This window comes from Felis catus, chromosome C1 (assembly GCF_018350175.1).
Source record: "Felis catus isolate Fca126 chromosome C1, F.catus_Fca126_mat1.0, whole genome shotgun sequence".
Taxonomy (NCBI): Eukaryota; Metazoa; Chordata; class Mammalia; order Carnivora; family Felidae; genus Felis; species Felis catus.
In genome coordinates, this window is record NC_058375.1 from 61,232,891 (window position 1) to 61,304,979 (window position 72,089).

Genomic DNA, 72,089 nt, shown 5'->3' on the forward strand with positions numbered 1-72,089 from the left:
GCCACTTGCTGAACTGCCCTTGACAAATTTTTCCCAGTGAACATCCTTTGGGCCATTTGATAAGTTTCATCCCTCCTTAAATGAAAGGCCTGATGCAGTGCTTTAATGATATTTTAGCTCTGTGAGCTAGGTGATAGTAATTGCCCCTGCCCTGTTTGTAACCACCCCAGGGCTGGAGACAGTGTCCATGAGTCAGACCCTATTTTATTTCCTTTGGAGAGTAGGTGGAATTGAGTCTCCTTTAATAATTGATACAGTGTGCAAGCTATTTTCCTGAACCCTGGTATCTATAGCCTACAATATCCAGTAATTCCCCACAACTCACATAATTGCTTGTCTGTCCTGGAGTTAGTAGCACCATAGTCTCTAATTCAATTAGAATGTCTTTTCCTAGCAAGGGAGTAAGGCTCTCTGGTATTATCAAGAAAGAATGAGAAAAAATGAGTTTTCCTCATATGCACCCCAGACGCTGAGAAAAAAATTTAGTTACAAGTTTTCTGGAGACACCTTTAATCATTATGCTGCATTTGGATGGTTGGCCTGGAGTGAAAAGGAGGACAGAAAAGGTGGCTCCAATATCAAGAAGGAAATGAACTGGCTTTTTAGTTACCTGAGTTTTCCAAAGTTTCCCGAGGCTCCAGGGTTCCAATAGACAGTTGGTTCCAGGGAGCCACCCTGAAGAGCCCCAAGGCCCATCAGTTCCTTTCAAGGACACTGGTTATCTGAGGCCTTGCAGATAGAGGTCCCCAAGTACATTCAGACTTCAGGTGATTGTCTTCACACAAGGGGCATGGCTTACAGGGCTTTGATTTCTGTTGTCCATTCTGAGGGCAGTCTCATTTCCAGTGCCCTGACTGGCCACATAAGTGGCATTTGTTGCCAGGACCTGGGGAAGTCTGGTCTGATGTAGTGTGTAAGGCCACAGGTAAGGCCTCAGATTTTTCCTAAGCCTCATTTCCTGTTTTGTTTGTTTGTTTTTATCTTGGTTGTAATATACCGGATTGACAGCTCATAAGAGCTCCTCCAAGGTCTCTTCCAGGCCGACAGCCAATTTTTGCCTTTCCTCTGAATACCTAGGGCTGATTGAGTGACACATTTGTCCTTTAAAATTATCTTGGCCTTAAGGGTGTCAGGGGAGATAGCCATGTATGTAATGAGAGACTCCCTCAACCTCTCCAGGAAGGCCATTGGGCTCTCATTCTGTTTGTAAAATAGTGGTTAATTTAGCATAATTTAAGGGCTTCACCTTAGACCTTAATTTCCCTAAAGCACAAGCTTGGAAGTGGTGGCAATACCATTTTTAATGTGATGTTCATAGTCCCAGTTAGGATCTTGGGATGGAATTACCTGGCTCCCAGTAGGAAATGGGAAGTTCCCTATAGGACCTCCAGCCCCATGATAATTAACGAGTTGTGTTTTTTTCCAGTGTTTATGGATCAAAATCAACCCAGTTTTTCAGAATTCATCCCAAAGGAGTACTAGCCTTGGTTGGGGGATTGTCCATGTATAGGAGAAAGGAGGAAGAGCATCCCTTATCTTAATTTTCCATAGTTGGCCAAGACAAGCCTCATATCCTGGCCCTGCATTTTGGCTGGCTATTTGGACGGGCAGCCAAAAGCTATGTCAATCTTGCTAGGTGCTGGGAGCAGTCACTGTTATCCAGGCTTGACCCTACTTCCAAGAGCTGACCTTGTCTTCCCTGATTTCTCTTATCCCTCCATTTTCCACCTGCAGGACTTTGGAGGTATCAACTGTGACCAAGCAAGACTTCCCTGGTTGTAGAAGGATGCACCTACTTTATTTTGGCCCAACAGTAATCCTCTTTACAAATATATCTTAAAAGTCTGGTTAAAACCATGTTTTGTAAGGATAAAATTGGCCCTCAAGGGTGCTTAAAGGGCCAATGCTGAGATCTATTCACTTGCCTTTTTCAGCAGTGCCCACATAAATATGTTCTAGTCATGTTGATATCCATTTCAGAGTATCTAGGTTGTTACAAATTGGCATACACTGGGCTAAATGTAACAAAATGGCTCCTTTGTATTCCAGTAAAAACCCTTTACATATTATAGTCACCTATCCCTTATATGGCACAGGCATCCATTCCTTTACTAAACAGAAACAACATAAATATGGAGCATTTGGAGGCTGGCAGGAAGGACATCATCATCACTGTCTCCCCAGCCTTTGGATCAAAGGAGGGGCAATTTCAACAAAGGCTCAAGTAAAACAACTCAAAAGGGCATGCTGTCCTCCACTCCTGCCCTTTTGGTTAAAATCATACTTTTTTTTTCATTTTTTTGGGCAGACAAAGGGGGAAAAAAACCTTTGTTTACCTCTTTTGTTTTATCAAAAACAGACCAACAATTCAAGAAAACTCTGCCATTCTAACATAGAATAAAGCAGAATTTTAATCTTATACCAGTGTATTTCTAAAATCCATTTATTTTAACCATAGTCCATCTTGACCACATATAAAATTATTTTCTAAGATTTCCCTTCTCAAACCTTCTACAACTTTCCTTTGCTTTTAGATTTTGACCTAAGCCTTTTTTATCCAAAGAAACAGTCTCATTTAGGACAAAATTACTTTCTTTTACCTTCAACAAAAATGTATTCCCATTCCTTATAACTTTCTTACATCTCCTACTTTTCTACATACAGAGTTACTTTCCTTATTTTTATTAGTCTTAATTACATTTAGCAGAATTTTAACTCTTACAAATTTTAGTCTCCAGTGAAAACTATTTGGTAACCAAGTTTGAACTGTTACATCAGAGTTTTTTTTTTTAGATGGCAAACTTATGAATTAATTAAGTATAAAGCATGCTTTTTTAACAGATCTAAATATCCTTAGGTTTGACTTATTTATTTATTTATTTAAGCCACCTGGGTTAGGTTTTGAAACATTTCTTTTTTTTTTAATTTTTTTTAATGATTATTTATTTTTGAGAAAGACAGAGAGAGAGGGAGAGGGAGAGAGAGACAGAGTTCAAGAGGGGAAGGGCCAGAGAGAGAGGGAGAAACAGAATCCAAAGCAGGATCCAGGGTCCGAGATGTCAGCATAGAGCCCGATACAGGGCTCGAACTCATAAACCACGAGATCATGACCTGAGCTGATGTCGGCCGCCCAACCGACTGAGCCACCCAGGTGCCCCTGGAACATTTCTATATATTAATCAGGGTTTTCTGAAAATTTGCCCAGGTCCTTTTTATTTGCTTAGAATCTTGCTAGGAAAATGGAACCTTTATGGGGCCAAATCCACCATGAGGCATTTCAGTCAATAGATACATTGAACATGCCTTGATTTTAGGGAGAGAATGTTTTACCCTGGCAATCTTGGATAAGGAGAGCATGAGGGTCTAACAGGTGGCTTTTCCCGAGGAGAGGCCTCAGGAAGTGAGTTTGCAAGTACTTGCCTTTCTTGGCTCCTTTAAGGAAAGTGAAAGAGCGGGCCTATGCCCGCCGACTCCATCTTGTTCTGTGTCCTTCACCTAGACCACGCCTCCTCCCCTTGAGTAACCTCCCGCTCACCGGTTCAAACTTCCTGATCAAAACACGCCCAGCGTAACAGGACTCCGACCCTTCCCCAGCGAATCGACTGAGGCCACAGCCATTACCTCACCAACTGCCCCTAGGCCCCAATAAAACCTTTGTGCTTTTGAAACTCACTCTCTCTCCCTGGTATCTCACCGCTGCCTCGGGCGCAGGTAGGGGATTGAGCTCGAGCTAGCTGGAATAAAGGCTCTTTTGCTTTTGCATCGGACTTGGCTCCCTAGTGGTCTTTGGGGATCACGAATTCTGGGCATAACAAAAGAAGACCTGCACATAAGGAACTTCTGACCATTTACTCTCTCTTCTACAATATAGATCTAGTGTTAAGATAGTACTGTACTGAATACTTCCCTCAGGAGGCCAGGACCCCCCATTCTTCAGGAGATATTTCAGGTGCCTCTTAGCACTGGCAGGTTCAGTATTAAGCTCTCATCCAGATCAGACTCCCAAGGAAGTCTGATGCCACCTTAAGCCATATGAGGTCACCACGGAACCATGGATAGGACTTAACACTCACTTCGGCCTATTGGTCAGGTTGGAACCTTTCCACTGTTCATCTCATTACACATAGTTACACACCGACTCCAACCCACCGCCCGGCACCCAGTGACTTAGAGTTGTGGTTTCATTCCTTATTCCTTATGGAACTACTCGGGCAACTCTGGGAGGTGATCAGGCTCCCCATCTGCCTCTTAGGGGAAGGTCTACCAAAACAAAATCGGGTTCTTACCAGTCTGATGGGCAGCATTCCCTTAGCTGGTTCCTGGGTCTCACCAGGTTCCATTCTACATCTGGGGTCCTTGCCCCAGAGGGGCTATTCTCCTGTAGATTGAGTGGTCTGCTCGCACCAGGCTAGGTCACTTCTCCCGGTGCTCTGAGTTTCACACCACGGCAACAAAGGAGGTGGAAATGCACCATCTCCAAATCCCAGATGAGCCCCCAAGAAATCTAGCAGGATTCTCTCACATAGAGACGGGACACTGAGGCTCTTCTTTCCAGGAAGCAACTTTATTCGTGCTATCCTGGGCTCAGAGAACTAAGACTCCAAAAAGGCTGAGCCCCGAGCTCAATGAGGTGTAGCTTTTTATGCAATTTCTATTTCTTGTCTCCAATATATGGTGACACATGTAGTCTGTATTGGACACAATCCAAGTTACAGAGTCATGTCAGAGTTAGGCATACATGTATAGGAGTTGATTGGGCCACATTGTATACATTGCATACTTTGTGCACCTACCAAAGTCATAGAGATTGAAGCCAAATAAGCTTGATTTCAAATCCAGGCTATGCCATGAATTAGTTCTGATATCTTTTTCTAAAGTTTTTTAAAGTTTATTTCTTTACTTGAGAAAGAGAGAAAGAGCCCAGGGAGGCACAGAGAGATAGGGAAAGAGAGGGAGAATACCAAGCAGGCTCTAGGCCGTCAGCGCAGAGCCTGATGACATGGGCTTCAATCTCACAGACCCTGAGTTCATGACCTGAGCCAAAATCAAGCGTCAGACATTTAACGAATGGAGCCACCCAACTGTCTCAGTTCTGATACCTTTATCAATTTACCCTGTTTTAGCTTCATTTTCTTCATCTACAAATTGAGACAATATCCACTTTCAGATATACTAAATGGATTGAATTAAACAATACTGAAATTGTTAACATAGTGCCAATACATAGTAAATATTCACTAAAGGTAGATATTAGTATTAAAACTATGTTTGTTTCATAATGAAAATCACAAATTAAATTACAATTTTTGCTGAAATCACAATTATCTCAAATCAGTTTCATTGTCTCAGTTCTTTTAAAAATAAACAAAAACAACATAAAGGGTTTTGTTGTTTGTTTGTTCGTTTGTTTGTTTTGTAATCAGAAATCTAATACCATCCATCAAATATTTTGTGGTCATTTAGTACAAACAAGAACTGTGGAAGGCACAAGAAAATTTAAAATAAGCCAGAGATAGTCCCTGATTTCAGAGATCTCAAAGGCTCGCAGATGAAAAATGCAGTAAAAATTACTATAACATGAGTTAAATACAGCAGTGTAGTTATATGCACTCTATTGTGGCAGCATATGTATGGGTAGGAGAGCACGTATTTCTGTGTAAATTGAGCAATGTTAGAGAAAGCAATAGGGAATGGTTTTCTGGGTCATCCTGTAGAAAAGGGAGTAAAAGGGGGAAGAGGGACATTTTAGGTTGAGGAAACATCATCAGTGAAGAGAATATGGAGGAAAAACACTTGGGTGTGTTTCCTGGGCAGGGAGCAGTCCACTGCACCATTGCAGAAGGTAGAACAGAGAGAGCAGAGGGGTGAGAGATGGGACACTCACCCAGAGGGGTGACAGACGGGTGAGAGGGACACTGCTCTGTCCATGTCTAAGAAAGGTTGAGGCAAGATTTATGTAGGGTTGTGAAGGTGATGCTGAGGAATTAGGAGTTGTTCTCACTGGCAGTGCACTGCCAGAATTACCAGAGAGTTTTAAGCATGATCAAATTTATGTTTTAAAAATATTACCCTTTTGGCTTTTGAAGTATAAATCAGAATTAAGAGCTGTTAGATAAGTAAAATTAATTCAGAGACCGTAGGGGTCCCCCTCCCCACTCTTTTTTCTGATGGAAGTGAAATGGTACACACTTGGTAATTATTAAGCATATAGAGTTTTTGTTATGCATTTCTCCCCTCCTAGCCAGGCACGGGGTAAGTCAAGGTCAAAAAGCAAGTTAAAGACATAAACGAACACACACAGTTCCTGATTCTCAGTACTTTATGCGGCTAAATAATGTGAAAGTGTGCCTGGATGCTGCCTGATAGTGGGAAGGTTCCACTTATATATGTAAAAACTACCTTTATATGCACAAAATAAATTGTAAGAGCTGTGCCACTTAATCAATCTGTATTGCTAGAACTAGGCTCTATAGCTATTAAAAGACTTCTACTTCCTGAGACTTCCTCATGCCATGCAGCTTAGTCATGCCTCCTTGAGCACATGGAGGCATGAATAAACTTTAAAAGAGAAAGAGGAATATGCCTTCACTGCTTTTGTAAACACAGCAGCTGATGTGTTTGCCCTGAAGGGAGAAATCTGCCACTTTGTAAGTTAAGCCTGAGTGAATTGCAGGGCTTCTAGACAGATACTCAGGAAATAGGAAGGAAAACTTTTAAAACAAAATCCTTACCTTCTTTCAAGAGCACAGGATATAGGGTAACTGGCTATTCGGGGAGAAGGCTTAAAAGTTTCAAGCAGAACGGCAATGTGCCTTTTCATGACCACCTGAATCTACGGAAGTAGTTTCATACAGAGACCTATTTTTAAAATGAGGAATCATAAGTAAAGTAATTGAGGTGCCTTGTCCAAGGTCAACAGTTACTAAGTTGAAGACCTGTAATGGCAGCTCCAGCCTCATGATGGCACACGCAGGAGACTTTTCTACCAGGCCACTCCACATGCAGTGAAAGCAGGGGTGGCTGATTTGGCATGCTTTCATCCTGTTTCCTTATTGCGCATCCCAAGAAGCCTGTCTTTCCTGTGAATTTCTCGCCTACCTTCCTTCCATGGAGAAATGTATTCTGTGTAATCATAACAAAATTTCCTATTAATTCATCCATCCATCCATTCATCCAGCAAATATCTATTATGCATCTATTAAGCATAGTTATGGGCTACGACAAAATCCCCAAGAAGTTCATAATTGAGAGGCGAAATTGAAAAGAAAGATACCACACGTGTAATCACCAGAGGGTATGGAAAATATTCGAATTTTTTTTAAAGAACAGGAGAATCATAGATGAAAGGGATTAGTTAAAATGTATTCTTCCCTCTTTCCCCCCAAAATAAAACTCATTCTTTCCCTTTAAATCACTGAAAATATAATGTTTCAATTTTTCTTAATCTCTTAAGAAATATCCAGTGTTGAATCTGACATATTCAGAACCACTTCCTAATTTTGACAGTGAAATGAGATGTAAACCACATGATGAGAAATGGAAGTTTTCCCAAAACACCAGCTAGCCTGCCAAAGTTTGAAATTCTCATAATCTGAATAATTTAGTTATTATACAACAAGAGCAGCAACATTATTTTTTTTAAGTAGAGTCCACGCTCAACACGAGGCTTGAACTCAGGACCCTGAGATTACCAACTGAGCTAGCCAGGTGCTCCCAAAGCAGTAACATTATTTTTATAAAGTGAATCTCAGTTAAAATCATATTAATTCACTAACAGGATTCATTCATTTAGATTAGCTTGTTGATAGACCAGACCCTTAGCCATTGATAGCGGAAAAGGTGACCTCAGTGAGTCTTTAGATTGTCAGTAGATTCATCTTTAATACTCTTTCCCCTGTGTCTTTAAAAGGAGTTCTTAAGAAGCATGACAAAGGATCTTAAAATGAATAGTTTCTAGAGATAATGCCCGCTCTGGAGATAGGAAAAAACCAATCATTTTCCTCAAACTATACAAAGACAAAAGGCCAATAAAAGAAACTACTTAAATTTAAAAATCCACTTGCCTCCTAAAAACAGAGTAATTAAATGTCATTTCAAATTTTATATAAAGAGTTGGCTCTGGCCTGCTATCACAAAACCTGGAAGTAATGAATAAGTCACTATTTACCTATGAAAGAGACTTTAGCACAGTCTTTCAAGTTGTTTTCAATACTTTCTATTTCTGAATGTTTCCTTTTAGAATAAAATCAACAAAGGAGATTTTATAAGCAAACAAACAAACAAACAAAAAAAACCCAACCAGATATTTTTGTTTAATGTAATATACCAAATAATATATTTAGGTTTAGGAGCTATATCTCACATGAATTAAAAAGGATCATTCTAAGGCTTTTTCTGAAAATTCTGAACGTTTCTGTTAGCTTTGCATATGGCACCTTCTTCAAAGCCTGCAATTCTTTAAAATCTCTACCTTTAGAGTTGAATAATAAAAGCAGGATGATTTATACTTCATTTAAAATTAATCTCTGGCCACTGATATTAAAAATAGTGTGGTCACCGGGGCGCCTGGGTGGCGCAGTCGGTTAAGCGTCCGACTTCAGCCAGGTCACGATCTCTTGGTCCGGGAGTTTGAGCCCCACATCAGGCTCTGGGCTGATGGCTCAGAGCCTGGAGCCTGTTTCCGATTCTGTGTCTCCCTCTCTCTCTGCCCCTCCCCCGTTCATGCTCTGTCTCTTTCAGTCCCAAAAATAAATAAACGTTGAAAAAAAAAATTAAAAAAAAAAATAGTGTGGTCATGACCTCTTCTCCAGTTTGGGGGAGAGGTTTTCTCAAGGCTTCTGATGGGTGTGTCTCTGCTGAGGAGAGGATGTGGCTCTCCTGAGTGATGAAACCCACTGGAGTCTCCAGGGTCTGCACCTGATGACTGGATATCAGACATAAACTAAGTGACACAAATCAACTGGCACTGTCTGAAATTAAAAAAAAAAAAAAAAAAAAAAAAAAAAAAAAAGGCCAAGGTCAAGGTTGTTACCTTTTCAATGTTTCTAACTCATTCTTATGAGCTCTCTTTGATGCTGCACTTCCACGGCCCTGTGCATGCCAGTCTTGTCTGATGGACCCATTAGTTTAATTATCGACTGTCTGGCTTAGAATGTGCAGACCTTACTATTATCAAATACATTTCACAAAGTTTGGCTCACAAGCCATCTGCGTCGGCATCACCCGAGATCCTTGTTAAAAATACAGATGAGTACAGACAGGCTGAAGATGGAGCTCAGAAATCTTTAATTTCATCCAATACTTCTAGTGATATTTTCCAAGCTGAGGTTGGAGAACCAGGGACTTATAACATGAGAAATACTTATTATTCTTGAACTTGGTATCATGTATTTATCACAAAACAGGGGCCAATACTTTAATTTTTTAATGCTCATTTATTTAGGGGCCAATACTTTAATGAACTCTTGGCTTATGGATGAGTTTCTCTATTTTCCTTTTTAAGATGCAGGAATGACATAATTATGAAAAGCTTGGTCTTTAAAACGAGGAAAACCTAAGTTCAATCTGCCTCAGTCTCCTCACCTATAGATCAGAAAACCTAGTGGTACCTAATGTGATTGGTTATTGTCTGTCTACTCTAGAATATAAACTCCATGAAAGAAGGGTCCTACAGCAAAGTCCTATGGCACTTTGCATTCTCAGCACTTTGGACTGCACATAGTATTGCACATATAATTGTTCAAAATATATCAATTCAGAATTTGTTACAGAAGCTAATTTGATGAAAATATATAAAAAATTGTAATGGGACCTGCAAAGTAAACTATGCCATGGTAGTATTTTTATTACTATTATGACTTTAAAATATGAGAATATTCAAAATAAGAGAAAATAGTAATGACAGACATGTGGACTATAGTTTTCTGAGGAAGAAAAATAGAGTAAGATTAAATTTTCGTCAATAAAGTATACATCAATTCAGCAAGGTAGAAAGGTGATTCTGATTCAGAGAAAAAAAGCCTGTCATGTTGAAGAAATCACGCAAATTTCACCTTTTCTTAAAGTTATGAGTGCTTAGAGAAAATACTTGAAATTGAGAAATCCTTCTTTTTAAGAATTGCTGAAGTTTAGATTTAGAATTCCACTGAATGAACATCAGAATGGTACCAATTAGCATTTTGTTAATAATTTAGTATATCCTTAAAGAGGATAAGGGTATTTATAAATTTCCAGATAAGTGAACTTGAACTATAAAAATAGCCATGTACTTGTACTGCTAGGGATTCTCAAAAAGAGCCTAATGGTAGTCCTAAAAAAACGAATGGCTCACCCAAAGTTACCATGAGGCCCATCTAAACTACTGCTACCTGTTACCAGTAATTCACTTATGAACCTCTGATACGTGTCTGTCCAAATAGCACCTAAATTACACAAGCTATTTCTGGCTTCCTTACCTGAAATAGTGACTTGTCTCTTACTCTTTTTTACAGCTTACCTTTCTTTATTTTTTTCTTCATGGCACTGATCACCATTCAGCATACCATTCTTTCCTATTCATGTATTGTCTGTCTCCTCACCCAACATAATATAACCAGAAGACCTCCATCAGTGGGCCACTTAAACTACAGACTGTTGGTCCAGGGTTAGGCAAGGTTGGAAAAAAGGCAAAATTTGGGCCAAGACAGTATTGGACATTGAACAGTCAGTACTGGTCTTGGGCAGTGATAGATATCTAACAGGATGCTAATAGATACAGAGAGCCACATGAAAAAAATCTATTTGAATATCAGAGGCTAAGTTAGCATTTCCTAAAGCATGTTCTATGATATAATTTGGAAACAAAAAAACCACAGATAAATGAGCAAAATAAAATCAGGAAGTATTTCTCCAAATCACACCCTTTCTTTGAGGGGTGTGCATTGGGTATTAAGATACCAAAAACTATGAGAAATATTGGAACAAAAACACTTCCTTACTTGAATATCCTGTTTCCCACACTTATTTCACCAAGGACTATTTCTTCTTCCCCACATCACATGCATTAAATATCTGAAATGAGTGATTAAAGAGAATTAAGAATACAATGTTAGCCATTTAAGAAAGGAATTAAACCTCCAGAAGAACTCCAGTGAAAACTCCTCTGATCCCCACAAACTCAAGTTAGGGAGATGTGAACTCATCCTGAGATACTCATTTCTCTCATAGAATTCAATAGATACTTTATCTTGCTGGGTCTGACTCTGGGTTCTGGATAGGGATATATAATACCTAATAACACCCTTATATGTATGATTTCTTTATTCCCATGTGATTCAATGAAAGACTAAGGTCACAACATTCAAACTGAACCTAAACGTACAGTGGGGTCCCTGAAGTAATGATGTTTATTTCATTGATATGTAAAACAGATCATTTTGATTCATGTTTAATCTAAAACCTGAGTGAAACCTGGGAAATCAAATAACATTTTTTTTCCAGTATCTGTCCAAAGGGCATTTTGGAAAATATCAAATTTAAATGACCTTTCTTTTGCTAGGTCCTGCAACTGAGAAAAGGGAATTTTAGTATGCTAGGAGAGACCTGAGCCTGGGCCAGTAAATCTCTGCTGTGTCCCTTCCCAGATCCTTACCATCAACCTTGATGGGTCTTTGAAGTCAGAGTAGAGATGGAAATGGTGCCGTGTTGGAAGCAGCAGCAACATGAACTCCAGATGTGCTGACAGGTGGCCTCCAGGAAGGCTTCACTATAAGGGCAATTAATATGGATGTGACCTTCATCCTGAAATGAGCCAAAGAGACTTTTTGATATTTTCCACGTGTCAGGTCTGAGACTATTTCACAGCAGTCAGGATCAGATAGAACAAGCCTATTAAGGCTCCCCGGATTCAAATTTGCAGTGTGTTTAGAGGAAAGAACATTTATCACGGAGGGTCCAAACTATTTTAAGTTTTTTGCCCTCCATAAATGATAAAACTGTATATTAAGAGCCTCTATTCCCACCCTAATTCACACCACACACATACATGCACACACACACACACACCTCTACAAATCTACAAATACGCATGCATGTACACACAGATGTACATTTTATACTATCATAACAAATGTAATACATAAATGGAATATAAATTCCATTTGGAATTATATAGCACAATCTGCATCATTCTTTACCTTTTAGAGTTCACATAGAATATATTTATCCACTTCTAATGTGAAATATCCTACTCCTATTGCAAATTTTAACTTACTCCTCTAAAACTCTTCCCTTACTTCAGAATGAGTTAAGTGGTATTCTGTTTGGGTTTCCATAGCATCCTAAAACATCTATGTCTCTTGGAACCCTTGTTGTATTATATCGAAATATGAATAAGCATCTTATGAACTGAAGATTTCTCAAAGGGCAAGACCTGGTATTGTATTTCCAGAACCAAACAGTGTCTGACACACACTATATCACCAATACTGCTTGTAGAATTTATCCGTATCTAAGCCTCTGTACACAGTTAAATAGTGACTTATCCGGAGAATTTGGTCTAATGACTAAGACGGGCATATGAAAATATAATGGGTCAATGCACTAACTATAATTCTGTGTGTATGAGAGACCTTTCTGAAACCCATATTTGACTGATATTTTTGGCAATCACCTGATTAAGTATGCTTAAAAACAACAAACATAGTTTATAATTGTGGTGCTAAATTCTTTTTGGAGTTTTATTTCATGGTAGACAGTCCATAATTTTTTTAATCTAATAATTTAATTTTAGTTTGAATTAGGTATTCTTTGGTCGAACATTGAGGAAAATAGGAAAAAAATGATTCCTCCTATTGTTTTGGACATAATATCTCAATCAAGGATGCTTGCTATCACTAAATAAATATGATATTTACAAATGGTTTATATTTGGCTTGCAACCATCTTTAGCATTATATGTTCCTCTTGAAACACCTACTCTCTCTGGCTCTTTCAATGGGAATAATCACAAGCAAAGAAGGGCATTCCTTTTGAGAAGTGAGATCATGGGATCATGGCAGCTGTCACATAGATTATGAATTTCTAACAAAGTACTTTTATTTCTCATTATTGTCACACTTTAAACACCTATTTGTCTCTAGCCCCCACAGGGATTGGTTGAACTGTCACAAGGTTAAAAATGTGTACATACAGAGCTGAGGCTATTTTTAACGACATACGCTATTTTAGGCTTGTCTGATATTTTCTGAAAGCATACTGTCTAATACTCCCTCTGGAGTTTCTCACCATCATCTGAACTACTTTTTCTCAGAGAAACTTATAATGGGTAAACTTTACCAACTTCATATCTACTTCATCTTCCAAATCATTAATAAATACAGCACAGAAACCATCTAATCGACTGTTGTTAAAGAGTCTGAGGCTGATTCTATTTTCCAAAGTTATTTCAATTGCCCTTCCTGCCAGTGTTCACTATTTCTCTAAGTGCAGTCTCATTTTAAGTCCCATTGTTCATCACTAGTTATAAGAAAATGACGCCTCCACTTGCCCAAGGATAGAGCACTCCATTGAGGGAACAATCTCACCCTTTCATGATCACCGTGAAAACCGCTTTCATCAACTACACAATGTCACACATCACAAAACTAAATGCTTCCATTCTCCTTTCTAGGCACCAAACAAGCTATTCAAAGCAGCAATTTATTTATGACAGCAGGAAATTGGCTCCCCCTGCTATCTTTCCAATGTGTTGCTGAAGTGGGTATTCTTCAAAAATTAAGTTCATCCCTTATTATTCTCAATGTGAAATGATTTACACTCTATTGTTCTTTATAACTTTGCCTTTCAACCACAGTGAGAATTAACCACATTTTATGAGTTTCTCCTCTCCTTTTTGAGAGAAACACAGACACACACACACACACACACACACACACTCACACACACACTAGCAAAGGGCAAGCTTCAACATAGGTATATCTTAGATAACCCGGAACAATGTCACTTTTCCTAAGATGGTAACTACAAGGTTAAAAATTAAACCACTGGATGATTTCTTTAAAGACACTTTGGTCACTTCCTTTGTTTATTAGAACAATGTGTTTACAAAGAATAAGGCATAAAGTCAAAAGATCTATGGGGCGCCTGGGTGGCGCAGTCGGTTAAGCGTCCGACTTCAGCCAGGTCACGATCTCGCGGTTCATAAGTTCGAGCCCCGCGTCCGGCTCTGGGCTGATAGCTCAGAGCTTGGAGCCTGTTTCCGATTCTGTGTCTCCCTCTCTCTCTGCCCCTCCCCCATTCATGCTCTGTCTCTCTCTCTCTGTCCCAAAAATAAATAAACGTTAAAAAAAATTAAAAAAAAAAAGATCTAAGTTTGACTGCTCTTTTTCAATAAGTATGTGACTTTTGGAAAGTCCAGCTAACTCTTAAATTTCATTTCTCCTTCTGTAATATGGATGATGGTGACTGACCTGTTTACCTTACCAGGCCATTATAAGACTCAAATCAGCTAATATATGAAGGAACTTTATAAATGCAGAGCAGAATACAAAAGTGATGCAATATTATCAGTCTTCCCCCAAAATTAATAACATTGAAGAAAATTAAAAATTAAGGCAATATCATGATTTTTAAACAAGCATGTGAGAACATATTTTTAAAAAATTTCCCAAATGTTAAAAGATAATTTTAAAAACCAAGCCTAGCACACTTAAGTTGAAGTAGTGTTCAAGAGGTGTGATTATAGCAAAGCTGTACTTCTCTTTAATGGAAATAAACATCAAGTAATAAAAAATGAGACAGGCACAGGCAAGTAATTTTCCCACAAAATAGAATCAAACTATTCTTCCTAACAAGACAATGTATAAGGGTGGTCCTCCACTAGAAGGGGTAAGAGAACCAAAGAATAAACTAGAAATTTGAATGGGAGTCCTTAAAAATGTAATCGAGAATTGATGTATCTTTATGTCTTTGGCTTCAAAGCAGCTAGAGAAATAGAGGACTCAGGTACAAGTAATATCAATAAACTTTGCTTAAAGAGAAACAGTCCAATGCCTTACCTGAGAGGTTTAATAAATTGTTTCAAGGAGAATTGCTGGGAACTGGGTTACTAGGAGCTGACCATGGTTGAGAGGAAGAATTGACACATTTAAGAAAAACAAAGCAGGGGCACCTGGGCGGCTCAGTCAGTTAAGCATCTAATGTCAGCTCAGGTCATGATCTCACGGTTTGTGGGTTCTAGCCCCATGTCAGGCTCTGTGCTGACAGCCTACAGCCTGGAGCCTGCTTTGGATTCTGTGTCTCCGTCTCTCTCTGCCCTTCCCCACTTGTTCTCTGTCTCCCCAAAATAAATAAATGTTTAAAAATTTTTTTTAAAAAAAGAAAAACAAAGCCTAGTGAAGGACATTTTGGATAGTCAGGCCATGGTGATTATTCTGTTAATCTCTTGTGCATTTCTTTCCCTTTCTCTAATTTGATAAGACTATACGTAATAAAAAGAACTTAGTTAATTCTCCACTAGTAAACCAGGTTGGCAGCTTTACACAGAACCTTGAAGTGGGACTCTGTTACTTGATCTGTAAAATGGGAGAGTCAAAATGGGGATTGGGAGTCTTCCAAATTTTAACTATATTTTCTAAAAATCCTTTTTCCCTGAAGTGTTCTTCATGTATGTGCTGCTAAAGCTATTTTTTTTATTGGTTTGCTTGTTTTCAGGATAGGAATTGAGACTTATATTGCTAACCAGTGACTAATATTGGTTACGCTCCACTCTGTGTCCTACATGGCTCCACATTGCTACTTCTCCCACCCCACTCCCATCTGCTTTCAAGCATCCATTTCTGTCTTTTTAAAAAAATTTTTTTTAACATTTATTTATTTTTGAAACAGAGAGAGACAGAGCGTGAACGGGGAGGGTCAGAGAGAGAGGGAGACACAGAATCCGAAACAGACTCCAGGCTCTGAGTGGTCAGCACAGAGCCCAATGCGGGGCTTGAACTCACGGACCGCGAGATCATGACCCGAGCTGAAGTTGGACGCTTAACCGACTGAGCCACCCAGGTGCCCCCCATTTCTGTCTTAAGAGGCTTCTTTGATGTTTTAAAGTTCTGAAAGTTTCACCAGTCTAGAAATCTTGGCAGACAGGAGTGACTTTAGATTTTGGAAAGCTAAGATAGCTCTGTCCAATAATTGTCTCCATGAAAATCAGTGTAGAGATAGTTGAATGCTCATGCACAACAGCCAGAACTGAGTGGAAGGAAGGAGGACATCTTCCAATGACCTCCTAAGCAGACAACATCTTGACTCCCAGACCAGGTATTTCAGAAATTCTTGGTTCAGAATGAAAACACATTGGCACCAATGTCCCAGAGAAATGAGTCTAACCATGATACTAGTCATTAACTTTAGCTCTAAGAGATGATATGATAGCTGTAAGGAACAGATTCTCAACCTTCCACCATGTTATCTGTCTATCAGTTAATTAAGTAAGTAAATTTATGAGAGTATTATGAAAGGTAAATTTATGAGAGTCCCTTTAGTGTATTCTAGGTCTACACTGTATGCAAATAAACTAACCAGTTCATATATTTATATTTATTATTCTTATATACAGTATATTTGTTCATCATTGATACAGTTCAGCAAAGCCTATACTGTTGTTTTTGGTCTGTTTGTTGTTGACAGTGATTGTAGTTTGAGGTACTCAGTTTAATGATGAATTAGCATTCTTCAGTTGGGTTCCATGGTTTATTCCCAACCATGTTCAACACTCTCGACTTTAATAAAAAAAGAAAAAGAGGAAAACAAACAAACAAACACTTGGCACTCAGCAAAGTGGTAAAAGCTTGAATGACAAATATGTTACACCTCTCACACAAAAGTCACTTTTGAGTTTAGAATCTGAAATGCTCTCCTGAGATAACCTCATCCTAAGAAGACAGGGAGAAGGAACAGGCAAACATACTGGCATGAAATATGGCCACAATGAAAAGTAAAGAAGACACAGGCGCTCACCATGTGTGCCTAATATGCATTGAGTGCTTCAAATACAATAGGTGTTTCCTTCATTCTTCAAACCCTGAAGGCAAAGAAAAGGGGCAAACGTGGCTTAATAACCTTTCCAAAGTCATGCAACTAAAAAGAAATAAAGTCAAAGATTTGATACAAGATTGATCTGAGCACAGGATTCATGTCCAGGATTTTTTCAGGTACATGAAGGATAAAAGAAGCAGTGATAGCCCACATTACAGAGCATGTACCACTTTCCAGGCACTGATCTAAGAACTTTGCATATGTTACCTCATTTATTCTTCTACAACAAAATTTTTTTAAATAGATATATTAAAATCCCTTATTTAAATAAAGAATGAACATAGAGTTTAATTAACTTGCTCAGTGTTGCCCACCTTGTCAGGGGCAAAAACCCAGGTGTGAACACTGTAATTTTGACCTTAAAGCCAATGTTTAGTCACTATTCTTAGTATACAACAGCTGAACTCTAAAACATTGTCCAATCTTTTATGGACCAGAACTCCATACTCCTAGTACTCAGTGCATTCATTCAAAGGCTATTTATTAAGTGCTGACTCTATGATACACTCTATTAGAAACTGGGGATCCAAAGAAAAGTAAACCAATGACTCCTGCCTCTGCTACCTTGCAACAGTAATAGCAGCAAAAACCAAACCCGGTCACAGAAGGCCGTCTATACTTATATGATCACCAATGATAAAAACCACAAATCCTAGCCTGGGTAGAAATAGGAAAGAAATAGAATATTAAAACCAAGATGAAAATGATGGGAGGATCTGTTTCAGATATGTGTTGGGTCATGTTATATGTCTAATTAAAGTAAACCCTCAACAAACATCCTGTACCAGGACTCTTTTAGATGCTCAGGGAGCTGCTAGTAAAGGAAAAAGAAAAAATTCCCTATCTTAATGGAGCTCACATTTGCTACAGCCCGTTTTCTTTACTGTATTACCTTTATCACATCACCTTTATCAGTAGAAGCACTATTAGTCTAATTAAAATATAAATGGAAGACATTTGCTATTGATTTTGTATATTTCAAGATATATATGGAAAGATAGGAGAATATCTGATTTTATAAATAACTATTATTCAGATCCATTGATTAAAAAATATTTAACATTAAATAATGCTGATCATTATATCTCCTGGTTAGTTTGAATATCATTTTCCTCTAGTAGATAGTGAAATAATGCCTACTTCTACTTTTAAGCCCCTTTGTTGAGCTGTTGATTTCAATCCTGGCAGTGTTTATGCATATGGAACTACATGTCAATCAAGCTCTCTTTCTCACTACCTGGGACTCCACCTCCCCCACCCCATGCCACAACTCTTTTTCATCAGCTAATATGAAGTATAAAATGGGATACTGCACCTCTACCTTAAGTCCACACTATCTTATACTTTATCCTAAAATATTCCTTTTGTCTTGGCATCTTTGTTATATATATATATATACACGTATATACGTGTGTATATATATATACACACATATATATATATATATACGTGTGTATATATATGTGTATATATATATATACATACATATATATACATACGTATATATATATGTATATATACACGTGTATGTATATATATATATATTACCAAATGTATTGTGCCTTTGACTTTATGGCAAATAGACAAATTAAACATGAAGAAATAAAGGCACTGCCCAATCTGGCTTAAGTGCAGAAGTCCATTTAATTCTACTGCTCTTCCCAAGTAGTTCCCAGGGTCCACACTGAATGGATATAATTTTGCAGCTACTAATTTTCTTAGGGATTCTAAAGAAGTCATGAGAAAATATGTATGTGGCCAAAAAAGAGCTTTTTAATGCATTTTGCAATTTATGCAAATCTATACCTACTATAGCTTGCCATTTAGGAAATTACCTTAAACCATTTTCCATTCACCCGCCATTAACCTAGCTTGACGGATGTCCACTAACTTCCCTACAGTTAAGGCACTATAAAATCTCCATTTATCCCACCAGCTAGATTTTATTTTGCTCAAAAGACTCCTGCCATCCCCAATGGTTGTTAGCCACCATGCAGAGCCTTCCCACTTTTGTTTTAGTGAAAACCTTTCAAACCAGTACTCAGAAGCATTTACCTCAAAACCCCCTTCACCATGTCTTGCTGAAAACAAAGCTCAAAGATATTTTCTTTTTACTTTAAAAAAAAATTAATACAATTTTACCTAAAGGGCTGTTCAGTTTGGGAAAAGATTGATACAAATCATTTCTGATGTGCAGGCATCCCTGAGTAATGCATATGCTGTTACCTGTTGGCATTTTTCTCTACCTGCTTGAGTGTACCTGTCAACTTTGAAAGAGGCAATAGCTGATTTTCAATGCAAGCTCATCTGCAAGCAGAGGCTTAGAAAGAAACTCTCAAACAGAGCTTTTACATAATGCCTTGTTCCTACGGAAACCATTTTTGTTTTGTTTGAGCAAGAACTGACCCGTTTCTATCATATGAAAGAGTGTATGTGCATGTGTGTTGTATTTTGCATTTTGATCCTCAGACTGTAATTATAAAGCCTGATCCACTCATGTTGAAAGGACATGATCTTGTATGTTTTCTCTGTTTATTCTTTATACAGGGAGAGGGTTTCAATTTAAACTGAAGAAATCAGACACACCTTTGATATTAGAAGCATTTTAATTGTTTATTAATACAAATCACCATGAATTTATTGAGGTCAGACAAATACAATAATGCCACTGTGTTAATTTATTGATAAAGTTATCTTAATGAGAAGGTAGTTATTCTAGGCTCCATAGAAAGAAGAAGCGTACTTTTTATAAATTGTTCACAAGATGTATTTCTCTGTGTTTACGAAAAGATGTTGACATTCATACGACTTCAAGTCCATTTAGTCAAAGTTATTATTTATCTTCTATATATTGTGTAATGCAAGGATCACTGTGCAAATCAGACTGTTTTGATCCTAAAACTTCATTTTTCTTTCTACCCTCGGGGGAAAAAAAAACCCTGTTCAATTTTCAATGACTTTCAATAGCAATGCTAGTTATTCCAGATTGTTCATATCCCTGAATAAGGGAATCGGCCTCAAATGGGAAAGTTCTTTTTCTATCTGTAATAGAATATGTTTTTAAAAATTGGTGGCTCCAATGTCAACGTATCATGGGAAATAATACATATAATCAAAATTTCTTTGTTTCTGAGATGTATTCCAAAATACAGAGTATATCTCAGGGGCAAATCTGGATTTATTTTTCTCCTTGATTACAAAACCCATGGAATTAGGAATCAGAAAATCATAAAGTAACTGTGTATTATAGTCACGACATTCCTTCTTTACTGTCCCACTTCCTACAGATATGCATGAAATAATTACCTCCTTTTTCCTTATAAATAACACCTTACAGCCTGAGAAGCATGGTTCATACTATTCATGCTCAGGACTGTATCTCCTGCAGTTGATGCTGTGGGTACATGAGGAGAGGGAGGTTTGTTCATCATTCAACTTTGATGCCTTTATAGTATGTCCATCACTCACCAGAGCATTGCATAAATAATGAAAGCATTGTGTTCTCTGAAGGGACAAGAGAACACAACACAACATGAGTAAAGTTCCCACTATGGATTTGGTTTTTCCAAGACTCTTCTGTCTCTGTTGTTATTTTTTAATCATCACTCCCACCAGGCATTGTTTGCCTATTGCAACAGTAACTAAATGAGTTGAGAATTCTGTCAGGTTTATATCCACAGCGGTGACTGCAGACATTACTAACTCATTAAAAAAAGAAATTCAGAAGAAACAAAGAACTTTTATTCTCCTTTTCAGATATCACTATTTAACAATATTCCTGGTTCCAAAGGTATAGATGCAAACTACGGCTCCACAGTAGGCCAACTTGTTGTTTTTGTTTAAAATAACATTGATAAATGCTTAAGAAAATGTTGACTTATATGGGGCACCTGGGAGGTTCAGTCAGTTAAGTGTCCTACTTTGGCTCAGGTTATAATCTTGTGGTTCATGGGTTCAAGCCCCGAATCGGGCTCTGTGCTGACAGCTCAGAGCCCAGAGCCTGCTTCAGATTCTGTGTCTCCCTCTCTTTCTGTCCCTTCCCCGCTCCCACTCTGTCTCTCTTTCTCTCTCTTTCTCTCAAAAATAAATAAACATTAAAAAAATTATAAATAAAAAAAAGTTGCCTGATAAAGTTCATTCTTTGCTTCATTACAGCTATGTGCATTATATGCCCTAAAGTTTGTTGTTGTTGTTTGTTTGCTTGCTTTTTCCTAAATAGTTTAAATGCCCAGACATTAGCACATCTTTTGATAGATAGTAAGACCTCGGTAAATATAAACTATTACATGTGAAACAATGACACTTTTGAAAACAAATCCTACCCTGAAAGGACATTACTGATGTGCCATCATCAAAGAAAATTAAAACTATGAACTGGAGGCTTAGAATTCTAAATAAGGAGATACAAAATTGATTTAAAAAAAAAAGACTTCATCTTTGAAATTTAAATGTATTGGATTCTTAAGGTGAAAATGGTCATAAATGATTAAATGTCCAACTTTGGACATGTTTGTGAAAGCTTAGCCTTTTTGCTCTCAGAGTATTTTTAAATCTTTGTTTCCAGAGCCCTGGGTTTCTGTAGTGTTGCCAGGGTGCCTGCTTCCAGGAACCAGGGAACAGGGGTTGGAAAGGTGATGCTTTATCTGTAGGGAGCTAAAGTACAGAAAGGAGAAAAGAAAATGTGGAGAAGAATCTTGAAGTGGGATATGGGGCAGGATTTTTCCAAAGCGTATTGTATTATTAGAAGATAATATATCATGATAACACAAAATGAAAGGCAGTTGGTAGGATAAGGTTGAAACAACACTGACTTCAAGACAAAGAGACTGGGTTTGATTACTGTGATTATCACTTAAAAATGTTGCAGTCCTAGGAAAGTTATTAAACCTGTGAGATTGCTTATTCATGAGCAAAATAGTGAATTCCAGTAAGAATCAATGTAATGAGTATACGAACTAACATATGTGAAACTTTCCATACAATGTGTGGACCTTGTAAATCCTGCACTTTCTAAGACAGGCTTGTGAGTATGCTCAGCTGAGGTGAATATAGCAAGATAACAATGTAGGTGCAATTTATGAATGTATAGAGAAAATGAAGACTAGATTTAAGTTATAAGAAAATATTTAAGATAAGATTAATAATAGTCTAGTCCAACAATACAATAGTTCGACATAGGATTTTTCTACTTTATGGTGGTGAGAAAGTGATACCCATTCAGTAGAAACCATACTTTGAATTTTGAATTTTGATCTTTTCCCAGGCCAGTGATATGAGGTATAACACTCCTGTGATCTGAACTGTGTCAGTGAGCTGTGGCCCCTGGTCCGCCACGTGATCACAAGGGTAAAGAAGTGACCATCTTCTGTAAACTTACGTAAACTTACAATCACTCTGTACCCAGACAACCATTCTGTTTGCCACTCTCAGTACAGTATTCACCAAATTACATGAGATAGTCAACACTTTATTATCAAATAGGCTTTGTGTTAGATGATTGTGGGCTTAATGTGAGGGTTCTAAACATGTTTAAGGTCACCTAGTCTAAGCTCTGATGTTAAATAGGTTAAGTAAGTATATTGATTGCATTTCAACTTACAATATTTTCAGCTTATGATGGGTTTATCAGGACATAGCCCCATTGTAAGTCATCAGATTAAAATGTTTAAATGAAAGTAATTTCCCTCTTTAATGTGTGAATATCAATGAAAATATATAAAAAAGATATTTTGGTATTGTCATTTGGAAGACAGGGGGTAGCAGCATGCTTACTTGTTGCTGTCCTGGGGCATGTGAACGTTTTAACATCTCATGATTTGGGTCAGTAGAAGGTATGTGTAATCCCTCAGATACTGTGATGTTTCTGTAGCATTGAACATTATTAACAATTTCCATAAATTATTTTCTCACGTTTAAAAAAAATGTTTATTTATTTATTTTGAGATAAAGAGAGAGAGAGAGAGAGAGAGCACAAGCAGGGGAGGAGGGATAGAGAGAGAGGAGAGAGAGAATCCTAAGCAGGCTCCTTGCTCAGCCTGGAGCTTGGCAGGGGGCTCCATCCCACAATTCTGAGATCACGACCTGAGCTGAAATCAAAAGTCCGACACTTAGCCAACTGAGCCACCCAGGCATCCCTATTTCTTACCTTTTAATTCCTTCTCCAATGTTCCCTGCAAATATTGAAACCCTTTATCATCCCAAATGCTTATTTTCTCTCCTTTCACTTAGTGTCAGGAACATTAATTGAGAAAAAACTAAAAGCCAATGAGCAGATTAATATCACTACAGGACTGTAGTTCCCAACTTCCTTTGGGACCTTGGTTATGACCATGAATTCTGTAACATGCCTGTTTTGCTTCCTTCTGCAATTCCAGAATTTCCCCAGTCTGATTAAGACATCTACATCTGACATTCACTTTTAGCAGATGCCCTTAACATTTACTTGAGAGTAAAAAGGAGACTTTTCTGTCACCTGGGATGACAAGAATCTCATGAACTTTTTCTTTCGCCACCCACAAGTATATATCCACATCAAAAAAATCTTATTTTATTTTTCTTATTTTAGTAGGAAAGTGTTTTCTTTTGTGTTCTGTGCTCTGAATATACCTCTTCAGAGACCTGTCTCCCTATTTCCTTATATTCTTCCTGTCTCTTAATTCTTGAGGATATGAACACCTTAAAAAATAACAGCAATAAAAAACAAGTAACCATTACCAAATTTATTGTGATGTGAGATGAGAAAGTCATTGTTACCCATTTTATCACCGTTCATTTACTCTTCATTTCACTGTTATCTGGATGCTTTTCCTCACCCACCACTGAAACTGCTGTGGCTGAGGTTAAAAGTTCCTTAGGGAAATGATACAGATAGCTGGAAAACCCAGGCCTATGTAAAAGAACCTTTGTTTCAGAAATAATAAACAGAAAAGCCTATTTTTTTCCTGTTTCTTCATTTGATTAAAAGAAAATTGACGCTAATGCTTCCAGGAAGATGGAGTAGATATACTTTTCCCTAGTTTTCCCTATTAAAAAACACAAACAAACAAAAAACTAAACTAATAACCTTGAACATAATGTATTAAATAAACACAAAAGGTCTATAAAGATAGAGTGCAGATAGGCTATGGAGCTTAGTACCCAAGGAATGATATGATGGTGATGTTTGGAGTTTATTTTTGCCTTAGAGATCTTGGACCAGGAGCTGACTAAGCTAGCAACTTGGAAAGACAAACAGCAGCAGAAAAGAAAAGCCCCAACAAAAACTATTCTCTGTAGCCAAAGAACTCATTAAGAGGAGACTTAGCAAGTCAGAGGTGCTTTAGACATAATCACTCTAGTCTAGCCAATTACATAGAAAAACCTGTGCTTCCATCCAAGCATTATTAGCAAAGGACAAGAGAAGAGCCTGGACTTCCACTACTGCGAATTTCTAGTAAGGTGACCCAATATCCCTACTAGGCTGGGGTCAGAGAAGGCCAAGTAGAGAGCCAGAATTTTCTTACCAACCAGTAGCAAACTCCTCCCCACCGAGGGGTAATGGACACTTAAGGTATCACTATATTCCAGGTGCCTGGATGACTCGGTCGATTAAACGTCTATCTTCGGCTCAGGTCTGTGATCTCCTGGTTGGTGGGTTTGAATCCTGTGTCCAGCTCTGTGCTGACAACTCAGAGCCTAGAACCTGCTTCAGATTCTGTGTCTCCCTCTCTCTCTGCCCCTCCCCTACTCACTCTCTCTCTCTCTTAAAAAATGAATAAACATTTAAAATTTTTCTAAAAGATATCACTGTATTCCAAGGAGAATGACTAAAGTAAAAAAAGAAAAACACATATATGTATCCACACACACACACACACGCACACACACACATATGGCAACACCCAATGCTGGATGCTGGAGGATGCAGAGAAAATGAATCACTCATAAAATCCTAGTGAGAACATAAAACAGTGCTGCTATTCTGGAAAACAATTTGGCATAAAGAGCTAAACAAGTAACTACTGTATGACCCAAAAATTGCACTCCTAGGATTTATTCCAAAGAAATTATGACCTATGCTCAGACACAAAGCCATACACAAATATTTATAGCAGCTTTATTTGTAATAGCCCCAAAGGTTTCCCTCAAAGTGTGAAATTTTGGAGCAACCATTCCATGGAATACTACATAGCAATAAAAAGCAAAAAAAAAAAAAAAAAAAAAAAAAAAAATACTGATCCAGGCAACCACCTGGGCGGATCTCCAAAGAAGCGCACTCTGTGAGAACTGGTTGAGGTAAAGAAAGCCAATCCCAAAAGATAAATTACTGTATAATTGCACTTAAGTAACTTTCTCAAAGTGACAAAATTATAGAAATGGGAAGCATATAATGACTCCCAGGTGTTAATGCAGGGGTGGGGTGGGAAGGAAGTCGCTGTAACTGAGAAAAAGGCAGAATGAGAGCTCCATGTACTGAGGAGACATTCTGTGTATGAATTATGTGCATGTCAAAATCCTGGTTGTGATATATACTATAATTTTGGAAAATCTTTTCCTTGGGGGACAACTGGATAAAGGGTACGTGGAATCTCTCTGTACTATTCCAACTGCAAACAAATTTCTATCTTGAAAGAAAAAGTTTAATTGAATAAAGTAAAAAGAGATAGATAGGAAAATATAATTGAACATTGAATGCAAATACAAGAATAACAAGTTGAATGGTTTGTTGTTTATGACAAATTTAAAGCTTAAATGAAATGGATACATTATTTGAAAGCTAAAATCTACTCAAACGTAAACAAGGAGAAATAGAAATTCTATCAGCCCTAACTCTGCTGAAGAAAATGAATTTATAATTTAAATATTGCTCTAAAGTAAACTCCTGTTCCAGATGACTTTATTGGTGAATTTTCTTTCAGATATAAAGAAGATATGAAATCAGTTTTGCATAAGAAAGACAAGACTTCCCAACTCACTTTATGTCAATAAACTCTGATACCAAGCCACACATGAACATTGTAAGAAAGAAAACAACATGTCAGAACAACATATTATGTAAAAAGACACAAAAATTTTAACAAAATGTTAGCAAAAAAACCCAAAACAAGCAGTATATAAAAAGGATAGATTAACATGATTAAAGTGGGATTTACCTCATGAATGCAAGTTTAGTTTTGTTTTGCAAAATCAATTAAAGTGGCTAGATTATTAAATAAAGATAATATGACTATTGCAATAAATGCAGAAATCATTTAACAAAAATCTTTTTGTTCCCAAATTTTCAGGAAAGAAACTTTTAGCAAACTAAGAACAAATAAAAACATCATTCAATGTGGTAGAGTATAATTAAATTTATATATGTGTATATAAGTATATACATGTGTATGTGTGCACACATACACACAGCCACGGCTGCTAACATAATTAATGGAGAACTCCAGAGCAGATTTTTTTTTTTCCATTCTATAATAGGTGAGAGGTCCTATCCAGTATAAAGAGGCAGGAAGAAAAAAAGCATAAACTTTAAAGAGAGAAAGGCATGATTATACATGCAGAAAATCTAAACAAACAAAAAAATCTGCACACACATACACAAACTGCACTGATTACAATAACATTTTTAGCAAGATCAGTGGATAGAAGGTCAACATAAAAATTAATTGTGTTTTTTATACCAGCAAAAATTTGGAGAAAATAAAACAACTTTAAAATATATATCATTTAGGATATATAAAAATATAAAATACCATTGCATAAATTTAACAAATGATGAGAGACACACCTACCCTGAAAACTGACATGAAATGCTAATTTTAGTTACAACAGTCTTGCATAAATGGAGAGATACACTATACTGATGAGTTGGAAGGCCCCTAATTGTTAAAAATTAAATTCACCCCAACCTGATCCATAGAATTAATGTAGAATTAATGCCTTCCCAACTGAAGTCCTAGCAAGGTGGGTTTTGTTTTTTGTTTTTGTTTTTTGGAATTGACAACTGATTCTAAAATGCATATGGAAATTTTATGGATCTAGAATAGCCAAACAAATATCAAAAGAACAAAGTTGGAGAATATCTGTTGCCAGATAGTCTAGCCATATAGCTACAGTATTTAAGACAGTGGGATAGTCACGAGGATATATAACTTGATCATAGATAACTAGAACAATGGGATAGAATAAGGAGTCTAGAAATAACCTATACTTTTACTTTTAATTGATTTTCAAAAGAGGTACTGAAGCAGTTCAGTGGAGGAAGGGAAGTATTTTTAACACGTGCTGCTGGAACAGCCACAAGAAACCTTCGGACCCTATTTCATATTTAGACAAAAAATACTTTGACAAGACTCACAGCCCTGGATGTAAAACAGGAGAATATCTTTTTACACAGATGTCATGATTTCTTAACACCCAAAATACTAACAATAAAAGGGAAAAAAAAATAGTAAATTTGACTTTCGCAAAATTTTAAAATAAGCTCTTATTTTTCGAAAGAACCACTAAGAAAATAAAAAGATATGTGACAGATGGGGAGAAAAATATTCACTAATATCCTATCCTTGTTTTCAGAATATATAAATATATTCAGAATATATAAATATATATATATAAATATATACATAACTCAATAATAAATGTAATATTCAGACTTATACAGACACTTCACAATGCATGTAATGGGCTGAACTATACCCCCTCAAAATTTACATATTGAAGCCCTAACTCCAAAATGTGACTGTATTTGAGTATAGCATCTTTAAAAAGGTGATTTATGAAATCATTGAAATGGGCCCGAGTCCAATAAGACAACAGGAAAAAATTGGACACACAGATAACAGGAATGCCCTTACATGGAGGAAAGACCATGAGAGGAAGCAGCAATGTGTAAGCCAAGGAGAGAAGACTCAGAAAAACCAAACATACTAACACCTTCATCCTGGACTTCTAGCTCCCAGAACTGTAAGAAGATAAATTTCTATTGTTTTAGCCACCCAGTCTGTGGTGTTTTGTTATGGCAACTCTAGCAAACTACTGCAATGTAGCTATAAGAGTAACCAGTAGCACTGCAATAAATGTTTGATATTACCAGTCATCAGATAAATGCAATATTAAACCACAATGGGATACTACTTTACATCAACTAGAGTTACTGAAATTAAAAGCCTGACAACAGGGGCACCTGGGTGGCTCAGCTGGTTAAGTGTCCGACTCTTGGGTTCAGCTTAAATCATGATCTCACAGTTTTGTGGGTTTGAGCCCCACACTGGGCTCTGAGCTGGCAGTGTGGAGCCTGCTTGGGATTCTCTCTCTCTGTCCTTCCCCCAATTGTGTTGCCTCTGTCTGTCTCAAAATAAGTAAATAAACTTTAAAAAAAAAGAAAAAGAAAAGCCTGACAACACCAAGTATTGGTGAGGTTATAGAGCAATTAGTCCTTCCATGTATTGGTAGTAGGAGAATAAAATAAAATGGTGCAACCAAGGGAAAACTTTGTCAATTTCATACATCAAACATACATGTATCCTATGATCAAGAAGTTCCACTGATGAGGCTCCATCTAAAAGAAATTAAAATATATGTCCACAAAAACATTTATAGGAATATATGATCCAACTTTAATATAATAGACTAAAGCTGATAACAACAGAATTATATATTGATCTATAGAATGAACACACAGAAATTTATGAAGTGTTATATATTTGGAGAGTATAATACTACTTAACAATAAAATAGAACTACTGATACATGAAACAACATGGATGAATCTCAACAACATTACGTTCAGTAAGAAAAAGAAGAACAAATATACCTTGTACTTGTTAATGTATATGAAGTTCAAGAACAGACAAATCAAAACTGTAACTGTGTCTTAGAGGGAGGACAGAGATTATTTTTGGATGAAACCAAGGGAAATTTGGAAAGCGTGATTCTTTATCCTGATAGGAGCATAATTTCCATGTATGCATTTGTCAACACTGACAGAACTATATACTTAACATTTGTGTATTTCACTCTATATATTTTAAAGTCTCAGTCATTTGGAAGATTATCCTAAAAATTGATAAGAAGACTTCACCTAGGGATGAAATTTGGATGCCAGAGGGACAATGTGAAATTTTTCACTTTTATAGCTTTTGAATTTTGTACCATGTGCATGAATATTACTCATTTAAAAATATAACAAAATGGTTTCAAAATTTTGTCAAAAAAACCCACAAACTCCATTTTGATTACGCTAGGAATTAAGTATGATCTCTATACATTGTAAAGCCTGCCAATGGGGCAGGAGCTAAGTGAGAGGAACAGGTCAGGCACATCTTTGGAAGAAGTTTCACAAGTGGCGATGACAGGAGATTTCAGAGAGTACCAATCATGATACACTTCATGAAGGCAAGGGATGCAATTGATATATTGATTGCCAAATCAATAAATACAAATGTATTTAGCTCAAGTTTAAAAAAGTACATCGCACTATGCCACAAAAGAAAGCATAGCTTTGTAAAATGTAAATGGCATATCAAAATCAAAATGATTAAGAAGTTTTGAAAATAAACAGAAGGATACACAGAGAGTAAACAGTTAAATTCAGTACAAAAGAGCATGAATTGGAAAAAGTAGAGAACCTAAAATACTAAAAGATACAACGCAAAATGAGGACATAGAAGTTAATAATGTATATGAATTTAAATAAGATAGCAACATTTGCAAATCTAAAAGAAGAAAATTAAAGGAGAAATAGATAAAACACAGTTGTAATGGAAGATTTTAATTCATAGCTAACTTCCCTAACTCTAGTACAGCTTACGTAGTCAAAATAATTAATTAGGATAGAGTACATCCGGATGTAGTCCTAAGTAATAATAATTAATAACAAAGACCAAATTACAGGATTCAGAGTCCCCAAAGATGAGGATCACATTTGAAGAGCAGAAGTGTACCTTTAAATCTTTTCATGGCAACTTTAGGAATTGGCTGAACCAGCTGGCTTCACAAGACTTCTTGGATTCACTTTGGTTCAATGAATCAGGGGAGGTAAATTCAGAACCACACAAACAAACCATATTTGCAAGAGGCAGTCTGCTTGTCTGGCAGCAGAGCAGAAGGGACCCTGGAGTTAGAAGAGCCAACTAGGCTGGAATACTACTCTGGCTCCTTCCCATCCTGTCATCCCTTTCCAAACCCCACCATAAATTTCCTTCCAGTTAATTTCCTGCCATGAAAACCCAATTCATTCAATGATGATTAATAAAGAAGGATCAAACACAAATATAATACCTAAAATAAGAAACAGAAAGGCAAAAAGACCAGGGGTAAACACTGATCGTATTTGACTCTTCAACTCAAGAGTAAAACCAACGTATCAGAGTGATAGAATATAAAATATTATGTGCCCTAATAAGTAAAAATAATGTAGAAATTATATAACAAGTGAAAATGGAGAAGAGAAGAGAAAGTGGGAGATAGAATGAGATAACTGGTTACATTATCTGATAAAACTGAGCATCAAAATATCATTTTCAGCTGAAAAATCAAGTAAAGGAGTTCTACTATGTCCTGAAATAAAGAATGGCCCTTATTTTCAATTGTCTATGTAGTAGTTACTAAAATATTTCACTTAGTAGATACCAAAGAAAACCTTCCAAAAAAGAAATAGTGTGTGTACACACACACACACACACACACACACACACACACAGACACACACAACATATTATCTGAACAAAATGGGATAAAACTAGAAATGAACTATTAAACCATAAAATAAAAAACTTCTACCAACTAGAAATTGAAAACTGTTTCGTAAGCATCTCTTCTTTAAAATAGTGAAATCTTGGGGTGCCCGGGTGGCTCAGTTGGTTAAGCATCCAACTTCGGCTCAGGTCATGATCTCACAGTTCATGAGTTTGAGACCCTGGTAGGGCTCTGTGCTGACAGCTCAGAGCCTAGAACCTGCTTCAGATTTTGTGTCTCCCTCTATCTCTGCTTCTCCCCCACATGTGTTCTCTCTCTCTCTCTGTCTCTCTCTCTCTTTCAAATAATTAAAAACATTAAAACAAAATAGTGAAACCAAACACAAGAGACAAAATTCTTAGAAAATAATGTAAATAGCTATACTACATACGAACTCTATGGGATGAAAAACAAATCTGGATAGCCCTGCAGCCTGATTTCTCATGTCTGTTTAGGGGATAGCTTAACAGAGAGCTAGCACAGCCAAAATGAGTCTTCTGCAGAGAAAGACCATCACCTCCACTGATGTCATCATTCCTGACTGACAAGGCAGCTCTCAGGGTCCCTTGTATGCATCATCTTGCTCTTGGTTTGCCTTCGTTCCAATGATGTCCCTAAATGCAGCGATCTTTCGATGCATTTCTTTTTACTTAGAAGAGGGTGATGAGGATGGTGTTCCCTAGCCTCTCTTATACTTACCAATAAATATGAATCACAGTGTAGATATATGACTTGTTCTTGTTCATGTGGTGCTTCTGATTCCAGTCTTGTCTGCTAGCAGAGACAGATGCTTCTCTGCAGTTAAATTGGCCATGGAGCAGGCAGAACATTTATGGTGTGGAATAACAAGATTTCAGGGACGTTGTGTGCTCTGTTACTTCCCTACTGATGTTATCTTCCTGATAAGACCTCTGATATATCTGTAGGAGAGCTTGCACACCATGTAGATTTCATATTTATGGAATTAGAGAGTTTAACTGGACCACCCCAGGCCTTGGAAGCTTTTCCACCTAGGGACAACACGAGGCCACAAGTCAGCCTAATACATAGGTGCCTAGTGACTCAAGAAGGACAGCGTCACCAAACTGCCCATTATCCCAGTATCCTCTAGAGTGGCTACTGAGTCATCACTGGTTGAGATCAAAAGGGAACTAAGCAGCCATGGGAGTCCAATCGTACAGGATGCAGCAAGGTGTTGGAGATAACTATTTTGGGCTCCTGGAGACAATAAGAGAATAAGGCCCCCCAACAAGCAGATGAGCTAAGACATAAGGATAGGCCACAAAAGGAAAATTCCAGATGGAAGCTCTTGTAGTAGCCAGAAAATAGGAAGCTATATTCTTTGAGGAGATACTAAAACACATGCATTATTTCTGAAGGCTGGGAAAGTGATGAAATTACAAAGACAAGGGACAAGCTGAGATGAAATGGCTACTCTCATAGCAATAACATAGACAGGCCAATTCCAAAACTCATACTAGGCTTCAGAACATTAAGATGGAAAGAACAGGTACAGGGATTAGGTCTGGGACCTGCTCCTGCACTCTTCTCTCAGGTGAACAATCCAAACATTCTTGAACTTGTTAGATGCTGAAGTACACATGCCTAGTATTTGAGTTCCTTTTTTTTTCCTTTCTGAAATATACTTGCTAGTTTTTTGCCACCCTGTTCTCTTGCCTGGATAAAGATGCTTTGGGCACTTGAGTGATATGTTAGTTTTCTATTGCTGCATAAGAATAATACATAAGAGCTTAAAACATCGCACATTTTTTTAGCTCTAAGTTCTGTAAGCCAGAAGTCCAGGCACAGCCTAGCTAGGGTCTCCACTCAGTATCTTCCAAGACCAAAATCATGCTGTCTGTAAGTTATGTTCTTATCTGGAGCCAAGGGCCCTCTTTCAAGCTCATTCAGGCTGTTGACAGAATTTGGTTCTTTGCAGGTGTAGAGTTGGAGTCCCTGTTCTCTTATTTACTGTCCAGCATAGACTGCTTTCAGGTCTTATAGGGCCTTATAAATCCCTTTCACATGGCCCAGCCTCTCTCCACCTTCCAAGTGAACAAAAAGAACCTCCCTCATTTAGGATTCTACTGATGCTTCAAATGCTTCATGATTCTGACTTTCTCGTTCACCATCAGATAGAAAAAAACTCTCTGCTCTTAAAAGCTCAAATGGTTAAGTCAGGCTCACCCAGATAATCTCCCTATTTTTTAAGGTCAACTAACTTAGCATCTTAATTATATTTTCAAAATCCCTCCAGAGAGTTACATAGATTAATATTTGACTGAATGACTGACAAAGGAACTGGAACCCCAGCGTTTGGAGGTCATCTTAGAATTCTGTCTACCACATACATAAACAAGTTGATTAGACACAGTTATATTTTGCAATCAAGCAGTGAAAGGAATGCATGGCCAAGAAGGGTGTGTACCTTGCCCAGATTTTACAATTGAAATAATAACTCAGACTAGGAAAAAAAAAGAATTGGTCTTCTCAGAGAACAAGTACAGCTAGTTCAGGCAGTTGTGTTCCCCAATGTCATTTCATTTTTTAAAAACATTTATTTTTGAGAGAGAGCTAGGAAGAGAGAGACAGACGGGGCGGGGGGGGGGGCGGTGAGGAGAGAGAACAAGTGGGGGAGGGGCAAAGAGAGAGAGGGAGACACAGAATCTGAAGCAGACTCCAGGCTCTGAGCTGTCAGCACAGAGTCCCATGCGGGGCTTGAACTCACAAACTGTGAGATCATGACCTAAGCCGAAGTGGGATGCTTAACCTTCTGAGACACCCAGGTGCCCCCTCAATGTCATTTCTAAATTGAATGTCCCTGAGTGGCTAATGGAAGCCAGTGATGCTTGGAGCCTTACCAGTGACCACAGAGGCTTAGATAAGAAAGCAGCCCTGTTCTTCTCTTTTATCTGACATTCTAACAGTGAATAAATGTGCTGCCACTACTTGCATTTAGTCCTGTAGCTTAGATCTTTTTCTATATATCTCTTGAAAGTAAAACAAAATCAATTTACCTTCATTACAAGGTATCAATACATTAGACAGACACTAGTACAAATGAGAACCTGCTGCTGGATGTACAATCCCCATGAAGATGACTTTGTAATAATGGCCACTGCTGGGAAAACTGCCTACATTGCACTGAATGCCATCTAAACACAACTGACTAAGGGTGAATGGACTTTGATGGAGGGTATAATCTAAGATTCCACCACCCAAGTGGTTACCATGGGAGCTGTCTGAACTATAACCCAAGAACATTAAAGGCGAACTGTAAACAACTACTCAGGAGGTCCAACACCTGATTAGTCACTTTGGGTATTGGAGACAGCACATTTTACTCCCAGGAATTTTGTAACAACCTCTATATCAAGTTAACAGACATATAGTCAAATTTAAGTGGAAGTCCTTATAGCAAGAAGCTTTAAGGGGAGCATAGACGATAACAAATGAAGTTCTCTGCTGGAATGCTTTACCTTACTTCACACTACTACATTTAGAGATAATTACAACTCTGTCCCAAATCATTTCTCACCCAGATTATTGCAATAACTTCCTAAATTGTCTCCTTACTTTGCCTTTGCTTGATCACTCTCTGTTCTCCATTCAGCAACCATTGTGATCTTTTTAAAATGTAAGTAAAAGATCATCTCACTTTCCTGCTCACTGTTCAAAATGCTCCCCGACTTCCCATCTCAGAGTAAAATGCAAGATTCCCACACATAGCTCTTACCACCTGGTACCTAATTAAGGGTCTGACCTTATTTCCTGCTATTCCTCCCTTGCTCATTCTGCTTCAGTCATGTAGGACTTCTTGTTTTAAAGAGAATATGCCTCCTAAGTTCCAAGTTCAGGGCTTCGTGCTGTTTCCCCCTCCTTGAGTTCTTTTATGCCTTATACCTCAAACCTTATTTCTTACTCCTTCACATCACTCGCTCAAATACATCCTTTACTGTGATGCATATTGACCTATTTGGAATTCCAGCAATATTTCCCATTCAGAAATCTACCCTCAAAAAACAAAATAAATCAATTAAATTAAATTAGAAGAATCTCTCCTCATACCTTGCCTTATTTTCTTCTTAGCTTTTTTTTTTTAATTTTTTTTCAACGTTTTAATTTTATTTTTGGGACAGAGAGAGACAGAGCATGAACAGGGGAGGGGCAGAGAGAGAGGGAGACACAGAATCGGAAACAGGCTCCAGGCTCTGAGCCATCAGCCCAGAGCCCGACGTGGGGCTCGAACTCACAGACCGCAAGATCATGACCTGGCTGAAGTCGGACGCTTAACCGACTGCGCCACCCAGGCGCCCCTTCTTCTTAGCTTTTAAGAGCACTCATATATATGTTACTTTCCAGTGTTGGGTCTATCTCCTCTTTTGGGATGCAAGTCTTCCAAAGGCATAGAGTTTTGCCATGCTAAATTACCACTCTCCAGAGCATTGGCTGACACTGTCAGTATTGATAACTACTTGCTGAATAAATTGAGTAAATAAACAAAAGGTAACATGTCAAATCACAGAGGAATCTAATGGTATTCTAATCCAAGAAATGATATTGTTATAGCATCATAGCCATGTCAGAAAGGTAAAATTGGATCCATGCTTTATAACTTATAACATATACTTTCTGTAGATAGACTCAAAAATATAAATATGGGGGGAAAGAAAGAGGCTCTTTGAGTGGCTCAGTTGGTTGAGCATCTGGCTCTTGATTTCGGTTTAGGTCATGATCTCAGTTTGTGAGTTCCAGCCCTACGTTGGGCTCTGCGCTGACAGTGCGGAGCCTGCTTGGGATTCTCTCTCCTTCTCTCTCTTCTCCTCACCCACTCGTATTCTCTTTCTCTCTCTCAAAAAAAAAAAAATAAGTAAACTTAATGAAAAAATTTAAAAAATAAATATGGAGCAAAAACCATACAAACTAGAAAATTTAGGAATATTATTTCATAATCTCAAAGGAAGAAGCTTTTTAAACTATGATACAAATTCCAAGAGCCACAAAGGAAAAGATTGATAAATTACACCACAAAATCTAAGCTCTAACCATAGGGCAAATGCTGTGATTAATAAAATTAAAAGGCAAATAATGTAATGCAAAAAATATTTGCAATCAACAGAGTAGAAAAAAATGAGTAATGTCCCTCAGATATGTATCTATACCTGGATATGAAAATGACCAAACCAGTAGAAATTATAGGCAAAGTATGTGAATAAACAATTCATTGTAGAGGAGACACAAATAGCTTTTAAATGTGAAAATATGCTCAGTAAGTGAACCACAAAATCTAAATATATAGGGGTTTTAGTAAAGATCTGACAGTTTCATAACAACTTTATTGTCCAGAGTGTGAAGAAATAGTAAATATTGGTAAGAATATATATTACTACAATCCCTATGGAAGAAAGTTTACCAAGATCTATCAAAATTATAAATCCATGTGCCCTTTGTATCAGCAATTTCATTCTAAGAATATATACTTCAGACATTCTAGTATCATTAAATCATTGTCTTGATAGAAAAATATTGATAGCTTTTTAAATGGACATTAACAGGGAATGGAGTTAAATAAGTTGCACAAAAGCAAATGAAGAGTAAGAAAAGCCTGTATATAATATGCAAAAATTTCCAAGTAGAGAACCTAGTTGTACAACAGAGGTTATAGTATACAATTATTCATGTTTAAGAAAGCAGAGGCAAAAAAAAGACGTGTATTTTCTTGTATATGATTTACAAACTTTGGAAGAATATTCAGGATATCAAAAATAAGAGCTGCCTGTATGAACAGGTGGTAAAACAGTTTGATGAGGTTTCACTACAAAACTCAATTATCTTTTACTATATAACTCAATATTTGAACTGTCTAAATCCTAAATATTCAACTGTGTGAATGTTGCTATGTAAAAGCATTTATCAATATTGTAAAAAACAATACAAAACAAAACAAAAAAAGCTCTCTACAGAGTATAGACCAGTTGTTCTAATCATACTAAACCATGTGCCATTCCCCAACATTGGCTTTCAGGTCTTCATGCTCTTGCATATGTGTCCAGGTAAGTCCCAGAAGGATATCCCAACAATAATGATACAACCTATTAACCAGCATCCCTATCAAAACATTACCAATTTCCTACTCACGTAGAAAAAAAAATCATAAATAGATAAAAACTAATCACAGAAACTAAGACAGAATGAAAGCAAAATGCCAGAACTGCGTCAGAATGTTTACCACCCCTAAGAAAAATGTAACTAGACAGAAAGGTAGACACAGATTTTAGATTATGGCCCAATAGAACCCATTTGTAGGCATTGAAAGTTATTTTAAACATGGTAAAAACTAAAAAATAGTACAACAGGAGAACAAAGAGAGTATACACCTTCATTCAATAAATGAAACAATGGACTATGATATGTTAAAGGATGTGAAGAATGTTAACATATAGTATGTATTCAATTTCCCTGCTATCTGAAAACATATCTTCCTTATCACAGATTCTATGGATAAAATCAATAATTGCCTTCTCAATTATACTACATGAGGGAGAATATTAAAAATAAGATCTTTGATATTTTACCAAGCTCAATACCATTCTCTAGATTGCTTAATTTTTATTATTTCAAAAAAGTAAGGGTCCTATAACACCCTTCATTTGACTTTATAATGTATGTTAAAATGTTTCATCATGTGTCATTGGTATCATCAAATAAACATTTATAAGAAAAAGGGAAAACAAATGGCTGGATACATGATGACCAATGTAGCCTTGGATAGCAAATTTTCAAAATAGAACAGCTAAATTCACCAAGTTTATTTAATTGAATGAGAAACCTTTTAAAGCTGTCTTCTTGAAAATGTCCCAAAAAACAAAGTTTTAATCAGATGACTCTAAAATAATCTGAAAGCATATGAATAAGTTTTATGTCTACATTACTCAGATATTTTAAAATTAAGGATAAAAGAGACTGACATTTTGCTGCATTGAATTTTAGGAAAATCTTTCATTTGAAAATATTTCCAGACATTTAACAAGTCCAAAATGTGACAGAATTTATCCTTTCTCAATTTAGTTGTCTGATTTGACTAATGAGGCAGGGCTTTTCATTTGAAAATGTTTCCATTTTGGATTTATTTTGGCTTAATCCTCCTTAAGACTGAGACAATGACACAGAGCACCCATCCTGATGTAACTTTTTCTTTTCTCCTGTCCTGTACTTGGCATTTTATTTTATCTTTCTCATTATTGGGCAGCCCTGGTCACTGAGAGTGTTCATCTGTTGTTGAATTGTTATGTAATTTATTGAAACCTTCTGATTCCTGAACCTTTTTTTAAAGTTTTTATTTAAATTCCCATTAGTTAACATATAGTGTAATATTAGTTTCAGCTGTAGAATTTAGTGATTCAACACTTACATACAACATACAGCGCTCAATCACAAGTGCCCTCCTTAATGCCCATCACCCATTTAGCCCACCACCCTGCCTGCCCACCTCTCTATTAGTAACTCTATTTGTTCTCTATAGTTAAGAGTCTGTGTTATAGTTTGCCTCTCTCTCTCTTTCTTTCTCTTTCTCACTTTTTTCTTAATCCCTGATTCTTAATATTGAGCTGACTCAACAGAATAACAGAATAACAGAAGGTAAATCTTTCCCTTTCCTTCTCCCACACCTGAAGACAACTATTAGAAGAATTTTTATGGGGATAGCCTTGAACAGGAACCAGGAAAAATAAAAACATAGACATCAAATTGTAAGCACCTCGCAATCTCGTATGATATAAATTGGATATCCTCTGGGAAAGCCATCTTTCAGCTTTCCAGTGTATGTTTTTCAACCTTTATGTAAGCAACCAATAAATCATAATGCTAATACAATCTAAAGATAAAGTCACCATTCTGATAATTTTCTTGAATTGACTGCCACCTGGAGTTACATTATTTCAACCAATGTAAATTTCGCATAATATTATCCCAGATATGATTTGGTGATTAGAAATGACAACTACTTTTAAAAGAAGAGCATAATAGGGTCAAAAGAAGGGAGCAAGAGAGAAAAAGTCACAGCAGAACTAAGAGAGTCAACAATGAAGCCTGTATCAGTGATTTCATCATTCATAGAGTGACTTCTACAAAACAAAAGAAGGAAAGGTACTTAAATGTAAATTTTCAGAAAAAAAGAAATAAATTTGAAGGTGAAATACTCTAATCGAGCATATTCACAAAGGAAATTATAGGGTTTGTGGTAAACTGCTTGTAGCACACAAAGCTAAGTGACCCTAGCCAAAATTCTGCTGCCAGCGCTTTTGCATCTCCCCTAGCATTTTCTCTTTGACAGTGAGCTGATAGGCAGAAACACTTGATTCCCAGTTCATTGACAGACCTTCATTAAAATGGACATGGAAACAACAGTCTACAAGACAGATGCCCCCATAATGGAGGGTAATAATAATGGAATGGAATCATTTATACCAACATTCAGAAGAGAAGGTTTACATAGAGAACATGCAAAAGATTCATTATCCAGTTACAAAGAGTATTACAAAATCAAGAAATTGCAATCTCAATCATATGTTTGGTGCTAGAATTTTCAATGACTCCATATCTGTAAAAGTGAGTGAAAAAAAGTATATGCATTTTTCCTTTAAAATGCATGTCTAGGAGCACCTGGGTGGCTCAATTGGTTAAACACCCTGACTTCAGCTCAGGTTATGATCTTGTGGATCATGTGTTCGAGTTCCGCATCAGGCTCTGTGCTGACAGCTCAGAGCCTGGAGCCTGCTTCAGATCTTGTGTCTCCCTTTCTCTCTGCCCCTCTCCTGCTCACACACTGTCTCTCTCTCTTAAAATAAATAAACAAGCAAACAAACAAATGTCTAATTTACTGTTTAAAGCATGTCTGTGATTATTAGTTTTTTTTTATGAAATGCATACAATTTTAAAAATAAAACTGTGGGGCACCTGGGTGGCTCAGTCAGTTAAGTGTCCAACTTCAGCTCAGGTCATGATCTCACGGTCCTTGAGTTCAAGCCCCGCGTCGGGCTCTGTGCTGACAGCTCAGAACCTGGAGCCTGCTTCTGATTCTGTGTCTCCCTCTCTCTCTGACCCTCCCCCCATTCATGCTCTGTCTCTCTCTGTCTCAAAAATAAATAAAAAATAAATAAATAAAATAAAAAATAAAACTGTACTCCTTATATTACCAGAAATATCTAACAGTGGGAATGAAGAAAGGTAGATTTTAGCTTTAAGTCTTCTGGCCTATATTTGCTGCATGTTACTTTACTCATTGGATTTCTTTATGTAGAGTATGCAAAGAGACTGCATGTGGTACTCTGAGATCCTTTCTGGTTTTCCACTTTATAATTGTCCAGTTATCACATAGCCAACTGGGGCAGTACAATCAACAGTTCATTATGGGGTGCCTGGGTGGCTCAGTCAGTTGAGCGTCTGACTTTAGCTCAGGTCAAGATCTTGAGGTTTGTGAGTTTAAGCCCTGCATCAGGCTCTGTGCTGACAGCTCAGAGCATGGAGCCTGCTTCAGATTCTGTGTTTCCCCCTCTCTGCCCATCCCCTGCTCATGCTCTGTGTCTCTCTGTCTCACAATAATAAATAAACGTTAAAAAATATATTAAAAAAAAACAGTTCACAAAAAAAACACATTATCTTATGGCAAACTGAGGCATCAATCATATTTTATCACATTAATAAATTCATATTTTATTTCAAACATTGAGTTTTATCCTCTAAAATACTACTTGGATGGTGTAGTGAAAGATCACTGGACTCAGACTAGGGCTCAAACTGCCATAGAACAGCAACAGCTTTGCATCGTTGTGCAAATTTCATTCTCAATTGACTGATCTACAAAGTTGAAGTACCCTTAAGTTCCCTTTCAATTCTGGCATCCTGTAATGTTCCATGGCAAAACTGCATATAAATCATGTGAGCTATTTTATGAGGAGAATGGTGGTATAAAAAAGAATAAAGGCACATAGGAAAAGGAATGTGTGATGAAGAAAGCAAGTGACTTGTTTGCTAATTGTGATTCACTATTGTCATAACTGTAAAACTCTTAGTGTTTTAAATTCTGCAACCATTGGTTTCCTCAATGGTAAAATATGAAAGTGCTCGAGATCAGAAGTTTTCAACAGCCCAGTTTACGTATTATTTGTACACCTCAAGTTGATAATGAGGAATAAATAACTCCCACATCAGTGTTTTACAGCATATCAAAAGGATGGCATGACACATATCACAATAACCCTAGGCCATTGAGTGATTCAAGAATATGTATGGTCTTAAAATTCCTATAACCGTAGGAAATCATTAGAGTCACAGAGTTTTAAAACTAGAAGGCAGTAGATACAATCTAACTTAATTATACATGTTATGTACATATCCTCTGCATATTTCTAATGTATCATCACTTCAGTCTATAATTTGAAAAAAAAATCTGGTATATATATTCAGGATATAATCTTTTGGTTTCTGCAGTTGGCCATGACTATATGTTAATCTCATGGATCCCAAAGATGGAGTTTTCTGAAATTCCCTCCTTGGGGTCCCAACTACTACTCTATTACAATTTATATGAATTACTTTCACTTAATGCAGTGACCATGATCACATAAGCAAAGATTAGTAAGGATTCTTGAGCACTTCTTTGTAAGTCCCTTTACGTGATGAAGGGAAAGAGACCTTGAAGTTCTTAGATGAGTCCATAAAAGTAACTCATCCAGGGTAGCAGTTGTGAATTGCTGCCAAGTTTTCTAGACATATTTTGTTCAGTTCTGAAAATATGTATTGGTCATCTTTAATATACCAGAAACTATAGGGTTGGGAAATTAGGAAGTCAAAGCTTTAGATGAAGTAGGGGTGGTAAACAATGAATGGAGACCTACCATGGAGCAAGAACACTGAATTAAAGAGCTCAGACAGATTGGAAGGGTCTTGGAGTTAGTGAAAACTGAGTACTTAAATGCATGTACTAACCCAGGATAGAGCATAGGAGGCAGATGGACAGCAAGGAGGAGATGGTACAGAAACATTAAAAGACTGGCTATATTGTATCATCTTTCCCATGATCCTGAGCAGTAGGTTAATCCTGACATCATCAATGTACCTCTCTATAATGTACCCGAGTCTTTATAACCTGCTTATAGTTACCTTGAGAGACAGAGATGAGCTCGATGCTTAAAAATGGAAAGAAGAGTCATACATATAGGGACTTGCCTAGTAAATATGTGGACATTAAGGGACACCACGCATGGGAACCGCAGGATTCCTGTTATAGGGAATTTGGGAACATGACATAAGTTCTTTAAATTTACATGTTCATTTTTAGGAGACAAAAAATCTCAATACTTAACCACAGAGAAGTATGATTTTGATTAAATCCTGTCCCTATCTATAAATTTTGGGTCCAGTTCCTTAACTTTTCTGAACTTCCATATCCCGCATGAAATGGAACAAATCGAGTACCTACATCATTGAGTTGTTGCCAGGATTAAATGAGATGATCCATATAATGCAGTTAGAACTGTGCCTGCAAATCAGTAAAAGCTGAATAAACGCTGGGTATCATTTCATGTAGAGGCCGTGAACCCTTCTCTCCGTTCTCCGTGCAGCTTTTGTTTGATGAAGGCTCTCTGGGCTTAAGTCACCTTACTCTAGGTCCTTGTGAGCAGCAGTCTTCTGAAAAGAATAGTTGACATATTATTTTAGTATTATAGTAGTTGCTTTATAAGGCACTGTTCTTTCAGAAACCGAGGATGTATTATAAATTCATTCTAAACGCATAGCAACCGCAGCTGTGTGGCAACTGCTGAATTAGACTTGCATTGTTCTCAAACACTAAAATCAAATTAAGTGGTTATCCTATTAATAGCACTACTTATTCAGCTCCTTTCCTCTTTAAAGTACTTTATAAACATTAACTAATTAATCCTCACACTCTTATGAGGTGGGTAAATACTTGTTAACTCCCAGTTTGAGGAAACCAAGGTTGAGGTTAAGTGGTTTGCTTGCTCAGGGCACTAGAGTGAGGCAATATTTAAGTCCTAAATTAGGGCATTTTAATTTCTATTAATTTATTTGGGACACTGTATTGGATTTCTAATGATAATTTATTATGTCGGATTATTGTACACTATGTCATATAGCAGATGGGAAAATGTAATTCTTTGCTGAGTGAATAAAAATGGGTAAAAAAGTACTCCACAACTACTGTTCCCCAGAGCTCACTATGGCACCAAGAACTTGGAAGCCATGCAGTTAACTAGCCAGAGATTGCCAGTCATTTCATTTAAAGTCGATTTCTTTACCATGTGCTTATGCACGCCTGCACATGTCTACATAAACACTTATTTTCCACAATAGCATATAAGTTCTTTAATGTTAGAAACCATATCTCATTAACCCAGATATCTCCAAAACGATATGTTAGCAAGGTATGAAAAGTGTGTAAGAAATCAATCTTTTCAGTAACCTTCTGATTGTTTTTTTCCTCTTCCAACTTTAAACCTCATCTTGTCTATCCTCCATAGTTCTGTCCAATTTATAAATAAGAGAACATAAACATGGCCATATTGCTCCGTTACTCAAAGTCACAAATGCCTCCGTATTTCTGCCCCTAACTTCAAGCCCTTTACTTTTAAAAGCAATTTTGTAATGTGAAATTCATTGAAACGTGTTTATCATAGCACTTAAGATCTTACAACTCCTTAAACTTCGTATGATTGTCCCATGAGGGCAAAGAACGTATATTTCAACCTCAATGTTCTGTCTCAGTGCAGACACAAAGTAAGTACACAGTAAATATTTGGTACATGAAAAGATAGTAGTAGAAATAGAGATGCTGTGCAACATCTTTTTCCAAGGCAAGTTTTGCAATGGATTAGTTATGAATTATATTACTTATGAAACTCCTCATGTTTAACATTGATGCCCACCAGAGGAAAACCATTGTTGTTTGTCTGTACTTGGCCTTTCTAATCTCCCTGTCATCTTTTTTCTGTAATCTACATGTCATCAGAATCCCTGTGTCCTCCTGTATTCTCACTTTCAGGAAACTTCGGTGAGAGTGGATATATATTATTAGGTCTTAGAGTTTAGAATGACCAGTTTGTGAATGTAAAGGAATTCTGACAGCAGACATTTCTGACACAGTATCCATAAGATTAACACTTTGTACTACCTCTATGAACCCTATGCATTCTTGCTTATTTTATTGGCTTTCTTTAATTATAGAAATAATAAAAGTTAGGGGTGCCTGGGTGGCGCAGTCGGTTAAGCGTCCGACTTCAGCCAGGTCACGATCTCGCGGTCCATGAGTTCGAGCCCCGCGTCAGGCTCTGGGCTGATGGCTCAGAGCCTGGAGCCTGTTTCTGATTCTGTGTCTCCCTCTCTCTCTGCCCCTCCCCCGTTCATGCTTTGTCTCTCTCTGTCCCCAAAAAAATAAATAAAAACGTTGAAAAAAAAATTAAAAAAAAAAGAAATAATAAAAGTTATTTGTTTGAAACCCTTGATCCCAGTGATGTGGCAGTTTTTCTGCTGCTCTAGAAATGGCTATTTACATGCAAAGCTTGGGAGAAAACTCTTTTAAGCCTTGTAAGGCTATGTTACCCAACCATCATCTCAGTCCCTAACTAATGCCTAGGCTATTGAAGTACATGAAGAACTGAGATCATGGGAAATTTTCAGAGCCATCAGTTTTCAGTCCAGTGGGGAGTACCAAGGCAAGTAAACAGAACTCCAAGAGTTTCTTACAGAGATTTGTTGACTTCAAGATGGCAAGATTGGTATCTCAAACCCTGAATAGAAGTGTGATTATGTGGAATCTTCTCTGATCTACTTTTTGTGTTTATATATGGAATGGTAGAAGAGGACTGCAGGTGATATGGAGGTAGATAAAGGGAGCCCTCAGGGAACCAAACTGAGCTCCCCACAGTTTGACATGGCCTGGATACATGAGTTTCACACAGGCCATGCAGACACCATGCAAAGTAGTCAGACTTTAGCCATTTTGTCAATAACCCTACTCCTGAAAATGAAGACCCTGGAGGACATCAGGTGGATCTCCCAGGGTGAGATCTCAGAGATTGAGTTGACATATTTGAGAGACCGATCCAAAAAAGAGACCTTTGAAATTCATTCTAAAGAGCTTTTAGTTGCACCCCACAGGATTTGGATGCCTGCCATTGAGAGGACTGAGGGATGATAGCCAGAGAAGTGGAATCAAATGAGAACAAAAACCATTTCAATGAAGCAAATCCCAAAGCAGGGAAAATAATGCAGAGGGAGAGGAGAAAGAATAAAGTCACGGCTCACTTCCCATTTTAACTGAAGTGAAGTAAAGAAGCTCTTTCTAATTACTAACTTTCGATGGTCTACCAGGGTACATAGTCTTGGGGCACCTGGGTGGCTCAGTCAGTTAAGCATCCAACTCTTGATTTTAGCTCAGGTCATGATCTCACAGTTCATGAGTTTGAGCCCCACATGAGGCTCTGCACTGACAGCACAGAGCCTGTTTGGGATTCTCTCTCTCTCTCTCTCTCTCTCTCTCTCCCTCTTCCCCTCCACCGCTTGTTCTCTCTCTGTCTGTCTCTCTCTCCCTCCCTCCCTCTCTCAAAATAAAGGGAACATTGTCTCAAGTATTTTGCATAGGAAGTTCACCCTTGCTGGAAGCCCTGAAAGTTTTCACTGAGGCCCTTCTTACTAGGTTACTAAATCAAGTCCTTCAAGCTGAAGCCTGGGCAGGGCTGGAAAATGGAATGAGGTAACCACTAATTTGGATAGAAGCCTGACATTTCCAACCAGAGAAAGATAGACAGAACTGAAAATGACTGGAAGGCAATGAGATCTGCCTGAGGTATCATTAATGCCCTGGAAAGGCAGGCTTGGCACAGCATGGCTAAAAGAAATAACTGGAGAAAAACAAAACCATTTCACATTTATATCTTCATTGAATTCAGACTGTTTAGTAAACTGGTTAATAATTACTCAACAAAATAGCTAACCATTTTAATATGTAAGTTTTTTAACATTATAATGTAAGAGTAAGCCACCTGTAATGTTGCTTAAGAAAAATAACAATCTAGTTCAGATTCCTGATTACATTGGTATGGTGCTTTTTTTTTAATAATGATTGTTTCTTTTAGTAATAGCTGCTATCTTTCTTAGATGTAGATAGTAGTAAACATTTGATATGAATGAATGAATGAATAAATGAATTGATTGTTATGGAATATAAGATTACAATGAAATATTCATAATTATCCAGTAAATTATAAGCCACCATTGTTCAGGAATCTATAGAAGAATGCTTGCTTTCATGCTACCCATACTCAATAAGATTGCTTTAAACCCCTTTTATAGTATTCCTATTTGTGCACTTTTCTTTCTTTTTGTTTTCTTACAAAGAGAGAGAAAGAGCACCCAGGAGCAGGGGGAGGGGTACAGGGAGAGAGAGAGAGAGAGAGAGAGAGAGAGAACCTTAAGCAGACTCCAAGCCCAGCATGGAGCCTGATGCAGCACTTGATCTCAAGACACTGAAATCATACCTTAGCCTAAATCAAGAGTCAGATACTCAACTGACTGAGCCACCCAGGTATCCCAACTTATTTGCATACTTCCAATTTTCTGTCCTAAGGATTTCAGGGACACAAGAAGTAAAAGTTAATATTTCGTAACAGAGTTCTTGAAGCCAGTGATCTGAAAAACTAGTCTGTTACTGGTTCCTTTATTATACAATGCAGATAAAATTATGCTTTATCTAATACCTCTGACCTCATGATAACTCTATAATCAGTTCTATACCCCTTCTTTCTGTTAAGTCAAACATCTGTCTACAGTATCTATATGATACTTTTGTTTGGGTATTATACATTTTGCAATTACCTTTGCATTTATTAGATACTTTAATCCATAACATTTTCCATAGTAAAAACAGAGAAATCCAGACAATAAAGCTAGCCCCCCAGGGAGCATTGTAAATTCTTTTAAGACCACTCTGCTGACCTTATAGTGTCCAGAATACCAAAGGGAGGCAGAAATTGATGGAAATAGCAGTGATGACTCTTGAATAAATTTAAAAATTATGAGATATGGACAAGAACAAGCTTTTCCAGTAATCAAGCACATGCCTTATTATTTCTTAACCCCAGAGCAATACAAGTTCAATGCATGCAATTTTAGAAATCTAATTGCAGCAAATTCAAGAAGATACATATTTTTCTAAGCAATAAATAGAGTCATTTCTTTTTCCTTCTTTGAAGGATAAAAAGACGGGTGCTAGAAAACAGCTGCAACTCGAAAAAGATAGGCTCAGTATCTCAGAATACATGGTTTGGGTTTTTTCTAAGTGGACTGAATGAATAGCCAGTCCCATTTCTCTGCCCCAAGGAGAAGGATGCGCGTGAAGCGCTCTTTCAGACAGCTGCAAATATGAATGATTAAAGGGGCTCAGACAATGGAAGAATTGAAACCTGCATTTGCAGATGTCACCTTCAAATTAGTGCGGAGTTGACAGCTTTGTTTTTTACCTGCTCCCTCCACCTAAGAACAAGCAAACTGATTTAAAAACTAGGAACCAATATGTTCATTTTATATATAAAAAAACAAAACACCAGAAAGCCTGGCCTCTGTATTTTTGTTGTTTATCCAGAGGACAAGGCACTACAGTGATATTATTTTCTATAACCACAGAGTTGATTTTATCTTTACCAGTCAGGTGAATGCAAAGATATATAAACAGAGGTGTCAGTAATTTTGAACCTCATGTAATTTCATGGGGCTTTAGTCTGTCTCCAAAATTATTACTTTAAGTGCATTTTCTCTGATCTTCAATTTAATTTTGAACATTTTCCTTTTTGTGTTGTCCCATGAGAACTGATACATCAATCATCATACATGGATGAGGAGGGAAGGTCTGTTTTTACAAATTTTTTAATTCACACTTGTTTTATCAGAAATAATTATTTTGTGGGGATGAAGAAGAAGATGGTGCAGGAGCAAAGGTTATTTTCACTCCGCTCTTAAGGTACCTGTAAGATTGTCTGGAACTAAGATTTCTGTGAATTCTCAATATCTCTTCTCTTCATGTCATTTCCATCTCTGGCTTCTGTGAAATTCTGTCTCCATTTTGTATCCCAGAGCTGTTTTCCTTATCTCCATTCCCACACTCCATTATGTAGCACTCAACACAGGCAGCTGTATGTAATAGAACTTTAATGGAAGCTAAGATATAATGGTTCCATGGAAACAAATAAACAGAAAGTTGAAAATTAAACACTAAATATCTCAGTTTTTCAAGAAGACCCTGGATTTATTTCCATCAACTTGGGCTCCAGCAGTCTAAAGTGACTCTTGGTTCTCACCTCCTACTTTCTGGTCTTCTTCACTTGGCTTCCAAATTCTTGTTTATTTCTTAGGTAGCACTTTCTTTTTTGCCTTCCTCCAAAATACGCTCTCAACTTCTCACCTTAACTTTCCAAGAAGATTGATGGATATTTTACTAGATTGAAAGCATTTTCTTTTCTTTTGGGAACAATTCAGATCATAGTTGCTAATACAATGATTATCTTCATGCTACACAACAAATAAACTTTCTCTCGTGCCATTCTGCCTCACATCTTGCTATGCAGTTTCCTTCTCCAGTTCACATTAACCTCACTTCCATATTATACTCTTTGTATTCGTCATATCCTCTATTTGATCCATTTGGCCCCGAATTATTCTCATGGCTTACATCATTTTGTCATTCAGCTCTCTTCTCAAAGGACCTCTTCTCAGAGAATCATTCTTTGACCGCTCTACTTAAATAACATTCCCAACACACACTCATATTGGCTTTTTATCGCTTAGTGCTATGGATACAGCATTTATTATTCTGTACATTTTATTGTGCTTGTTTACTTTATTCTAATTTATTTTCTGGAGGTGAGACAGCAAGTGCAATACAGCCAAGGTTCCGTTGTCACCAGCCACTGCCACTGCACACCACCATTCTAACACATGCAGCACCAGCCTGCCACCATGACGCACTCCCACACATGAAACCCAGTCACTCTCTCACTCCCATGTCAGTCGTTCAGATCCAGACTCCTGTATAGGAGTTTCAGATTATCCTAACCATAGGTCATGGGACTTCATCTTGGCTGTCAGTGCAGTGAATGGACAGAGAGTAACAAGAAGGGATACTGTAATTCAATGGGCAAATAGAACATTGTGCCTAAAATGCAAATGGTAAACATGGTGGGTTGGTTCTCCAGGATTTTCCTCTTGAATTAGAGAAGTTAACAGAGCAAAATTACTTTACTTTTTTTTGCCTAAATTTAGTATAAATATCTATATCAATATCTAACTATATATCTATAGATATAGTTATATATTTCTCTGAAACAAGAGACTTGGTATGGCCTTCAGCATGGACTTCAGACCAATTCTTTGTATTGCATTTGGTTGCCTCTTGGCTGAGTGTAAATTCTGAGAGTAAATCCTTGAACTCTTTAATGAAGTATTGTAGGAAATAAATCAAAATATATATAAAAAATATCCATAACATATTTGGAGTTGACATAGATCAAGTATTTAGAACACATGGTCTATACTTCACTAAAAATATATTTATGACCTCTACCTGATAGCAGTACCATCTTTGGACACAAAGTTAGTTTTCTACATATGAAATTTAAAAGCACAAAATTTCCCATTAAAATATATATATATACGCATATATGTATACATATATGTGTATATATATACACATATATGTATGTATGTACATACATGTATGCATATATGTGTGTGTGTATATATATATATATATATATATATATACACATATATGTATGTATATACTTACCCCCCCTACAGTATCCATCAGGAGAAAGTGGAACAACCTCACTTTTAGGCTTTCAGGACAGTTTTAAAATAAAATTAGATAAAATCTGTTCTAAAACCTAAAATATATATATATATACATATATATATATATATTGCACTGATGAAATTTATATTATGATGAATTATATATTCATTATTTATGATGATATTGTATATGAATAATATATATGAATATATATGAATAATATATATAACCTGTTATATTATGATGAATTATATAAATATATATATTTATATTATGATGAATTATATATTATATATTGTGATGAAATATATATTATATATAAATCTAATATATATATATTGCACTGATGAAATTTGTGAATTGTAGCTTTGAAAAAAAAAGTTCGTAACTGCTGCAGTTACCTATTATGGAAATGCCATCTGAACACTTGATTTGTATTCAGAGAAGTCAGGGAAGGCAAGGACTATCCAATTACTAGCTCATTTAATCCATCCCCTGAGCAAGAGAGACCATTCCTTACAATGTGTTTCCTAGAAGTTTGTGATCAGTGTGTGATCTGACCTAATTCTTGCCATTTTTTCCCACAAATCTCTAAAGTTGCCTCTCATTCTTACGCTTTGCAAAGGTAAAAAAATGTTTATGCATCCACAAAGGAAATGATCCTCATTTGAGTCTCCTTGGTTTGTGATTTAATGTCTGTGCCATTTAACGTTTTAGGTTATGTGTATGTGAACAAAGACATCTGGTGCTTCATTATCACATCTAGTAAAACCTACCATTCTCTGCAGTTCAGAGTGATGAGGAACTAGTGTAGTTATTAGAAGTCCATTTTTACTTATGCTGTAATAATAGCTAACGTATATTGAGAACTTACTATATGAAATGTACTTTGTGATTCATATTAGTATTCATAACATATTTAATCCTCATAACATAACTAAAAGTTAGTATTTGTCTTCCCATCTTAGAAGCAAGAAAAAAATGAAAACAGAAATAACTTATTCAAGATCATACTACTGGAAAGTGGCAAAGCTAAAATTCAGGTACAGGCCTTACTGATTCCAGAGCTCATGTTAGTAACAGTCTGTTAAACTGATTTATTTTCAATAAAATAATAAACATCTGGCCCCAGTTTGGAGTTGCTTTTCAACTGTGGCCGAATCTACAGGTCTTTCTTTGACATTTTATAATTCATTATGGGATTGCTAAATTTATCATCTGGTATTAAGAAAATCATAAAGGTAATTAAAATATCCCCTCATTTTTGTTTTTCCATCTTTACAAATCATCAATATTTTTCTTGGTGATCCTACTAAGGGTCCCTGCAGCTGAACTTTCTATAGCTTCTAACAAGTAGACCGAAGAGGGTAAAAAGTAACCTTCCATGTATTATTTTAAATCCAACCATTTCATAAATTACCAGTACCTGATCAATCAACCTAGAGGTACTTCTTGAACAATTTTTTATACTAGGCAACATGAGCATTTTTGTGCCCCTTTTTCCTTAAGAATTAAGGAAAAGAGCCAAGAAAAGACAGGAAATAAGAGGTACCATTTCACAAATACCATGTGCCAAAACTCCACACCTAGCCTTTCTAATGATGACTTTAGAGATTTAAATGCTCCAATAGTAGTGTCTGAATAGATACACTTAGATGCTAAATAGATATATCAAAATCAATATATGCGAAAATTCTTGTGGCTCATCTCCCCTCAAACATGCTCCATCAATAGCTCTCCTCCACTTTAGCTGATGGCCATTTCATTTTCATAGTTGTTCTGGCCAAAAACTCAGTGATCACTCAAGACTAACTAACTTATATCCAATTCATCTCTAGTTTGTATCTTTAAAATACATAAAGTTGCTTCAAAATAACCCAAGAAATGTGGAGGAGGTAGGAGGTTGGTGGGATATACATAAACAAGTTTTGTCTGAGTTAGTAATTGAGGTGAGTAGCAAGGATCCATTCACTCTACATTTTACCGTGTTTGAAATATGTTCATAATGCAAGTGTATATAGAAGTGTATACATAATTCTCTCTTTTAGAGAGACAGACTAGTTACAGGGACATGGAAAGAGAGAGACAAAATTCAATCTAATTTGAGTCATAAAGAGTATTTTGGAAGATAATTCCAACAGCACTCCATGTACACTCCTTAACCTTTAGAATTTGTTGTCAATGAAGCAGTTTTAGTAATATTTATAAAACATAACTTTCTGCTGAAAACCCTGAAGTTGCTTCTCATTTAACTCAAAGTGAAAGTCAAGGTCTTTATCACATTTTTCCTCTTGTCCTTCTCACACATTCCTCTTCTCTTTCCTCACCCTCCTTCAGCCATCTGGTTCTGCTTCTCCTTAATCACACCAGGTTCCTAAGAGCCTGTGACTGATGGCTACTTGCACCAGTAAAGCTTTGCCTGTATGTCATGTCTTTCCTTCAGTGAAGACAACCCTGATCACTGTATTATGCCCCCACTTCTGGTACCCCCTATACTTGGTTATGCATTTTCTTTGTGCCAAAGCAATGATCACATTGTAAAATACTATATGGAATGATGCACTTATGCATCCCATGTTTATTTTTCTCCTCTCTTCTACAGTATTACCTCCATGAGGACAGATAGATATAGATATAGATATAGATATAGATATAGATATAGATATAGATATAGATATGGATATAAAATCTCTTCTACAGTATTACCTCCATGAGGACAGGGATATATATATATTTTATCATCACTCTACCATAAGTACATTGAAGATGGCTGGCTCATAGATGCACTAGATTATATGTATCAAATGAAGAACTAAATGAATGATCCATGGAAAAAGTTTTGATGATTTAAAGTGCTATGTAAAATAAAAAATAAAAAGCCATGAAAAAGATGGAAAGATATCATCAGCTCTAAACTTCTAAACAAATCAAATAATCTACCCAATGCTCTTCTAAATTTTATAAGAAGTGATGTTAGAATCACTAGAATCTTTAAACTTTATGATAACCAGCCAAATAGTTTGGAATCAAATGTTTGATAGTAGTATTTTATATTCTGTACACTCATCATAAAATATAATGAAGCCCTCAATCTGAAATATGCTAACTAAACATACATATCTATTTTAGGATAGTTGAAATATTATTTTTTAGTAATTAAAGATTATGAATATTACATATTTATTTTTATCATATATTATTGGCCATGCCTCTGCTTTATTTTATAATTACTTATCAGGAAGTAATTCCTTCCTTCATTTTATCACATTGGTTCCATAGGAGTTTGGATTTGCCTGGTAAGACATATGATTATATAAACCAGGCACCTTTGTTACCTGGGTTTTCTGCTGTTATTTAATGTCAATTGCTGTAAATTTGGAGATACTCATCATATATCTTTTCAGTGTGATTCTTTGAATGCTTAGGCACACAAAAGCAATTTTTACTTTTATATCATAAATATACCCTGTGTTTTTCTTTAACATTAGAATTATCTTGTTTTAGTATTAGCAGTATTGAACTATCGATATGAATAACAATTGAGTAATTATCTCTAAACCATGGTCTGAACATCCAAAAATGTGTTTAGGATGGGAAAACTTAGGTTGAACGATGAAATACTAGAAATTGTGTTTCTTCTTATTTTTAATTCATTTTTTGTTTCTTTCTTATTAGATATATATTTAATCTAAATAATATAATAGGAAATGTGAGTAACATAAGTAAATGAATTCATGAAACATATAAAATGTAAATACTATTTATGACAAAATGATATAAATAATAGAGACATGCAAAATCTTTAATGGTGTTTTACAACATTATAGTTACTTTGAAGTCCTCTGGTTTAGAACACTTGAGAGTATATAATTGGGTGCCCCATTTATCTATTGTGGAGTCACACACCAATTCAAAACTTAGTGACTTAAAATAATTTATCTTACTCAGTCTGTGAATTGACTGACTGAATGGGGTAGTTCTTATTTGGGGTATCCTGAGATTCCAGTTGGATAAGAGTTGGGAGAGACTAAAATCACTGGAAGCCTACACCGAGCAAGACTCCAAGCTTATCTCTTTCTGCATGTGTCTGGTTCCACCTACTTTTCTTACAACCTCTGTCTCTAGGAGAGTAGCCTGGACTTCTAACATGGTATTTGGATCCCTAGGAATAGATAGCAAAAATTGCCAGGGCTAGACTTGGAAATGGCACAGCACTCAAAGCCAAACCAGATTCAAAGAGTTGGGGCAAAAGATGCCATATGTCATTCAGTGAGTTACATGTGAGCACAGGGGGAATTGATGGCAGCCCCCACCTTTCTAGGCAAGTTTTGTAAATAAGCCAAACAGTTTGTACTTGAAAAATTTATTTTACTTTCATAAATTTCTTTTTGTCGTTTATAACATGGAAATAATAATCATGTATAAGTTCTCAAATTGTTGTTAGAACTAAATGGAATTATGCATATAAAATCCCCAGCATTTTGCCATGCACATAGTCTCTAAATAAATCCCAGCTAACATCACCTTTGTTTCCCATGACCCTGGGACGTACCAAAGAGCAGATATTCTATTTTCATCAATATCTCAGCATAATATAGTATCTGAAAAAATGCAGGCTACTAATAATTATTATTTAACAAATGAACAAATGACTGTTCTACTATATATTTCTGTATTTATAAAGCTATCGGGTCTGCCCATTGTCATCAGGTAGAAATAAAACAAACTGGGTCTAAAATTAAATGGCAGGTATTTTCTTTCCTAAATTAACCAACCTTTAATGGAATTGATTTACTGTTATTGCCTCATTTCATATAGACACAGCCACGGGATGAAAGATTGAAGTGGTATCTTCTCTTTACAGCAAAAAATATTTGAAGCTGGAAAACAAATTTAGCACATGCTGGACTCACTAACATTAACTGAGTTAAAGCCTCTTGTCCTTCTTAGTAGGCTAATTAAAAGAGCAATATATGGACATAAAATTCTTGCAAGCAACTCAAATATGATTTATGTTAATGATTAAATGGAAAAGAAAAACAAAACAACATAAGCAGAAAACAAGAATGCTTTCAAGTTATTTCTTATTAATTTATGAGGTTATTGGTAATACAACACAACCAGTAAGCAACAGCATAGTATATAGTCAGACTATTCCTTTTTAAAAAAAATCAGCTTACCAGGACTTCTGAGGAAGATGGTGGAGTAGGAGGACTTTAAGCATAACTTGTCCCATAGAAACAACTATATACCACCCAATTCAGTGTAAATAACCCAGAAAATGACTCAAAGACTGGCAGAACATACTCTCCACAGCTAAATGTAAAGGCAAATCCACACTGAAACAGGTAGGAAGGGCAGAGACACGGTCAGGAACTAAATGGACCTAAAGGAGGGAGGGGTGCCACAATGCAGAGAGAGGAAAGGAAGCTTTCCTCTTGGAAAGGAAAGGAAGCTTGCCAAGCACCCCAACCATGGGGAACTTGCACAGGGAGACAAATCCCCATAATATTTGGCTTTGAAAACCACAGGGGCATAATTTTGTGAGTTCTTACAGTGAGGCTTAACTCTTGGAACTTTAAAAATTAGTAGAATCAGCTCTAGGAGAGCCTAGAGGCAACATGAAACTGAGTCCCTGCCCTTAAAGAGACTGGGCAACAAACACCTCAACAGAGATCAAGATAGAAGCAGCGGTTTGAAAAATGTTTAGGGTATATGAAAGGAAGATTTGTTTATTAATCTCAGAGCTTATGCTGGGGTGGGGGGGGCAAGAATTGTTGAGAGACTTATCCAAGAACAAAGAGTTAGTGAGTGCTATTTTCCTCCTGTCCCTCAGCCTAGACACACAGGGACCTGCAGGAACCAGCACAACAACAATACTTGCTACCTAACATGTTAAAAATGTGCCCCGCTGCAGTATTCTCCTGTGAATACACCCACTCCAGCCAGGTCTCCACTCCAGGTCCCCTCCCACAGCAGACTGTGCAAACAATGCCCTGCCCTCAGATTCTCCTGCAGACCTGCCCATTCCAATATGCCCTCAGCCTCAGCCCATCCAAAGGAGTTCTATAAGCCTGGCAATGTGCAAGCATTCCCAACAGGGAATAGCACCACACCAAAGTGACTTCTGCACCCTGGGAGAGAAGATAACCATACAGACCAGTCAGACTGTGGCCCAAGCAGCGGGCTGGGAGCAGACATCCGGTCTGACTGCAGGCCCCATGGACCAACAAAAGCTTCTCAGGGTACAACACAGGAAAAGAACCCTGCAATTCTGTGATATAGCTTCTATAGCAAACCCAAGGTGGTTCCAGACTGGCCTACTAACCACACAGAGACCAAACACTGTCCACAACAGGCAAAGTAGCCATTTCCAATGACTGAAGGCAAAAGTGGCTCTGTCACAACAGTAGGGTACATGAAGCACCCCTGAAGTACAAGGTTCTGGGAAACAGGAAACATTGGACTGTATGGCATTTCAGGAACTCTTCTCCACAAGGCCACTAATTTCAAGATCAGGAGATATAGCTGATTTACCCAACAAAAACAAATAGACACAGAGAGTTAGACAAAATGAGAAGACAGAGGAATACGTCCCAAATGAAAGAACAGGACAAAATCACCATAAAAGAGCTAAATGAAACAGAGATAAGTAATATGCCTAATAGAAAATTTAAAGTATTGGTCATAAAGACTCATTGGAATTGAGAAAAGAGTGGAAGGCCTCAACAAAGATATATAAAACATAAAAAAGAACCAAAAAGAACCAAAAGAACCAAAAAGAGATGAAGAACTCAACAACTAAAATTTAAAATATACTAGATGTAATAAGTAGTAGACTATAGGAAGCAGAAGAAGAGATCAGTGACACAGAGGACAGAATAATAGAAATCAATTAAGCTGAACAGGAGAGACGGAAAAAATAATAAAACTAAAAATAGAGAACCCTGTTATACCATCAAGCACAGTAACATCTGCATTATAGGGACCCCAGAAGGAGAAGAGAGAGAAAAAGGGACAAAAAATTAATCTGATGAAATAACAGCTGAAAACTTCCCAAATCTGAGGAAGGAAACAGAAGGCACAAAGAGCCCCCAGCAAAATTAACCCAAGGAGGTCTAAACCAAGATATATAGTAATTAAAATGGCAAGGAGTAGCATTAAAGAGAGAATGTTAAAAGCAGAAAGACAAGGGGCACCTGGGTGTCTCAGGTGGTTGAGTGACTGACATTGGCTCAGGTCATGATCTCATGGTTTGTGAGTTCGAGCCCCACATTGGGCTCTGTGCTGACAGCTCAGAGCCTGGAGCCAGCTTCTGATTCTGAGTCTCCCTCTCTCTCTCTCTCTCTCTGCCCCTCCCCCACTCATGCTCTGTCTCTGTCTCAGAAATAAATAAACATTAAAAAAATTTTTTAAAAAGCAGAAATACAAGATAAAATAGTTACGTAAAAGGGAAATTCTGTAAGTTTATCAAGTGATTTTTTTCAGCAGAAATCTTGCAGACTAGAAGGGATTGGCAGAGTACATTCAAATTACTAAAATTAAAAAAAAAAAAAAAGAACTTCCACCGAGAATACTCTGTCCAGCAAGGGTATCATTCATTAAAACAAAGGGAGATAGAGTTTCCCACACAAACAAAATTAAAGGAATTCATGACAACTAAATCAGCCCAACAAGAAATGCTAAAGGGGACTCTTTGAGTGAAAAGAAAAGAATATAAGTAGGAGTAAGCAAAGTAGGAAACATAAAAAACATTAAAATTAAGTATAGCTATAAAAATCAGTCAAGGTATTCACAAAATAAAATGATGTAATTATGATACCAAATATTAAAAATGTGGGAGTGGGGAGTAAAGAATGGGTTCAAACTTAAGGGACCATTAGCTTAATATAGACTGTTCTATGGATAAGATGTTATATACAAACCTAATGGTAACCACAAAAACTAGTAATATATATACATATATGAAAAATGAATCTAAGTGTATCACTATAAAAAGCCTGCAAACCAGGAGAGAACCATGAGCAAGAGAAGAAAGAAACAGAGAACAACTACAGAAACAACCATAAAATAAATATCAAAATGGCAAGAAGTACATACTTATTAATAATTACTTTGAATGTAAATGGACTAAACACTCCAATCAAAAGACATAGGGTGAAGTTTGGATTAAAAAGTAAGATCCATCTATGTGCTGCCTAAAAGATCTAAAGACACTTGTAGATTGAAGTGAAGGGATGAAAGAGCATTGATCACACAAATGAAAGTGAAAAGAGGGGCACCTAGGTGGCTCAGTAGGTAAGCATCGGACTTCTGTTCAGGTCATGATCTCATGGTTCATGGATTCAAGCCCCACATCAGGTTCTGTCTGTGCTGACAGCTCAGAGCCTGGATCCTACTTCAGATTCTGTCTCCCTCTCTCTCTGCTCATCCCCCACTTGCACTCTGTCTGCCTCTGTCTCTCAAATATAAATAAGCATTAAAAAAAAAAAGAAAAGAAAGTGAAAAGAAAGCTCAGGTAGTGATACTTATAATGGCCAAAATATACTTTAAAAGAAAGACTCTAAAAAGAGAAAAAGAAGGACACTAGATAATCAAAAAGGGAGCAATCCAACAAAAATATATAACAATTGTAAATAATTATGCACCCAGTATGAAAGCACCAAAATACACAAACCAGCCAAAAACAAACATAAAGGAAATAATCAATAGTACTACAATAACAATAGGGTATTTTAACACCCCACTTACAGTAACTGATACATCATCCAAACAGAAAATCAACATGGAAAGTGTGGCTTTGAATGACATTTTGAACCAGATGGATGTAACAGATATATTTAGAACATTCCAGCTTAAAACAGCAGAAAATAAGTCTGAACACATACAAAAAAATTAAAGTCATGCCATTTATCTTTTCTGAACACAACACTATGAAATTAGAAATTATAAGAAAAAACGTGGAAAGAATACAATATACAGAGGTTAAAACATGCTATTAAACAATAAATGTGTCAACCAAGAAATCAAAGAGTAATTTAAAAAAATACATGAACACCAATGAAAATGAAAATGCAATGGTTCAAAATCTTTGGGATGTAGCAAAAGCAATTCTAAGAGGGAAGTTTATAGCAATATAGGCCTAACTCAAGAAGCAAGAAAAATCTCAGATACAAAACCTAGTTTTTAAACCTAAAGAAGTTAGTAGAAGAAGAACACACAAAACCCCAAAACCAGTAGAAAGAAGGAAATAATAAAGATTAGAGCACAAATCAATGAAATAGAAACTAAAAAAGGAGCAGAAAAGATCAATGAAACCAGGAGGTGGTTCTTAGAAAACATCAATAAAATTGATAAACCACTAGCCAGACTCATCAAAAACAGAGAAAGAGAGGGAGAGAGAAATATAGAGAGATGACTCAAAATCACAAATGAAAGAGGAGAAATAACAACTGACACCACAGAAATACAAAGGATTATAAAAGAATATTATGGAAAATTACATGCCAAAAATTGGTCAACTCAGAAGAAATGGATTCCAAGAAATATATAACCTCCCAAAACTGAACCAGGAAGAAATATAAAATTTGAACAGACTGATTATCAGCACATGAATTGAATCAGTAATCAAAAAACAAAAACAAAACTCCCAACAAATGAAAGTCCAGAACCAGATGGATTCACAGGTGAACTCTACCAAACATTTAAAGAATAGTCGATACCTATTCTCCTCAAACTGTTCTTTAAAAAATAGAAGAGGACGGAAAACTTCCAATTCATTCTATGAAGCCAGCACTACCCTGATTCCAAAACCAGATAAAGACACCACTAAAAAAGAGAACTACACGTCAATATCTCTAATGAATATGGGTGCAAAAATTCACAAAAAAATGTTAGCAAACTGAATACAACAATACATTTAAAAAATCATTTACCACAACCAAGTGGGATTAATTCCTGGGATGTAAAAGTGGTTCCACATTCACAAATCAAGCAACATGATACATCACATCAATAAAAGAAATGATAAAAACAATATGATCACTTCAATAGATGTAGAAAAAGCACTTGACAGAGTACAATATACACTCATGATAAAAAAAAAAAACACCTCAACAGTGTAAGTTTAGAGGGAATATACCTCAACATAATAAAGGCCATATATGTAAAACCCTCTGCTAACATCATACTCAGTGGAGAGGAACTGAATGTTTTCCCTTAAGATCAGGAAGAAGACAAGGATGTCCACTCTCACCACTTTTGTTCAACATAGTATTGGAAGTCCTAACCACAATAATCAAACAAGAAAAAGAATAAAAAGGCATCCAAATTGGTAAGGAAGAAGTAAACTTTTCACTATTCACTACATATATATATATATATATATATATATATATATATATATATATGTACATATATACATATATATGTTATATGTACATATATACATATATATGTATATATATGTACATACATATATATGTACATACATATATATATGTACATACATACATATATATAACCCTAAAGACCCCACTAAAAAACTATTGGAACTGATAAATGAATTTAGCAAGGTTGCAGGATACAAAATCAATTGGCAGAAATCCATTGTACTCCTATACACTAATAATGCAGTAACAGAAGGAGAAATTAAGAAAACAACTCCATTTACATTGCACCAAAAAGAATAAAATTACTAGAAATAAACCTAACCAGGAGGTGAAAACCTATATTCTGAAACTATAAAAAAAATGAGGAAAGGAATTGAAGACAATGCAAAGAAGTGGAAAGATATTTCATGCTCATGGATCAAAAGAACAAATATTATTAAAATGTCTGTAGTACCCAAACAACCTACAGATTTAATGCAATTCATAAAATAACAAACAAACCTAAAATTTGTGTGAACCACAAAAAACCCTGAATAGTCAAAGCAACCTCGAAATGGAACAAAACTAAAGATATCAAAACCCTATATTTCAAGATATACTACAAAGCTGTAAAAATCAAATTATATTTTGTGGCAGAAAAATAGATCAATGGAATAGAGTAGAGAGCACTAAAATAAACCCATGCTCATGATCAGTTAATCCTGGATAAGGAAGCTAGAATATGCAATGGGAAAAAGAGTATCCTCAACAAATGGTGTTGAGAAAACTGGACAGCTACATGCACAAGAATGAAACTGGACCACTTTTTATACCATATGCAAAAATAAACTGAAAATGGAATAAAAAACCCAAATGTGAGACCTCAAACTATAAAAATCATAGACAAAAGCACAGGCAGTAATTTCTCTGACATTGACCATAGCAATATTTTTCTAGATATATCTCCTGAGGCAAGGAAAACAATGGCAAAAATAAACTATTGGGAATACAATAAAATATACTTCTACACAGAGAAAGACACTGTCAACAAAACCAAAAGACAACCTACTGAATGGAATAAGATATTTGCAAATAATATATCCAATAAAGGTTTAGTATCCAAAGAACTTAGTATCCAAAGAACTTAAACAACTCAACACCAAAACAACATCAATACCAAAAAAAAAAAAAACCCCAAATAATCCAATATAAAAAAATAGGCAGAAGACATGAACAGACATTTCTCTAGAGACGATATACAGATGGCCAACAGACACATGAAAAGATGCTCAACATCACTCATCATCAGGGAAATACAAATCAAAACCAAAATGAGATATCACTTTATACCTGTCAGAAAGGCTAAAATAAAAAAAACAGAAGCAACAACAGGGGTCATGGAGGACGTCTAGCAAAAGGAACCTTCGTGCACTATTGATGGGAATGCAAACTGGTGCAACCACTGTAAAAAACATGGAGGTTCCTCAGAAAATTAAAAATAGAATTACTATATGATTCAGTAATTTCACTGCTAGGTATTTATCCAAAGAAAATGAAAACACTAGTTTCAAAAGATATATGCACCCTGATGTTTACTGCAGCACTATTTACAATAGCCAAATTGTGGGAGACGCCCAATGTCCATCAACAGGTAAATAGATAATGAAAATGTAAGATATACATGCAATGAAATATTGCTCAGCCATACCAAGAACAAAATATTGCCATTTGCAACAGGATGGGCAGAAGTAGAGAGTATAATGCTAAGGGAAATAAGTCAGAGAAAGACAAATATGATATGATTTTTTTTCATATGTGGAACTTAAGAAATAAAACAAATGAACAAAGAAAAAAATAAACAAACCAATGAACAGATTCTTAACTATAGAGAAGAAACTGATGGTTATCAGAGAGCAGATGGGTGGGGAGATGGATAAAATAGGTGAAGGGGATTAACAGGGCACTCATCCTAATAAGCACTGAGTAATGTATAGATGGTTGAATCACTATATTGTACACTTGAATGTACATGTTATGTTAACCATACTGAAATTAATTTCTTTAAAAAAATCAGCTTACAAATAAGAACACATTGAGAGGAGTCTCTAACACTACTTCCCCTGTCCACTGAATATTCTGCCACAAGTAAGTCTCCCTTTCCCAGGGAAAACTGTCTCTTGCTGTACTCTAGTTATAAGGATCCAGGATCTACTGGATCTACTGGATACAGTAGACAACTACTGTAATCTACTAGTTACAGTAGATCCCAGGCATCTACTCCATTTTTAATCTCAATCTCTTTCCCACAGTGCATTAAATATACTAAAACTTAACACATGGTACATCAAAGTCTATGAGCACAGATTCAGACCTAGTAGACATCTAGAAAAAGTACCATTATAAAGGTGATTTGGGCTTCTTAAAGCTAAAATTAAAGTGGATATTGGAACTATGGCAGCCACCATGTACACTTTTGTGTGTGTATGTGTGTGTTTATGTATCTATTTGTATATGTATATGTATACGTATATATGTATATCAATCTTTATATGTCATCTTATCTACAGATAGATATATAGATGTTTTAAATTTCAACAATATCTTTTCTTGCAAACATGGATATTTTCCTTATAATAGATTTTATCTCCTTAAATGGCAAGAGAATATAAAGTACAGAATCAGACACTGTCATTGCTGCATGACTTTGAACAAGGTATGTAAACTTCATATGCTTCTGTTTTCTTAACTGTAAAATGGAGATAATAGTATCTTTATGGAATTGTTGGGGTTACTTATTGAGTTAATACTTTGAAAACTCTCAGAAATAGTTTTCATATATAGTAAATTTACAAAAATAGATCTACAAATAATTATCAGCTAATAAGCTGCAAGAAATCAACTAGCTTTGTCTGTGACTGTTTTTAGATACTACTATGACAATGTATTATTTCATGTTCTTTAATTTTTTAGCTGTATTGACATACAAAAATGACATTTTAATATTTTATATGGTATATACATAAAAAAACATATCAGGACAAATACATTTTCTAACGGGTTGTCTTAATGATCAACAATATGAATCTAAGGAAAAAAATTACTCAAAAGCTAGTTTAGCAGACATTAAATCAAGAAACTGGAAGTGTAATTCATATACCATGACATTTAACTTTTGGTTGAATATGGGAGCATTGTGGGGGCATACAACTGAATCTTTACCTTATTTGTCTATTATTGCCAGTGAATTACGGTAGGCCATTTTCTTCACAGGATGTTGTATATGAGCCTAGTGGTAACCACAAACCAAAAACTTAGATACACAAAAAATAAAGAGAAAGGAATCCAAGCAAAATACTAATGTCATCAAAAAACAAGGAAAGAGCAAAAAAAGAAGAAGGGAACAGAGAAGAATTGCAAAAACAATCAGAAAACAATTAATGAGATGACAATAAGTACACACCCATCAATAATTACTTTAAATGTAAACGGTCTAAATGTTCCAATCAAAAGACATGGAGTGGCTGAATGGGCCAACAACAACAACAAAATCATCTATATACCACTTACAGGAGACTCACATCAAACCTAAAGACATATACAGACTGAAAATGAAAGGCTAGAAAAACATACTCCATAAAAATTGGAAGCAACAAAAAGCTCAGGTAGCCATACTTATATCAGAAAAATAGACTTTAAAACAAAGACTACAACAAGAGAAAAAGAAGGATATTACATGATAAAGTGATTAATTCAACAGGAGGATATAACAATTGTAAATATCTATGCACCCAACAAGAGAACACCTAAATGTATAAAGCAAATAATAATAGATATGAAGGGAGAAATGGTGAGTAATACAATAATAGTAGGGAATTTTAACAACCCACTCACAGAAATGAATAAATTATCTAGACAGGAAAGCAATACAGAAACAGTAGCATTGAATTATATATTGGACCAGATGGACCTAAGAGATATATGCAGAATATTCCTTCCAAAACAGCAGAATATACATTCTTTTCAAGTGCACATGAAGCATTCTCCAGAATAGACAATATATTGGCCACAAAACAAGTCTGAGTAAGTTTTTAAAAAGTCAAATCATGCCACGCATCCTTTCTGACTGTAACGGTATGGAAATCAATTACAAGAAAAGAAAATGGAAAAACACAAATACATGGAGGCTAAACAACATGCTACTAAACAACCAAGGGGTCAATGAAGAAATTAAAGAGGAATAAAAAAAATACCTGGGGACAAATGAAAATGAAACACAAGAATTCAAAATCTTTGGGACACAGAAAAAAACATAAAGAAAAAAAACAAATGGATAGCTTTATTTTTTCCCTCAGAAGTTCAGAAACAAGGTAAAATTGCCATTAAAAAATGCATAATGGTTTTTACCCATTGAATAATGATAATCAGAATTTCCCTTTGTTTTCCATAAAGGAAGAATTTCCCTTTGTTTTCCATAAATTTCCCTTTGTTTTCCCTTTGCTAAAATTTCAGCGGCCTTGGATCTTATGGAATTTCTCAATCTTTGAATGTACATATTAAGTTTATCATAGTCTCACATCATACAGGTGTGGGAAAGGTTGAGTATTCAGAAGAAGTACTATTTAGGAACTCAAACCATTTGACCCACTAACCTATGCAACAATAGTAATCTGAGCATATTGACAATCTGCATTAAGAAAATGAAGGGTTTTTTTTCAACCCCATTTAATATTTACAGCTCTGAAGGTTATGCTTTTCTACAAGAAAAAGGGTTGTCATGGAAGCCTTCTCATCTCCTATCCGAATAAGCAACACTTCTCATTTATACTTGTCATTAAGGGTCAGGGAATCTTCTCAACACAGACTAACCCACCAGGACACTTAATTAGAACCATAACATGGTTTATGTCAAAATTAATCATACTTTGTGTTTAAAACAATCTCTCCTGAAGTAGATTATGCCTGCTTATTTTCTGATAATTTTAATGGTGCACATGATGAATACTAGTAACTTTCTTTTCAGGGACAGGTCTAAAGGCAATGCTACTTGGCCAAAGAAGGATTGATCTATACCATTTATCTCATAGGTAAAACATGTCTAAACCTAAACAATGTTGAATAAAGAATTCATTGCTTTGGGCAAGTGTCCAATTTGGAACCATTTTATTCCCTATTAAGAGTAAATTTTACCTATTGAAAGAAGTAGTGTTTAGAAAGAATATGAATAGTTTCATATTATGCATGTGAGTTAAAAAACGTCTCTTTCTCTAGGCAAACTTCATTCCTGATCCCTGCATCATTCTTAGTAGTTATAATAGTTACTGTATGAAAATGAGCATGGTAAATAAAGAATAAACTAACTGAAAACAAACACACACACATTTTTCCTTTAAAATACTAGGAATCTGGGGCACCTGGGTGGCTCAGTCAGTTAAGCATCCGACTTCAGCTCAGGTTGCGATCTCACGGTTCGTGGGTTCAAGCCCCACATCCAGCTCTGTGAGGACAGCTATGAGCCTGGAGCCTGCTTCAGATTCTGTGTCTCTTTCTCTCTCTGCCCTACCCCTGCTCATGCTGTGTCTGTCTGTCTGTCTGTCTGTCTCTCTCTCAAAAATAAATAATAAGCATTAAAAAAGTAAATAAAACATTAGGAATTTTTCTTTTGTTTATGATGGAGTGACTGGTTCTATATTTTTCTTGCAATGTGGCCAAACCCCTTGCCATTTCACTGAATACAGAATGTGATAGAGGCAGAGTTCAGCGCAACCATTTTTTAAAAAATACCTTTATTTATTTTTGAGAAGGAGAGAGTGGGAGAGAGAATTCACACATGAGCAGGGGAGGGGAAAAAAGAGAGGGTGAGAGGGAATCCCAAGCAGGCTCCATGCTGTCAGCACAAAGCCCAATGCAAAACTCTTATCTCGTGAACAATGAGAACGTGACCTGAGCAGAAATCAAGAGTCCAATACTTAACGGACTGAGTCACCCAGGTGCCCCAAAGCAACTATTTTTAAGGAGATGACCCATTCCTTTGCTCACATTCAGATACATAACTTCATACAATTTCAAGAGAGACTAGAAGATAGTCTGTACCAAGGGGATTATGTGTATGGCTGATATTCACATCTTCTATTGCCAGAAAAAAGGAAGGATATTGGATACTGAGGCACAGTTCATATTTCATACCTCATACACATTTGAAGTTTTTCAGCTGCCAGGCATTGATCCTCTTTTCTTCAGCATTACGAATTTCCTGTGGGGGAATCATGCCTCTTCTAAGTTATTTCTTTAAAATTTAATATGGTTTCTATCCCTTGACTCCAGGAGTCATTTTGACTCCAGGGACATTTTACCCAGGTCATATTAATTAGAGTAACTTTGTCTTGCTGTCCTAGGGATTGGTTCTGGGACTGAGGTTAAACCTACCTGGCACAAATAAATAATCCTTGGTCCTGAACAGGAACTGCATTCTCTTTTCCATTTGATGTGAAAACAAAGCACAATTCTCTCGGAGCTACTGGCAGATATTTAAGTACCACATGGAGACTGAAAAGGAAGCCAATACCAAATGAAGCCAAATCAAAGAATGGAGATAGACAGGATCTTAATTACCTTCTAGGAACTCTGTGTCCAGCCTTATTTAAATTCATATTTATCTCTAGAATTTTCAACTATGTAAGACAATACATTTCCTTCATGACTTAACTGATGGAAAGCACTACAAGGAAGTACATAGGAAGGAATGTATTTAGTTGTTGGCAATGTCTTGTAGATGATGACTTTAAAATATAATAGACTACTAATAAATTTTTACACTCCGACCACTTATTCTAAATATGCAGTATTTAGGAATTTTTATGGATTATAAAAACATTCTCTGCAACATCACTTCTAGTGTACATTATATAAGGTTGAAATATTGAAATGATATTTTTGCCAATGTGCTAAACTGAAATAATCTTTCATTTTTCTCTCATATTAGTGATAATTCCATACTATTGTGCCGTATCACACAATTCTTCTAAGACTTTGCTCAAGCAGAAAGCAAAACCTCCTTCAAGAAGTTTTCTCTGGTTTTTACTTCTGCTTAGTTATCTTCTTTGTTTGGTGCTCTGTGTATACTACTATCTTATCACCTAATTATATTAAAATTAGCTTGTTAATTATCTATCTCCATCATTACAATGTGTTCAATACACCTTTATACTCCTAAGGCCAAAAACAATGCCCAGCAGATAGCCAGAGTTCAATATTTTTTTTTTTAGTAAATAGATTTTTTTTTTCAGAGAAGTTTTCGCTCCATAGCAAAATTAAGTAGAAAGTACAAAAAATTCCCATAAAACTCATGCTCTCACACTCACACAGCCTTCTCCACTATCAACTTTCTGAACCACGGTGGTACATTTATTATAATCACTGAACCTGCATTGATACATTATCATCACCCAAAGTCCATGGTTCATATTAGAGTTCATTCTTGGTGTTGTACATTCTATGGGTTTTGACAAATGTATCATGGCATGCATCCACCATTATACTATCATACAGAATAGTTTACCCTAAAAATTTTCTATCAGGTCTAGTCATCCCTTCATCCCTCAAAGCCATGGCAAACACTAATCTTATTACTGTATTCATGGGTTTACCTTTTCCAAAATGTCATATATTTGGAATAAAGCAGTATATAGCCATTTCAGATTGGCTTCTTTCATTTTTCCCCCATGTCTTTTCATGACCTGATATCTCATTTCATTTTAGTGCAGAATAATATTCCACTGTCTAGATGAATCAGTTTCTTTTATCCATTCACCTACTGAAAAATATCTTGGTTGCTTTCAAGCTTTGGTAATTATGATAAAGCTACTATAAATCATGTACAGGTTATTGTGTGGACATAAATTTTCAACTAATTTGGGGGAAATACTAAACATGATTGCTAGATTGTATGGCAAAAGATGTTTCATTTTGTTAGACATGGCCAAGCTGTTTTCCAAAGTGTCTGTGCTACATTGCAGTCTGACCAGCAATACATAAGAGTTGCTGTTTCTTCACATCTTGGCCAGCACTCGGTGTTGGCAGTGTTTTGGATTTTGTCCATTCTAATAGGTGTGTAGGGCTTTGGCTGGATTTTAACATGCATTTCCTGCCACACATCATGTGGAGGATCTTTTCATATGTTTATTTATCTTCTGTATATCTTTGGTGAGGTGTATGTTAAAGTCTTTGGCCCATTGTTGAAGCAGCCTGTTTTTTTATTGTTGAGTATTAAGAGTTCTTCATATAGTCCTTTATCAGATTTCTCTTTTGCAAAGCTTTCCTCTCAATCCATGGCTTATCCTCTCATTCTCTTATAGTATTCATCACAAAACACAAGTTCTGTTTTGTTTTGTTTTAATTTTTATGAAATCCAGCTTATCAGTTATTTCTTTCATGGATCATTTCTTTGGTGTTGTATCTAAAAGTCATTATGATATCTAAGGTCGACTGGATTTTCTCCTATGCAATCTTCTAAGAGTTTTATACTTTTGCATTCTGTATTTAAGTCTATCATCAATTTTGAGTTAATTTTTGTGAAATATATATAAAGGCATGTTTAGATTCCTTTTTTTACATGTGGAAGTCGAGTTTGTCCATCACTGTTTATTGAAAAGACTATCTTTTCACCATTGTATTGTCTTTGCCTCTTTGTCGAAAGTTAGTTGACTATATTTGTATGAATCTTCATTCTGTTTCATTGATTTATATATTCTTTCACCAATACCACACTGTTGACTATGAAAGCTTTATAGTAGTCTTGAGGTTGAGTAGTTCTTTATCCTTCTCCTTCAGTATCGTGGTGGCTATTCTGGATCTTTTGCCTCTCCATATAAAAGAACTTCATTACATTTTGTTTAACTGAAATAAAGCATTTTCCAGGTCTTAGGTCACCCATTCTAAATAGTCTTCACAATGCCAATGGACTTTCCTTCAAAAAAAGGACAATACTCCAGACTCATAAACAATGGACTGTGGGAATTAAAACTTTGTGACAACTTTGTCAGTAACAGTAAAACAGGTGCCCTGTTTTCTCTTAGTTAATAGTCACGTGCATTATTTTTGTGGTTGGCTTAGCTAGGCTTAGAATCTAATTAATGTCTGGGCAAGGTAAAGGAATTGAGAATGTGGATTGCAGCTTTCATTGCTAATAGAGGTTATTATACTCACACTTTCTGTTTGTTTGAAGATGCCTGTGGTACAAAAACTGGAGTAAAGAGAGTCCTACCCTTCCATTTGGAAGACTTAGGTCCAGTCCTGTTATTTCCCATGTCATCAGCTGTTTGATCTCGGACATTTACCTATCCACTTAGCTCACCCAAAAGCTAACAATCTGGAGCAATGCTTTCTTTCATAAATTAAGCCACTTTTCCTTCTACTATTGAAGTATATACATGTGAAATTGTATCCCTTGGATATAAGGAAGGTAGTTTTTATTTGATTTTCAGTAGTATTCTTGAATCTTCTATCATCTGAGAGGTTAAGGTAGCTTCTTACTCAGTAATAAGCCCTGTTCCTAAACATCTCAAACTCTACCAGTTATATGAGAGGTGGCAAGAACTGGCACATTAAAACAGAGCGGTGGCTTTTTTGCTTCTACTGTTATTTTGAACATTTAGTTTTTGAAGAAAGTAACATGTATATAATAGATTTTGGCAGCATTTTAAACATAGGCTACTCTGCTCTGGAGAATTTAACTCTGAAACTATTATGTATATTGAAAAGAGGTGTTTTTTGGAAGAGTGATGTTTGTATGCTCCTTATGGGCTCCTCTGTAGTCTTTTTGGACATATGATTTAATAAGTGCATGCATAAAAATTATGGCTTTGGTACCCTTTTCTTTGTCTTCTTTTACTATTCATACCTTTGATAATTTTAAGCCATGGATTGTTTACACTAGGTATGTTATTTAGTGACTTGAACATTGTGAGAAAGGGATTAAAAAGAAAGAAAAAAGAGTAAGCAAAGTTAATGGCAGCTCATTTGACATCTGGAATTGCAAGTTATTTACAAGTTAATATAAAAGGATGTATTTTATAATTCATTACTTATGAAAAGACAAGTGTACTTAAATGTTTTTACTCAAAACATTAGATGGGAAACATTCCTCTATCATATTACTATGCTTTATTGTCAATGCTTTAAAACATTTCATTTTCTATTTAGAAAACTTTTCTCCATTCCTTTTCACCAAAGGGAAAGGGCAGGCTAGCTTGAAAAATGAATAATAGGAAATGATGATTTTAAAATCTTTCAATATTCAGATGATCACTTAGTAAAAGGAGAATAATATATGACAGTTATGAGCTCTTTTAAATATCAGGCATTGTGTTAAACACTCTACAGATGAAAATAATTTTTAAAAACCATATCTGGAAATATAAAAGAGTATTTATGACAGGGAAAATATGACCAAAAAAAAAACTTTTTGGAGAAAAGGTTTTGTGTCCTAGGGTCACATTGTAGCAAATATGAATGTACCAGAGAAAGCTATATAATAGACATGAGGCTGGAAACACACACACACACACACACACACACACACACACACACAGGGATCAGGGAGTTCAATTTAATTGTAAATGAAACAGAGGTACTCCTACAAGTTTTGGTGGATATACATACATACATACATGCATACATACAAATTTGTATTTAGAGATGACCATTCTATTGCAATAATCTAAGTGTATAGTAATATAAACCTGAAGTAAAGCATAGTCATGAGAATTGAAAGAAGAGAAACCTCTCTCTCTCTCTCTCTCTCTCTCTCTATATATATATATATATATATATATATAGATATATATAGATATATAGATATCTATATATTTCTATAGATATAAATGTATAGTTCTCTCAATGTATATAGATATACCTATATATAGATATATATGGATAGATAGATTTTTTTTATTTCAAAGCAGAGGTGAAATTATTTGGTGATAGAATGAATATGGATGTTAGAGAGATTAAAAGATAAGAGATTCTATTTGCTTGACTGCTATTTGTTGTTAATAAAAAATCATTAAAAAGTAAGTATATTAATGATGCAATACACAATTTCTTTTGAGAAGTTTTAAACTCTCAAATGTTTGTATGTACGTAGACCAGATCAAAGCCAACAGTGGCTAGCAATGTTACAAGAGGATAAATGATTCCTCTGATTTGCTTTCTTGAATTGTGCTACAATCTCAGAATATAACTTTATTCCTATCTAAAAACTGAGAGATTATGAAGAAATTTTGACAGGGATTCGTCAAGAATTACATGTAAAGCTTATTTAAGATTACACACCAAATCTTTAAATCATACCCAGATTCTGTTATACTCTAAGGGTGAGGTGGTGGTAGGCAGTAAGTGGTGTTCACTGTGCTAGAACCATAGTTAATGAAATGTAAAAGATGTGTACTAACCATGCCAAGTACAGGTCTGAATGGGTGTTTTGATGATCTAGTAAACTTCTAGTTAAAAACTTACAGTAGAGATAAAAAAAGAATACCTTTGAATTTGCTGATTAATTGGTATTTTGAATGTATTGTTCTACACATCTTAGGCACTTGACAAATGTTTATTTTAAAAATAAAATTGAACGCCTCTTTTTTTTCTGAAATTTTCCCTTATCATGTTCATATTCATTTTGGACATAGACTATAGATATTAACAATTGAAAATAAGGATTTCAATTGTAAGCACAAATGAAGGCATCAAAAGACCATTAGATATAAGTGATATAGCTCTGGATTCCAGTGTTGGCTCATTGAATAAAATTATATGACCTTGACAAAATATGTACTAAAATCATTTTCCTCATTTAAAATATTGAGATAACACCTCATAAATTCATTTGGTTATTACAAGAATTAAATTGGATAACATGAATAAAAACATCTAGCAAAAAACTGGACCTAAAATAAGCAATATTAAATATCTACTTCCTTTATCTTTAAGTTAAAACAAAGCATCATAAAAATATGGATCAGAGGCAACTGGGTGGCTTAGTCAGCTAAGCGTCCGACTTCAGCTAAGGTCATGATCTCACCATTGGT

The 72,089-nt window shown here is 36.1% G+C and overlaps 1 long non-coding RNA gene across 1 annotated transcript; it reads right to left on the bottom strand.

Annotated features, from left to right (window-relative positions):
- Positions 1-9,018: 9,018 nt before the first annotated feature.
- On the bottom strand, positions 9,019-49,244 carry LOC123379657. The gene is made up of 4 exons (XR_006584395.1): positions 47,814-49,244; positions 42,257-42,465; positions 11,630-11,778; positions 9,019-11,049 (listed from the first exon to the last, which is right to left on the bottom strand). It is a non-coding gene; the product is annotated as an uncharacterized LOC123379657 (long non-coding RNA).
- Positions 49,245-72,089: the final 22,845 nt, after the last annotated feature.